This window comes from Propithecus coquereli, unplaced genomic scaffold, assembly GCF_000956105.1.
Source record: "Propithecus coquereli isolate 6110/MARCELLA unplaced genomic scaffold, Pcoq_1.0 Scaffold93, whole genome shotgun sequence".
Taxonomy (NCBI): Eukaryota; Metazoa; Chordata; class Mammalia; order Primates; family Indriidae; genus Propithecus; species Propithecus coquereli.
Window position 1 is genome coordinate 4,604,531 of NW_012155618.1, and position 63,971 is coordinate 4,668,501.

Sequence of the window (63,971 nt, forward strand, 5' to 3'; positions counted from 1 at the left end):
TTATATCAATGTCAGTAATGGTTCAGAAACTGTTCATTCTGTTTTCAAGCATGTGTCTGGCAATCTTAGCCTCACACACCTTGACTCTTGATCACTGTGACAGAGTTTGTTTGAAAGCACTTATGTGCCAGGCCCTGTGCTGGTCACCACAAATGCAGAAGGCAGAGGTGTGGGATCCTCGGCTGCCAGCAGCTCAAGGTCTTTATCCTGAAATGGTTGCTAGAAGCCTAGACCTGATTGTTTCACTGTGGCCACCTCACCAACGATACTTTGATAGACAGGCTGGATATGAAGCCAAATTTTTCAGGCCAAAGATGGATGATGGGAGAAATGGAAAGAGGAAGTGCAAGTTTCTGTGAAGATACTTGGCTGTGAAGGGAAGGACAATGAGTGACAAGAAACTACAGGGGAGCATTAGCAAAGAGAAGATTGTTTAAGGGTGGGGGTAATTCAGTAAGTTACAATAGACAAGGAGTAGGTAAGGCCAGTAGATCAAAACATAGAGAGATTGAGAGAGTGATTGGGAAAGGATGAGAAAATATTTGAGAGAGAAAGATAGATACACATGCACATATCATACACGCATACGTGCATACATATATACACATTTGCACTCGTGTATGGATGTGTGTTTCTGTACACATGCAAATATACATATGTATGGGGGTGAGAAGGTAAGGAGAAAGAAAGACTGGGAGAAAGTTTGAGAGACAGAATTATACATGTATATGTAATCTCTCTATATATGTATTACCTATCTATCTATCTATCTATCCATCTGTCTGACTACCTATTTACATAGAGAGATGGAGGTCAGTCAGAAAAGGGAAAGTGAAAGAAGAATCAATCATTACTGGAACCATGTCCTGTAGGAAGAAGGAGGAAATGATTTGATCAAGAGCGCAGGTGAAACAGGAGGAAGGAGGGTCAGAATGAGATGGAAGGGAGAGAAGATAGAGTTTATGTAGGGTGGCCTCTGTTTTCTCTGGGAGGCTGGGGAGATTAAGAGAGGTAAGGATGGAGAAGTGAGCTAGAGGAAAGAAATAGAGATTTGGTACATTTTCTCTGGGGAATGAGAAAGGGAGCTATCAGGGACATACATGTAGATTTTCCTAGCAGCATCTCAGGCCTTGATTGATTGGGTTTGTACACCAAATATTTGCAATGATGCAAGTACAAATAATTTTTTTTTTTTTAAGGAAGCACTTATTCTGTGGGTAGGAGAGTAGGCAGGTGTGGGGTTGGAGTGGTTTGGAGGTTAGGTCTGGGGGTGGGGGGAGGGCAGCAGAAGGGTCCTGGTGGGAGCAGGTGAGAGAGGGCACGTGGTGTAGTTGCAGTGGCCGGGCTATGCAGAGAAGATGAATCTAGGAGGAGAGTGATAAACTGGGTGAGCATGGAGAGGGTGGAAGCCAGAGCCTCAGAGAGACAGGGCAGCACGTTTACTTTGATTCAGGTGTGGAGACATAGGATAGAGGTTCTGACTGGAGAGTGGGGTTTCTGAGTGTGAGTCATTCATCCAGTCCCTTAGCATTAGCTCTTTGCACTTATTGTGGGAGGATCTAGGAACAAAGAGAAGAATTAAGATATGGTCCCTGCCCTTAAGAAGTTCGCAGCCCAGATCTCAGAGGTGAAGCCTTTCCATGTGACGACAAGGTCCGGGACAGGATGTGTCCCTGGAAATGATTTGCTGCTGTGTTTTAGAGAAGATAGTTGAAGCAATGGTAGCCAAGTGGCTGCAGGCTAGTATGTTGGATGTGTCATCCACAGGTGCTTATCAGCCCTATAGAAAAAATCGGATATCTGTCTGCTCAGTCACTTCTCTGGGGCCACTTATATCCTCTCCCCAACCTGTGATGTGAGGACTGGTTTTCCATTTGAGCCTTTGCCTCTCCAACTCCATGTGCCTGCTCTGGGCTCAGTCCCTGATGGTTTTTATGAGTGTAGAGGGCAGGGTCAACGGGCCTCTAAGACCTGCTTCTGCACTTTGGTACGTGAGTCTGTAGGGAGCTGCTGATACCGTGTGTCAAGTTTCCTTTTCCTTTTTGCCCCTAATTTCTTGACATGTAAAATGGAGATAGGAAGGTGCCACAAATCCTTTGTGGGGCCGAAGCAGCTGAGATAAGTCTCTACAAAGCCGTCAGTGAGCAGAAGTCAGATGCTGCAGGAGTTGGCAGGGTGCAGTGATGACAAATGAACGAGTGTGCACATGTGTGGAGGGACGGCTCAATGCTTGGGGCTTGGTGACTGATTGTATTCTTCCTACACACGCCTCAGTGAAGCTGGCAACAGAGTGGAGCTTCCTTAGCTGGGCTGAGCAGAGGCCTTGACACTTCTGCATGGAAGGCACAGGCTGCGGGAATCCACATATCAGCACTGACAGGTTTTTAGTGCCACACAGAGCTGTCTGAGACTTTGTTTCATGGCCCACCTGGGCATTGCTATCTGAGAACTGAATTCCCTCCCTTCCTGTTCCAGAGAGGCTGGACTGCAAACTGCACTGATGAGGGGCTAGACGGGCATGTCCTGGTCTAGCTGTTTTGTGGGTTTTGGCTGACGAGAGAGGAGAGGAAGCATGTATCTTTGATCTTTTACCCCTTGTTTCCTTTCTGCTATGACCTTGGGAGGCTGGTTTCTCTAGCTGTCTAGTCCAAATTCCAGATTAAACTCTGGCACTAGGCTTTCTCCTCTCAGGGGATACTATTCATCCCTCCAAGAATCCGGACACACTCAAGCCTTCTCTGTTGGGTTCATGATGACACCAGACCTAAAGCATGATGTGATCTCCCAGGTATATGACGGTTTTTGTGCCACTTCTTTTTTCTTTCAGAGTCAGAGAAGCCAACTGGAGCCAACCAAGTTTTAGAACCTCTACTGGCTGATACCAACATCATCAGGGATGAACCGTTCTTCCCAGAAACTTCTCTGCTTCTGATGGCACAGCTCTCCCCAGGTAGCTAAAGCAATAATGAGATCACCACCCTCTGAGCATTATGTAATGAGATAGTCACCTGTATGGGTGCTCACATACAAGGGGACACTCACTGCTGCTACTAAAATATAAGATGAAATGTACTATCACCAGGTACATTTCATATTACACTTGGCCATTCAGCAATTGCACTCAATTTAAATGGGTGGACTCAAGGTTCCAGAAAATATAAATTTGCAGCAAGGGTACCTCCAAAATGGAAGCCACTGGAAAAAAACTTAAAATGCCTGCAATTAGCCTTCAGTCTAAGAAATGGTGCTCACAAGGTAGGGTTTATTGCCATCTTCATCAAGAGACCAGCAGGTGGGCAGGAAGACAAGAATCCGGGATGTAGGTGTTAGAAATAAGCTGTCTCCTTTCAATCATGATGTGGTTTGTCAGTAATTAGGTGAAGGAGCTTTGGGCCACGGATGAAAGAAAGCTGTTGGAGAGTAAGATTTTCAAGAACTGGTAGGTGCTGTCCAAAGAAAGTGTACTGTGATGCTGGCTGACTGGCCCTAGAGTGTTCTCTAGAAATGATTTTTCTCTGGAATGCCATGAGGTTAGTACAATGGGTTATCACTGAGAGAAAAGCCTGGCTTTGAAAATACACAGCCCCTTAGTCATAATTCTGTCCTTACCAACATAATCCCTAGGATCGACATATTTAGAGGACACAATATAGTCTTGTGCCAGGTGGTTCTCTAGCTACAAATTAATAAGCCAGCATTGGTTGACGATGTGCTCTCTTAAGCGCCGGGTTGCTGTGAGTCATTATGCCAGAGCTTGGTCACTTCTGGCCACTGGCAATATTGAGTTGTTCGCCCAGGACTTGGACCTGTGCTGCCCTGATCAAGGCGCTGGGAAGCAGCCCCTCTTTCTGACACCTTTCTGACTGTGTTGGGGATACACATGAGGTTCTTGGACACTGAGAATTGCTTAGGCTGGTTAATGAAGTGGTGATGTTTGTTCTAGAACATGTTTCTTAACCTTGGCACTATTGACACTTTGCGTCAGATAGTTCTTTGTGGTGGGAGCCTGTCCTGTGCACTGTAGGATGTTTAACAGCATCCCTGGCCCCTGCCCACTAGATGCCAGTGTCATGCCCCACTATAGTTGTGACAACCAAAAATGTCTCTAGACGTTGTCAAACGTTCCCTGCGGGCAAAACCGCCTTGGATTGAGAACCACTCTTCTAGGATCTAACCAGTGGTGAAGGGCTTCCTTGAGGAACAGAGTACAAAGTTGTACTTAGGAGTGAATGAGTGCTTCATTCTCTTTACCTTTATGTTGGCAGGAGATGCAGAAATGTTTTAATTACAGGGTGAACTGCCAGTGGAAGGTGTCCAGAGTTACCTGGAGCTGGTTCATCCCTGTTAAGGGAGGGCCCAAGAAGGATTTGGGAGTAGAGTTTGGCTCTGGGGTTCATCACTTCTCTGACTTCTACAGACCTTGTCTCATTGACGAATACCCTGAACAGACTCTCCTCTGCCAATTCCTGTCCTCTGGCTTGGAGTCCACACTAAGGTTCTCTGTAACCGCTTGGAGAACTGAGCTGTGTGACAGGGTCAGTGAGGAATAGCCCTCTGGCCAAGATCAGATTTATAAAGAGGGCGCTAAGTGAAAGTCCCCTGGGCCTCTGTTGTGGTGTCATGGTGCTCAGGCTGAAGGGGATTATGTAGAGCAGAACCTCTCAAACTGTACTGGGCATCTTGTAAAATAAGATTTTGCTTCAGTAGGTCTGGGATGGTGATCAAAATTATGCAGATCTAAGAAGCTCCCAAGTAATGTCAGTGATGCTGGTCCTCATGCCATATTTTGAGCAGTTAGGATCTAGGCAAGGGGTCTGCAAACTATGGCCTGTGGGCCAAATTAGGACCAAAACCTATTTTTGTAAATAAAATGTTGTTGTAGCACAGCCACACTTATTCACTGATGTATTACCAATGGCTGCTCTTGTAACACAATGGCAAAGTTGAGTAGCTGTGACAGAGACTCTCAGGCTCTCAAAGACTAAGCTGTTTACTCTCAGCCCTTTACAGAAGAGCTGTGCTGACCCCGCCTTGTCCCATGTGGACCATGGAGTGTCTTCCAAGAAGGCTACTCTTTAGGATGGGCCATCCAGATGTCATTTTTCCTCTGCCTTGGCCTGACTTTTTTGTGCCTGGTTCTCCTGCTCCTGGCTCCTGCCACCCTCTCCACTGGCACCTGTGACAGGGAGACTTGCAGGAAGAGTTTCTGTGTCACCTAAGGCTCTGTCTTGCATGTGTCTCATGGTCTTGGGGAAGTGCTCTGCTTGGTGCCCCATGCAGAGCCACTGTCAACCCTGTTGTCCTTTAGTCTTCAAGGTGGCTCACCCTCAGATCTGTCATTGTACCTTTCATTCATCCCCCCACCACCCATCCAGTCAGCTGGCATTCACTGAGAACCTCCTTTCATCAGGCACCATGCCAGGGGCTTGTGTAACAAAGATTTATAAGATGCCTCTCCACTTTAGGAGACAAACGTGTGAACTGATAATTCCAATTGCAATATCATAAGTGCAATATTAGAAGAATATTTGGATACTTCGGTAGCCAAAGAAGGGCTTTTGGAGGATTCATGGGGAGCTTCAATGTGTAGACCTTTCTTTATTTTTTAAATTTGTATAATTTTAGAGGGTACAAGTGCAGTTTTGTTACATGGATATATTGCATAGTGGTGAAGTCTGAGCCCTTAGTGCAGCCATCACCCAAATAGTGTACATTGTACTCATTAAGTAATTTCTCGTCCCTCCCCTTCTCACCCTTCCAAGTCTCCAGTGTCTATTATTGTACACGGGTACACAGTATTTAGCTCTCACTTATAAGTGAGAGCATGCAGTATTTGTCTTTCTGTGTTTGAGTTGTTTCACTTAAAATAATGGCCTCCAGTTCCTTCCATATTGCTACAGAAGACATGATTTCATTCTTTTTATGGCTAAATAGTATTCCATGGGGTATGTGTATATGCACATGCGTGTATGTATATATATACCGCATTTTCTTTATCCAGTCATCCATTGATAGACACTTAGGTTAATCGCTGTCTTTGCTATTGCGAATAGTGCTGTGATAAACATACGAGTGCAGGTATCTTTTTTATGTAATGACTTCTTTTCCTTTGGGTAGATACCCAGTAGTGGTATTGCTGCATCGAATAGTTCTATTTTTAATTCTTTGAGAAATCTCCATATGCTTTCCATAGAGGTCGTACTAATTTATATTCCCACCAACAGTGTATGAGATCACTTTTCTCTGCATCCTCTCCAACATCTGTTATTTTTGACTTTTTTCTGACTGGTATAAGATGGTATCTCATGTGGTCTTAATTTGCATTTCTCTGATGATTAGTGATGCTGAACATTTTTTTTCATATGCTTCTTGGCCATTCGTATAGCTTCTTTTGAAAATATCTGTTCATGTCCTTTGCCCATTTTTTGGGTCTTTTTTTTTTAATTTCACAATATTATGGGTGTATAAACATTTTGGTTACATGAATTGCTTTTATACAGTTTGAGTCAAAGTTATGTGTGTCCATCACCCTGACAATATGCATTGTACCTGTTAGGTGTGCCCACTTTTTAAAGTTATTTGTGTTTTTGAGTTGAGTTTTTTGAGTTGTTGGGTTTCTTCTTGTTTTTTTTTTAAATCATGAATTTTTATTAAATTTTACACAAATATATTTTGCATTTATTGATGTGATATATGTTTTACCTGTTATTCTATAAATGTGATAGATTATACTAATTTACTATTCAATTTTTTAAATAAGTGAGATAACATCTTTTACTTAAAATTAAGCCATATTCATAATGTGATAGAATTAGAATTCTATTGACTTTAATTTTAATAGCACTAAAAGATAACTCTGCTAGCATTCCTGTTCATTTAAAACCAAAATTTGATGGCAGGATTCTCTAAATGAAGAAACCTTCACAATTCACTGTTGTACCCCATTGAAACTTTATTATTATTATTATTACTGATTTTTAAAATTGTGGTGAAATACACATAACAAAATTTATCATCTTAACTTATTTTTAAATGCACAGTTCAGTGGCATTAAGTACATTTACAGTATTGTGCAACCATCACCACCATCCATCTGTAGAACTCTTTTCATCTTGCAAAACTGAAACTTTGCACCCTGCACCCTGTATGATAATTCTCTTTTCCTCTCTTCCCCTAGTTTCTTAAAACCACTATTCTACTTTCTGCCTCTACGAATTTAACTACTCTAGGTATTTTGTATATGTGTAATTACACAATATTTGTCTTTTATGACTGGCTTATTTCACTTAGCCTAATGTCTTCAAGGTTCATTCATGTTATAACGTGTCAGAATTTCCTTCCTTTTTAAGGCTGTGAGTAGTATTCCATTGCATGTATATACCACATTTTGTTTATTCATTCATCCATGGATGGACATTTGGGTTACTTCCACCTTTTGGCTACTGTGAATAATGCAGCTCTGAACATTGGTGTACAAATTCTGTTCAAGTGTCTGCTTTCAATTCTTTTGAGTTGACCCAGAAGTGGAATTGCTGGGTCATGTAATAATTCTATTTTAACTTTTTTGAGGAACTGCCTTACTGTTTTCCATAGTGGCTGCACAATTTTACCTTCCAGTGCACAAGGGTTCTGGTTTCTCCATATCCTCTCCAATACTTGTTATTTTCTGATTTTTTGATGGTAGTCTTACTAATGGGTATGAGGTAGTATCTCATTGTGGTTTTGATTTGCATTTCCTTAATGCTTAATGATATTGAGCATCTTTTATTGTGCATATTGGTTATTCTTATATCACTCAAGCAATATCTTTTCAAGTCCTTCGTCCGTTTTTAAATTGGGTTGTTTGTTTTTGTTGTTGAGTTGTAGGAGTTCTGATATTAGGAATTAGGATATATAGGATTCCAGATAATAACCCCTTATTAGATAATGATTTGTACATATTTTCTTCCATTCTTTGGGTTTCCTTTTCACTCTCTTGTGATATTTGATGCATAGAAGTTTTTAATTTTAATGAAGTTCCATTTAGCTATTTTTTTTTACTTTTGTTGTCTGGGTTTTTGGTGTCATATCCAAGAAACTACTGTCAAATCCAATGTCAGGAAGCTTTATTTCTATGTTTTCTTCTAAGAGTTTTGTAAAAAATTTTAGCAGTTATATTTAGGTCTTTTTAAATATGGTATAAAGTAAGGGTCCAAGTTCATTCTTTTGTATGTGGATATCCAGTTTCCTAACACTATTTGCTGAAAAGATAGTCTTTTCCCCATTAAACGATTTGGCACACTTATCAAAAATCATTTGAACATTTATGTAAGGGTTTATTTTTGGGATATCTATTCTATTCTATTGGTCTATATATCTGTTTTTATGCCAGTCTTTAAGTTTTGAAATCAGGAAGAGTGAGACTTCCAACTTCGTTATTTTTCAAAATTGTTTTGGCTTTTCAGAGTCCCTTGAGATTCCTTATGAATTTTGGTATAGATTTTTCTATTTCTGCAAAAAAATGTTATTGGGATTTTGAAACTGCCATAGAACTTTTGAATTCTCTCTTAAAGGAAATATTTGCCAGACAGATGAAGGGAAAGGGGGCATTTAAGCAAATGGAAGAGCATGATCAAAAGCATGGAAAGATGAAAGAGCTGCATTTGGGGAACTGAAAATATTTTCGAAGCATTAAGCATGCTTGTGTCTCTGTATGTGTGTGTGAGTGTCAACTTGGATAGGAGATAAATTAGGAGCTGGATAGGGATAAGATATTGTGAAAATGGGCATGTGTTGTGTTCAGAAGTTCAAAGGGAATTCATTAAAGGGCCGGGCTATGGAATGATGTGATCATGGTTGTACTGGAGAAAGATGACTCTGTTGGTGAGAGTGGGTGCTATACTGAGCAGGAAGAAGATGTCAGCGGAAAGACCAGGTAGGAGACTGTTGCAGAATTCTCAGAAATGAAGTGATGAAACTTGTGCTATGGTAACATTAGAGGAGATACGTAGGAAGGAATGGATTTGAAATAGCCTTGTCTCACTGCATGCTCAGACACATTGCAGTAACTTCACTCTTTTCCTGGGTTCTGAAGTCCTTAGACCTGTAGAACAGCCTTTGAACTCAGGTTAATATATTAAGATAGGTTAATATGTAAGATAGGTCAATATATTTAACCTATCTTTATTATACCAGTTCAATTATCTGTTAGGAAAAATATCAAAGATGAAATTTCTGTGTCAAATAGTATACACTTTTTAAGTTAGAATCACAATATATTCAACATTTAGAAATATGCAAAGAACTCAACTCCAAAGTCATAGGTTTTAAAAGCTGTGCTTTTTCAGTTTGGAAATCTCCAGTATAAAATTAAAATATTTTATGAGCACTCGGAAATAGGGTCTTTGATTAATGGTGGTTCTAATCATTCACCTGTATCATCTACTTGTCACATTTTAGGAACTCAAATGGCTGCTAAAGGAGGCCCCGTGCTCTGGCTTAGAGACTCAGGGATCCCACAACAGTAGCCAACCCTTTTCAGAGTCCCTGACCTGCCACTCCCAAGGCCTCTGACTGCTCCAAGGACCTTATGGTTGTTGCTTCTCAGCTGCGAGTTGGTCAGCTGCTCCTTGAGTGAGAGTGTTCTTTTCTGTCGTAACCCGCTCCATCCACCTTGTGGAATCGCAGCTCTCCAGGCCTTCTGTGCTCTGTGTTACTGACATCCGTGACCCTCTGAGAGCCCAAGTTCGTTCCCAGAGGACTAGAGCCTTCTGCTTCTCTAGATTTCCCCAACCTGACATCCCTCTGCACACCGTGACTCAGTTCCCCATCCTCCATTCACCACAGCATTGAACATGAGCCATTGGGGTCTTTGCCATTTCTCTCCCACCTCATGCGCAGGAGCTCTGAGCCTTTGCTGGGAACTGGGCGATGACGGTGCCAGGTCTGAGCTGCTGCAGCGGCTGGGGAGAGGATGTGTTCCTCCAGGCAGGGGCCGAGCTGCTGAACACCGAGAAAGAAGGCCCCGGAGGGATGTTGCTGTGGGTGGGCAGTCTGTGGGCTGTGTGTGTGTGTGTGTTTGGCCCATCACAGGCACAGGTGTAGTCATGGAATTGGGGGCAGGGAGCAGGCTTTAGCCACCAAATTCTGGTGGGTATTTTATTAGAACTGGAACCATTTTGGCAGTTCTGGGATAGCCAGCACTGACCCACTGCCAAGGACGCACATTTGGTGACCTGAGGGATGAGGCAAACTGATCAAGGTACACAAGTGTCGTCAGTGCTGGCTCCCGGGAAAGCAGAGCAGGAGAGGAGAGGGCTGTGGCTTGGACACTTGTGATTTAGACCCGCTGGGCTGTGCCTCAAAGTTGAACCAGGGAGATTGCAATAAAGAACACCAGGAAAGGTAAGGGGAGAGTGTTAAAGTGGGGAGACGGGGAAGAGAAAGGAGAAAGGCCAGGGAAATTAGACATGTAAAGAGTTGCTGCTTCCTTGAAAACCAACAGGCTCGCTTGAGCAAAGAGGACAAGACCCCAGATCTTTGTGGTCCCTGACTGGCAAGCTCAGTGGCATCAGGAGACTGGCTCTTTGTTCACAAGCCCAGGCTACCTGGAACATGGCCTCAGGAAAGCAGAATGTGTCTCATCAACCCCTTTGTGTTCCCAAACAGAAGAGAAGAGAGGGAGAGTGTCCACGTTGATTCAGCCGAAGCATCTCTAGGTCTCCTCTGGATGCTACACAAGGCTGCCCCTCAGCCCCAGCACAGAGCACGTGGAGATGGCTTTGCTCAGCAACATCCTAGCGGCCTATTCCTTTGTTGCGGGTAGGTACCTGGTCTTGGCTGGGCCAGCTCTGGGGCCTGGGGCTTGGGGCCTGGGCTGGGTCCGGGGCTGTCTCCTGGGTGGCTATCTCTGGCCCTATACTCAGGAGAGAAACGCTCTGTGATCGAAGTGAGTGTTCTACTGTGCTCAGTCTTGAGATGAAAGGTCTTCTTGTTGGGAGTTAAGCTTGGCATTCTTTAATTTGGCAAATGAAGGGTTCTGAGAGCTTTATCTTGCTGAAAATGTTTGGTTTCCTTTCAGCTCAAGTGAGTGAGTGAAGTAGCCCAGGGCTACTGTGGGCATCTGTCATTGCGCATTAGCTCTGAGGATGGAGGGGGATGATGGCGTGCCTCCATCCTGGTTATTTCTATGCAGTTCCAACCCCAAACAGGCTGCCCATGTGTGAGTGTGTATGTGTGCGTGCTCCCTGTTTCAGGAGCTGTCTGAGGTGTTTGATAGCCTATAGGAGAGATGGAGACAGAAGGTCTGTGAGTTTGGGGGAGTCTGATATTTGCCCCTTCCTTGGTGTAATGTTGTACTCTTAGGAAGATGGCTGACTTTCTCCTCAAGATCATTTCTTGAAAACAGATTTTGTTCATATGAAAGAACCCATTTTAAAATAGATAAAAATGACATGCTCAGTGGTTTGAGTGAGGTTTAGGGTTTTTTTGGTACTTTGTTTTGTTTTGTTTTGCCTGATGTCTCTGGATGTTGTATAAAAAGGAAAGGACTGAGGTTCCAATTAGATTTCTTTGGGGCAAGGGCTGGTTTTACTTTCTAATTCTCTAGGCAGGGTTGATACGTGGTGACCTAAGAGTTCAAATGCAAAACCTGACATTTTTTATTTACAGTGGCAAATCCAGGCCAAGATTGATGGTTCCATGAGCCAAGGAAGCTCATAGCTTCTCTTTGTGAGAGGATCTTGGATGGCGTGCAGCCTGATTTCAGAAAGAGAGACTCTCCAGGCTTACCTGGCTGGCTCCTTTGTGGTTGGCAAGGTGCAGCATGTAATCTGCATGTGCCTCAGGTCTGGGGCTCTGCCTTCTTGGATCAGTGAGTGCCTAGGTCATCAGTCAGCTCCTCACCTCCCTTAAGGAGGTCCAGAGGCCTCCTTCCCGGGCACCCGCACATCAGAGGACTCTTACCTTTGCTCTGTCTTCAAGGCTGTATTGGGTAGAAAGGACACTAAAGCTAGAAAAGAGATGTTTGAAATTCTGGCATCATGTTTGCACAAGTGATTGAATGATGATTCCCTTAACTTGATAGTGAAGATATGCCCCAAATGAAGTGCAGGTGGCAGAGAGGGTCTGGAATTTCCAAGGTTTCAAAGGAAACGTGCAAATCAGTGGTTGCAAGAAAATATCTCAGGTGAGAGCAAACAGAGTATTGGACTTTGGAGCTCTGCTCGGCACAGGAGGTGCCTGGCAGTTTTCCATTTCAGCCAGCGTGACCCTGAATGTGGCCATTGAAAGTGGTAACTCATCGAGTGGTCTCTACTGACCATGTGTCTTGTGATCTTGTCAAGGCCAAAAGGGTACAAGGCCCTGTTTTTCTCTCCTCTCCAAACTTCCTCCTTCCTTCCCCATACTCTTGAATTAAATACTGCTTGGGATGAAGGAAGATCTTTTAAGTAAGTATGGGCTGAGATTTTTAAAAAGGTAAGGAAATGGAAAATAGAGTGGCTAAGATAAAATTTGTTAGATCCAGTAAATAGACTTGATTCAGTGGGGAATACTTCCTGATTATAAATGAAATACATAAAGAAAATTTAAAATATGAAGGTCAATATAACAGATACAAATAACCATTGTTTTCAAAGAAGAAAATTGAATAAATGGATTGGAAGCAGTGAAGAAAAGCATGATAAAAGAAAACTGTAGAAAATGTCCTAATCTTGTAGCTCTCTCCTGTTCTCTACTCTTCTTCTGCTGTATCTACTCTTCAACTCCTTGTGCTCTAACTCCGCCTGTTTTCTCCCAGTGCATTGGTTGCCTCTTGTCCCATCCATGTGGTCCATTATTTCAGCAGCATGCTTGCTAATGCACACAACTGCCTTATTATTTTGTCCAGTTTCTGAGAAAAATAGTAGGGGAAACCCTCACGCTGAGTGTATCCTGCTCACTTTCTCTCTCTCTCTTTCTGTGTGTGTGTGTGTGTGTATGTGTGTGTGTGTGTGTGTATGTGTGTGTGTGTTTTGTGTTTGGGGGGCTGTGTGAGGTGGGAGAGATGGAGGTAGAAGGTATGTGTGTCTGGGAGAGTCTGATATTTGCCCCTTGTCTTGGCTCAAAGTTGAACTCTATAGGAGGATGGCTGAATTTCTCCTCAAGATCATTTCTTGAAAACAGATGCTGTTCATATAAAAGGAGCCATTTAAAAATACATGAAAATGCTCAGTAGTTTGAATGATCAAACTCCTTCTCTGCTGCTTGAGAGAGTTTTTAATTTTTTGATATTTTGCTTTTGTTTTTGCCTGATGTCTCTGGATGTTATATAAAAAGGAAGGGACTAAGGTTCTGATTAGATTTCCTTTGGGCAGAGACTGGTTTTACTTTCACATATCAGCTTGCACAGGGTTGATATGTGATGACTTAAGACTCCCTCTGCTCCCAGGTTATCAAGTGCTGCTATAGTTTGCAGTTGCTTTTTTTTTTCTTCTGAGCACAATTGCGTTACTGGGAATACAGTTTGCAGTTTGAAGCTGCTAGAAATTCATGGTCTCCAGTCTCAGCTGAGCCTCTCATTTAGTGCTTTAATCTTTCTCTTTGCTTCTAGATACGTCTTGTGCCCATTCTTCATAACAGTCATTTCAAACCTTGACCATTTCAATAATTTTAAATATCTGCTTACCAAAATGAGCCCTAAAAGTAAATGACAAGTGACAAACTAAGAAAAAAAATGTAGCATTAATGAAGAAAGGTTAAAGTTTATAACATATAAAGAGCCCTCACAAATCAATAAGTGTCCCAAAAGAAAAGTTGCCAAAGTATAAGAATTAGCAGTTTGAAAAAGAAAAAATACAAATTATTAATAAAACATACAGATTTCAAATACTAGCAAACACAAAATGGAAACAGCAATGAGATTAATGTTTTTATTTTATAAATTTCTCAAAGATTTAAGTGACTAAGTACATAACTTTATCTTGGAGAAAGTGTGAGGACATGAGTATTTGCCCACAGCGCTTATGGGATTGTGAATCACTACAACCTCTCTAGAGAATGATTTGACCATATCTATCAAAAGCCTTAAAAACACATATAGCCAGAAATTCCACTTCTAGAAATTTCTCCTAAGGAAATAATTAGAGATATAGGCAGAAATTTTACTATGAAAATAATTCATCTCAAAACTGTTTATAATACAAGTAGTAAAAAAATTAGAAAAATTGGTGGATATTAATTGAAATAGAAAGATATTTATGCCATGCTGTTGGCTGAATAAAGTCTGTTACCATGCATTACATACAATATAATCCCATTTATGTGTGCATACTCATCTGTATAAGCAACCACATTTTACTACAAATTATATCTGGGCGCCAGCATTGTACAGGTATGTGCCTATATGTTTTATTTTTCTTTTTGCTTAGCTGTCTTTTTAATTATTCTATAATTCATTGATATTATTTCATAATAAGTATGTTATTTTATTATAATATTAAATTTTGAATTATATCATATATAAATTAGACAATTACTACTCCCATCTCTTTTCTGCCTTCCTTTTCAAAGTGTTCTGAAAATTACCACTTGGATATACTATAAGCATGTCAAATTCAACCTGGCCTAGAGTGGAATATTGTCCTTCACTTTAAATATACTCCTGCTTTTGCATACCTATCTAAGACATCATATAATCCAGAAATATGATCTTTAACCTTTGATGCATCTTCTTCACGGCTCATATCCAACTGGGTAGGGTGGGTCCATTTTAGCCTTTCAATGTCCCTCAAACGTGTCCCCTCCACTTTATTCCCGCCATTATTGAATTGGTTCAAGCCCCAGCCTGTTTTTGCCTGCCTTGCCATTACGGCATTTTCCATGGTCTTCCTGCCTCCAGTCTTGCTTCACAGTCTATATTTTGTAGCAAAATGATCTTTCCAAAATGCAGGTGTGATGATGCAACTCTTTTTATTTTTGAGACTCCTTCAGTGCATCCTCATTATCTCAGATAAAATCCAAACACTTTTGTATGGCTTAGCAGTTAGAATTGTTTTCAGCTGCAAATAATAGAAAACCTCAACTTGGTAGCCTAAACACATAGGAGTTATCTCACCCACACACCAAAAAGTCTGGAAGTGGGCGATTGCTAGCGTTAGCCCATTGGCTTAAATATGTAGGGGCCAGCATATTTCTTTCTTTGTCTGGCTTATTTCAGTCAGCATAGTGTCCTCCAGGTTCATCCATGTTGTCACAAGTGGCAGTATCTCCTGAATAATATTCCACTGTGTATATATACCACAGTTTTTTAATTCATTCATCCATCAGTGGACACTTTGGTTGTTTCCATATTTTGGCTGTTGTGAATAGGGCTACAATGAACCTGGGAGTGCTGGTATCTCTACAAGGTGCTAATTTCATTTCCTTTGGGTATATACCCAGCCAGAGACAGAAAAATACTGCATGATTTCACTTATATGTGAAATCTCAAAAAAATGTTGAATGCATAGAAACAAAGAGTGGAATGGTGGTTACCAGGGGTGAGGGGGGAAAGGAAATGGGGAGAAGTAGGTCAGAGGGTATAAACTTGCAGTTGCGTAGGATGAATAAGTTTTGAGATCTAATGTACAGCATGAGGACTATAGTTAATAACATTGTGTTATATACTGAAAAAAGAGAGTAGATTTTAGGTGCTTTACCACAAAAAAAATTAAAAAGATAATCATGGAAGGTGATGGATATGTTAATTTGCTTGATGTAGTAATCATTTCACTATGTATATGTATATAAAAACATCATGTTGTACACCTTAAATATATACAGTAAAAAATGTAGGGGCCAACATCTTTGTGATTCTCATGGCCTTTCTTTTAAACTTGTCATCTCATGGCTAAAACGTGGCTGCTGTTGTTCATGCTGTCATTCAAGGTCAAAAAAAGGCAGAAAATGAAGGAGATTCCGGTAGATCTCCTTTGATATTTCATTGACCAGAACTGTGTCACATGGCCCTCTCTAGCTGCAAGGGAGGCTGGAAAAATGAGAATTTTAGCTTTGTCAAGGTTTAGACCAGTGTTTCATACCAGGGGTGATTTTGCCCTACAGGAAGACTTCTGGAAATGTCTGGAGATATTTTTGGTTGTCATACCTTGGAAGGGCAGGCTGATACTGGCATCTAGCGGAGGAGAAACATCTTATAATGTACAGGACGATCTCCCACAGCAAAGAATTATCGAGTCCAAGATGTCAATAGTGCCAAGATTGAAAAAACCTGCTCTAAAATAGAAAAACAAGGAGAAAGGGACCTGGGGATGGTTTGGGGCACCCCACTCTACAGGTCCTTGTGTGGCTTACCAGGACTTTTAGTGTCTGACCTTTACTTCTCCATGTTCTTATTTAGTCGCTTCCCACCTTGCCCGAGACCTCTGCTCCAGTTATTCTAAGCACTTGTCAGATTTTTGCTTACCTCTTTGCTTTTGCACAGTTGCTTCCTTTTGCAAGAATTCTTCCCCTCGGTCCTCGACTGGCTAACTCCCTCCTAGTCTTCAGGGCTCTCTCGAGGTCATCTTCTCCCCTCGCCCCCCACCCCTACACACCCATCCACATTCTTCCCAAATGTTTTGTTTCCCTCTGTCTCAGCACTTGGATTGGAGGAGTTAACATTTCTTGTTTTAACTATTTGCAAGCAACCTACTGGGACCAGAATGATATTTTATAATGGGGATAATCTCATTAATAATAATAATCTTATTAAGAACTCCTAACAGGGTTGTTAGAAAGAGTAAATGGAATGAATACTCATTTTAATTTAATGATGTGAATTTTTAATACACTCACTCTTCCATTTCCTTTCAATTTTTTTCTTAAAAGTCACCTCAGTGAGTTTCACTCTGGTCACTCTACCTCAGTCCTCCCCACCGATACCCATTCAACACTTCATATTCTCCTTCCTATTTTCCCCTTTTCTCCTCCTTATCACTTATTATCATCTGCCCATACTATATATTTTACATATTTGTTTAGTATGTATCTGTAAGTTCCCAGGAACAGAGAGATTTTTGCTTCTTTTGCTGACTGCTATATCCTCAGCATGTAGAATAGTGCCTGGTAACCATTAGGTGCTCTATAAATCAGTGAATGAACATGGCTCAATGATTAAATGACATAAAAAGACATACAACAGGGAATCTTACCCCAGAGCTGCCTCCTCCATCCAGTTCCCAAGCTTGACCCATCACCAGGCTTCTATGAATACTTCCAGAGTTCTTCATGCAGATGTAAGAAAATATCAATGTACAGTTCTTCCCCCCCATTTTATGCACAGGTAGCATACCATAATGCTGTTTTGCACTTTGCTTTTTTCACTGAAAAATATATTGTGGAGATATTTCAGATCAGTATATGGAGACCTTCCTCATTCTTTTAGACAACTACACACCGATCCATCGTATCCATGGACCATCCATAATTTCACCAGTCTACGCTAGCCAGTGGGAATGGTTCAAATCTTTTCAAACTGAGCCACAAACAGAGCTATAATAATTAACCAGGACATACATGTTCAAGGGAATTTGTAGAATAAATTTCCCAAAATGGAATTGCTGGATCAAAGTATATATAAATTATTAATTGAGGAAGACATTAACAGATTGCCATTTAAAGAATTTTACCAATTTATTCTTAAAAGACGTATGAGAAGACTCACAGTCTCCAATGGGGGATACCCCAATTTATTCCAAATTTTTGTGGAATAAATATAAGCAACTATTTATTGACCTGTACAATTTAACATTTTTAACAGTTGGAATATCCCCTGTTAGAGAAGATTTGGTGAAAGTGGTACTTTGACACATGGCATTAATGTACCACTTTTGAAAAACTACTTAGCAATGTGTATGAAGAGCTATAATAATGTCTATCCTGTTTGACACAGAGATTCCTTTTCTGAGACTCCATTGTAAGGCAATAAATAACAAAGAAGCAAAAAAGGAAGTAGTGTTAAATACAATATTCCTTCCATCATTATTTTTTTTTTAAATATTTTTTGTGAAAATCTGAATAACCCAAGGCAGGAAACTGTTTCTGTAAACTGTGGCACTTTCACTGGATAGCATCCTATGTGGCCATTATCAGGCTTGACTGAGGGAGGATGACGGAGCAATACTGAACAATGTTATATGTTGCATGAAATATACATGTACAATACCCAGAGAAAAAGATATAAATGGTATATATACTCTGACTACAACCAAGTATATATAAATAAATATGCACATTTATAACAGAGAAAGAACAGATGAAAATTCACTCCACTATACTATATACTGTATAGTTATATTCACGTTGTGAGATTACAGTGATTTTGTAATTTTTTTCTATTGTTTACTCTTAGTGTTAGGCCATCATATATATGCTATATATACGTATATATACACATGTCTACATATAATAAATACATTAACTGCTCTTTTAGAAGTTGCAAATTTCATGATTTAATTCAATAAATATCTGTGTGATACCATGAGCAACACACTGTGCTTGGATGCTCTGGGAATGTGAAGTGAATCACATGGAATCTGTGCTCAAATTTCTCACTGTCATGTGATAATGATTTATAACTAATTGTAATGCAACTACATAAAGTGCTGCCTAGATTGGAAGGGCTAATTCATCACACTCTTCTTCCCTTTCAAATTGAAGGACCCCTTCAGAAAAGCATCAGAATTTTGAAGTTGCCCTCACCAGTATCAACTTCAGCAGTGGTAAACCCAGATGAGAGACTGTGTGTGTCAGGTCCTTCTCACCCAGCTCCCTTGAGTCCCAGGGCAGCTATGGGACTGCAGATCTTTCCCATTGCAGGGGAAGAAAAGTGAGCAGGTGGATTAGGATGAGGGGTAGGAAGATGGATGCTTTCTTGTGGGGCACTTATTGCCTGTGGGGGGGAATGAAAGATTTGACATTAAAGGAGCACACATCAGAGCCAGCCTGGTGGCAGCAGAGATTTTCCACTACTCCTTCTTCCTGAGGAGAAGCAAGTCAGGGATGGAAGGAAAAAGAAGGAAATCTTACTCCAGGGTTTCAGAGACGGTAGTAGTGTTGGTGGGAGTCTCCCCTTTCCTATGGGGTGGGGCAGAATCCCATAAAGAGACATCCTTACAATGCCTAAAGAGTCGGAGAAGAGATTATGCTGCGCCTGCCCTGATTCTACACAAGCCCCATTATTCTCTTTAAAGCTCATTTTAAAGCCTTTTCCTTTCCACTCAAGGAATTGGAAGCATTGGGACCAATAAGAGAGCCCAGGCGGGGCAAAGGTGACACTTGCATGGAGACCAGCTGACCTGGTCTGGGCTGCTTGTTGCTGTGCGCTCCTGCAAAGAGTCTCTTGGGCATAATCTGACCTCTGAGGGTGCAATGAAATTAGCCCGAGGACCTCTCCATAGGGCCTCTTCCTGCCCATGAAAACAATGACTCTGCAGGAAACAAGATACAGCAATACATTTATTTTTATTTATTAAGGGAAAAACAACTGACAATAGCCCTCCCTACTCTGCTTCCTGGGTAATTAACAGCTGTCTGGATCTGGTCAGGACCAGGGTGGATCTTTGGTCACGAGGAAGTGACCTGGAGCAGAAAGTATTAGAGGAGAGAAAAAACAACCACCACAGAGTGCCAGTTTTGATTTTTTCAGAAAAGTGATGAAGAGGCATGATATAAATTGCAACAGCTGAGTCACCAGCTTGAAACCCCGTGAGCCTAGTAAACGCTCTTGCCCTGTTCAATTGCTCTTACTGGGCTTCTCTGGGAACGCATGTCTGAGATGTTGTAGACAAAAGAGGATGTTTTCTGATCTGGGAGACAGGATGGGGTGGACTAGTTAAGCTGGAGGGAGAGCAGCAGTTTTCCAGATGGAGTTCTGGAACTGTGTTCAAAGTTAGGCCTATATAACAGGTGGGGAGAGAGCAGTGTGTGAAAGTCAGAATGATTTGTGTTTCTGCCTTTAGTATGAAGTATAGTCTTCCATCCTGGTGAAAGCATGGGTTTGGGTGTCAGGCAGACCTGCATATGACGCCTCATCTCAGCCTCATCTTTTAAACAGGAGTAACACCAATTACTTACCCTGCTGAACTGTGGTAATGGTTCAAGGTGTTACAGATGGCCAGCATAAAGGGATTATGCCAGATCCTGGCAAAGAGAATCATTCAGTAAATGATAGTTCACTCTGTCATCTATCTATCACTCTGTCATCTATCTATCTAGCCTATCTAATCTGTCTTCCTCCCTCTTTCACTCTTTCCCTCTCTCCCTCTCTCTCTCTCTCTCTTCTTTCCTTCCTTCTTTTTCTCATCCCTCCCTCCCTCCGTCCTTTCCCTGTGAGTTATGTCTTTCTTTGTGTATGTGTATATGTAATAGGCATATATTTTTAAACATCCTTAGATTCCAATGTTGGGAAAAGGGTGGGTGCATGAAGAGATTCCACTTGTGAAGGAGTTGAGAGGTAAAGGAAATGTAGCCCAAGCTCCTCTGCTGTGTCTGTTCCACATTTATTGGTTTTTCTTGACCTTTAATTCATTGGAGTGTGTGGCCCATGCGATTATGTTAAAAACTCTCATGGTCTGAAAACTCTCGTAAGGAATGCAGGCAAGTCTCCAGGAAATGGAGCTGGAATTAGGGAGCTCCAGACTCAGACTCCGGGAAGACACAGGTGTGTTTGCTGCCTTCATGGATTCCTGAGCCATCTAGAGGTTTTAAAAGACAGCCTATTCCAAATTTATTTTTAACCTACCAACACGGATGGGTTGAATTGAGTTCTTTTAATGCTAAGTGCTTAGAGTAACAGAAGAGAGGTTGATTTGGGGGAGTTGGGCAGTAAAGTTAAGTGTAATTTACCTCTCATGTCCTCTATCTCCCATGCTGGGACACAGGCAGATTCCCTCTTGGTTGGGGAATTGGCTTCCTTGGGTTGAAGGGACTGGTGGCAGATGCAGTATTGGTGTCTTCTGAGCCATGCCTTGCCCAGGCAGGTTCTCTGCAAGTCTTCGCAGTGGGGAGCTAGAGGAGAAGAACTGGTCTCAAGGCCCATCCCCAGAAAATGGATGCAGACTGCCAATCACAGTAGCTGCACCTGCTGATTCCCACTCACTCTGCCTACGGGGGCCCTTCCCCTGCCCATCAGAGCAGAGCCAGCTTCCCATTGGCGTGTCTCCTTCAAGGACATTAGATCAGAAGTGGGCCAGTCCTTCTCTTTGGCTCATTTCATTCTAACTTAGAAAAGCTGTAACTTAATTATAATTGGCTCTATTTCTTTAACTCGATTAAGGAGGCAAAGCCAAACTAAGGTCAGAAATCAAAGTCTTTTTGTTGCCGGGGCATACTGAACAATATGAGCTTAATCTGTAGTTTATATGCTCAAAGCCATATCTCTTAAACCAAAGCATGTACGGGATGATTTTAAAGTCTTCTTTTCCTCAGGAAGAATTTTCACAATAACCTTATGTAGAATTTTTATTTTATACTCATAATGAAGTGCTCTTTAATAGAATTCTAAGAAAACTCCTTTAGAATGTTTCATACTGCTAAAAGGAGAAATTAAGTATTTGTGAAGTTCAAGGCATATCACTTGAGTACTGCATCAATGAAAAAAAGAAAGGCTTAGTTTTGTTGAAGGTTAATTATCTATTGGAAAAAATTTACTGAGGTGCCCATATTCTGACATTCCAGCAGAGGAGTCAGGAATGAACCTGAAGGAGGTGTGGGCTAAGAGTGGACAATGAAGTCTTTGGCTTGTGTGGAGTAAAGGCTACTGTGGAAGAGTTTGGAGGGATAGGATTGAAAAGGGGGATTGGAACCAGATCTTTGAGGGCCTTGAGAGTCTTTTTTCTTTTGGAAAAAATGAAGCATATAATCAGAGTCACATTTAAAAATTGCATCGACATACATCTGTGTGCAAAATACATTGGAGGTGGAAGGAAGTAGAATCTGATTGCTGAACCAGAACACTGCAGGTGCAGGGAAATGGCAGTGAGAATGGAGGGGTTGGAAGAGACATGAGAATGGCTGAGATTAGTTAATTCATGTATAGAAGCAAAAGAATGAGTCAAAGATAACCCTGGACTTTGGACATAGGTGGCTGGTAGGCTGAGGGGAGCCTCAGGTAGAAAGGAAATGGTTGAAAGAGGTAGGGAGGAAGGAGGACAGTGAGAGTGAGAGTGAGAGCAAGAGAGAGAGAACTTGCTAGTTTGGGGTAAAAGAAAAAGAGTTCATTGTGAGATATGTTCTATATGAGGTTGGACGGTATAAGGGAGTTTTTAAACATAAAACTTATTATGGGAAGTGTATCTTTTAGGAAATGTATCTGTTAAAGAGACAGATGAGGTTTCTGCTACTCCCTCTCCCAGTTAATGCATTCATGGGTAAATATCACTTATTGCAAGAATGAGACATGATTCAGTGAAAATTCTATTTCCTATTTTCATTTTTATAGATATGGGTGTTGAGAAACTTTGTTCACATAAATATGTAGATGAAAACAAAAGGAGTTTTGTTATAGTAAAGTCACTCGAGTCTCAATTAAATTTGCATTCTAAGCCAAAAATCAGGTTGATCTGTCATCAAAAATTATTTTAATGATTTATCAGCTGGCGACCTGATTGGGCCTTCCTTCTGTTTTGTTGAAAACCAAGAAGTGGAAACTGACTTGGAAAAGGATGTGTTACTAGTTGTTAGGGCTTTTACCTCAGACTTTGACATTGATATTTGGAACCGTTATTTTGCTTGGTGGCCATTTTTGCAGTCTGCCACAGTGCACTGTAGCAAGATTTGGGATACGGGGTGGGGGGAGGGACTACCTTTTATGAAATGGGGAAGGGTCACAGTGGGGGGTATATAACAGGTAAGCTGTCCCTCCACCATGGGTACCTTCTTGGCAGATCCAGTATAGGAAAGAACAAAGAAAATGGCCATTGAAGGTCTGGAAATTGATTTCTTTAAAACCGTCTCTGCCTGTTCACCTCTTGGGCACGTGTTCCCCCTGTGAAGACTGCTTATCTAGAGTAAAGCACAGAGCGGTGAGATAAAACTTAGGCCCTTTTAGACCCATAGGGACCTAGGCAGGTTACTGGCCTGATGGGCGTGGATGTGTGGATAGAGGCAGCACCCTGGGTCCCTGACCAGCTGCCACCCCACATGGAATGACCTTATTCCTGCCCAACACAGCTGATGGCAGAAAATCAATTCTGTTAGCAATTGGGAGCAGAGTTCTGAGGCAGAGTCAAGCCTGTTTTAGAGGAAAAGGACTCCAAAGAACTCCAGCAAAGCAGAAAGGCCGAAGGCACAGCCCTGGAGAGAGGTTTTATCTTGATAAACAGCAGAACCCACTTTTCCAGCAAATGGATTTCATTTTGCTTTATCCTGGTGATTTTTACTTTTGAATTATCACTGGAACTAGGTCTTGTAAAGGCCACTCTGGACTGAACCTTTCTTGCCTTTTTGGTTTTCCGTTCCCTGTGTCCACAGACCTTTCACCAACTCTGCACTCTCCGCACCTGCCCCAGAGGGGCCTCATTCACACACCCGTGGTTCCGCTGAGTCTCTCTCAGTTCCAGTTAGTTTTGCTGTGTGCATGTTTCTCCTGTCACACTTGGGAGTTCAGTGAGGTTGTGATTGGCTCAAGGTCATTTGACTGATAAATGAGAGAGTCTTCCTCCCACTGTACAAAAGAAAAGCAAGTTATTGGATTTAACTCAATCATGGGAGGCCAAGTCCAGGGCTTTTACTTGTCCCAAGACATGACCGCTGTATCTGAAGGCTTAAGAATTTTCTAAGTTGCTCTAGAATCTAGGTAAGGCTCAGGCATATTCCAGCCTGTAATCAGATAGCATGTTTTTGTACACATTGTGCATGTTAATGATGGTCAGGAGACATGAGGTGATCATAGATAAATACAGATTCATGGGCTATCCTGATCATTATTTCCTGAGGGAAAATGTAAACCTAAGGATAGAGGTAGTGCCTTTTCTGTGACCCTATGGCACCTGGCATAGGAGTATGCCAGTGGGTAAGCAAATGAGTTCTGAGGAAGCTGCCTTTTATTTACCCAGAAATGAAATTTTCACATGCATTATCCACACTGATCTTCCCAACAGCCCTGGGCAGTAGATGGCACCTCACCATCGATGCTGGTACCACAGAGGCAGCAGGTGACGCGAAGGGAATAGGCTTTGGAACTAAACAGACTTGGACTTGTTTTCTTGGGCCTTTCTACTTATCCTGGGGCTTAAAGAAATCACAATACCTCTTTTTGCTTCTGCCTTTTAGTTCATAAAAGACAACCAAAAGAGGAAGAAAGGAGGAGATAGAGGAAGGCAGGAAGGATGAGAAGAAAAAGAAAAAGGGGACTATTTTAGAGATTGGGACTGATGATATAATGGATTTCATGAAATTGTAGGAATGTGGACAATTTTTGTAAGTTCTAGAAATTCAAAGAATTAAATAAGATTCAGTTCCTGTCTTCAGAAAGCATCTAGTCTAGTAGGGAGAGAGATGTAAGGAACTGACAGTAAGTCAGGCAATGGGCCATTTATGATGGAGGCACATTGTCAGGGTAAGCAGCCCTAGGAGACCAGGGAATCACTGGGGCATTTCGTGAGCATGAGGATAGGGTGGAGACACCTGGGCTGAATGCTGGGCCGATTAGGTAAATTCACACCTCCCGAAGACCACAAGACTCCCTCTTACGGGGCAGGTCAATATTAACCCAGTGGCCAGTTTAGTAGCTTGTTACAGGTCACTGTCCTGTTCAATATTTTCACATCATTTTCGATGGAGTTATACATGTTGGTTTTGGTGGTTCAATGGTAGGCTCTGAGAGATTATTTTAGATGACAATATTACGATGATAAAAAACCTTAAAAATTTAAAACCAGGCTGATTTGCAGTCCCACCAGCAGTGTAAGAGTGTTCCTGTCTCTCCACATCCTCACCAGCATTTGTTGTTTTGGGATTTTTTTGATAGAGGCCAATCTCACTGGGGTTAGGTGGTATCTCATTGTGGTTTTGATTTGCATTTCTCTAATGATTAGAGATGTTGAGCAATTTTTTATATGTTTGCTGGTGTCTGTGGAAAAGAATTTGGAGATACCTCAAAGAGCTAAAAATAGAAATACCATTCGATCCAGCAACAGCACTATTAGGCATCTACCCAAAAGAGCAAAAGACATTCTATAATAAAGACATCTGCACCTAAATGTTTATGGCAGCACAATTCACTATTGCAAGGATGTGGAAACAACCCAAATGCCCATCAATTCATGAGTGGATTATTAAAATTGGGTATATGTATACAATGGAATATTACTCAATTATAAGAAATGATTGTGATCTAGCACCTCTTCTGTTTTCCTGGATAGAGCTCAAGCCCATCCTCTGAAGTGAGGTATCACAAGAACGGAAGAATAGGCTCCACTTGTACTCGCCATCAAATTGGCACTAACTGATCGACACTGTGGTGCTCACACGATAGTAATAGTCTCCAGGGATTAGGAGGTTTGAGGGGGGTAAACTCACAACTAATGGACACGGTGAGTATTGTAGAGGGAAGGGCATGCCTCTAATCCTCGCTTGGGTGAGGCAAAGTCATAAAATGTAACCAAAAATGTTTGTGCCCTCATAATATCCTGAAATAAAAATAAATAAATTAATTAATTAATTAAAAAAAAAACAGGCTAAAACAAAGTGAAGTTTTTGTATTTGAATTGAAAAGAATCCTAATAAGCAGTATTTTTTTTAATAGGGAAACAAGACTTAATGCCATTACCTTTGTTAAAGACTTAACAGGGTTTATTTGACAAGTTCACTACATGAGAATATTGCGAGTTGGTGATAAAGACATGATTTAGGGTTGTTTGTCAGTGTCTACAATGGAGGAGGTTATGGTTCTATTACTTTCTATGCTAGAATATTACGATGTTTAAAGAGTGACTGTGATGTTTGAATATCAACCAGTGTTCTTTGAAACCTAGCTATATGATAGTCATTTCCAAATATTTAAAGGGCTGCCACAGAAAAGAGGAATTTAACATTTTTTCTGCAGATTTGTTCCAGGCCTCTTATACTTTCCCACACAGACATGCTTTTTCACACCTCTGTGCTTTGTCCGTGCTGTTCCCTTTGCCTGGAAGACTTTTCCTAATCGTCACGTGGCTAACCCTTCTCAAGCCTTCAACTCTCAGCTCAGGAATGATCTTTTCTAAAAAGGCTTCTCAGACCCCCACATCTGATCTTAGCTTCCTGCTTGCCTTTGTGTTTCCAGAGATCCCTCTTCATTCTTCTATCATAGCACTTCTCTTTTGCAGTGGAACAGGGTGGGCCTCCTTCCCCGCTGGACTGTTGGTTCTTCAAGGCAAGGGCTTCTTTGGTCCTCTCAGTGTTTGCTGAATACCAGCTGACTGAGTTCACTTTCAGTCTCCTTTTCTGCACTTTAAATCCATTTGTTGACTATTATCACCTATTCTTGTTTCTATTTTCTTCTCCACACTACTCTTTGTACTTGTAATTTATGTCTGTTTTATCCATATTACTGTCATTTTGATGGGGCTTCAGAGGGAAGGATGGATTGTTAACACATGCGTTCAATATGCTGTGTTTAGACACATAGTGCCTTTTATTGGATACAGAATTTAGAATGCATAAAACTTCAAAATGCCTATGCTTTTTGATGCAGCTGTTCACTTTCTAAATAACTAACCTGTAGAAATAATTCTGTTTTTCATGAAGAGATGTGTATAAGGACCCAAGGACAGTGACTCTAGTGTTGACTGTAATTGTGAAAAATTGGAAACAATTTATATGTTGTCAATAAGGAAATGGTTGAATAAACTTTGACAGGTCTATCTGTGCTACAGAACACTGTGCAGCAGTCAAAAAAAGTGCTGTTAAGCTAAATACACATATTTGGAAATCTCTCTAAGAAATATTCTTAAATTTAAAAAGCAAATACGTATCATCTGTGATTCCACTTATATTCTTAAAACCTATAAAACAATGTATATTTTGATTATACTTACAAGTGAATACAGAATATGGAAAATTAATTTGTCTATCTTGGGTCCTGACTCAAGGCCAGGAATGTCTCTGTGTCCTCACACGTACCTAGAAAGCAAAGCTGCTCACCCAAAGACTCTCACTGAGCACACCTTGCAGGAGTCACCACGGATCCGCTAAGCATTTTGATCATCAACAGAATGACTATTTTCTTCTTTCACAAAGGAAAAGAGCTCAATCAGATTCCTTTTGGTTAACCTGCTAAGGCCATTCCTAAATGCCTGCACTGGCTTTCAGTGTGTGATTGATTGCATAAGTTATTTATTGCTGTGTACAAAACTACAAAACTTAGTAGCTTAAAATAACATATATTTATTATCTCTCGGTTTCTTCAGGTTAGAAATCTGGGTGTGGCTCAACTGGGTTCTCTGGTTCAAGGTCTCTCACAGGCTGCCGCAAGGCCAGGGCTGCGCTCACCTCAGGGATAGGCCAAGTGATATTCACTCCAAGCTTACTCAGGTGGCTTTCGGCACCATTCAGTTCCTTGAAGACTGTTGGCCAGAGTTCCCTGTCACTTGGACCTCTCTGTAAGGCAGCTCACACATGGCAGCTGGCTTCTTCAGAGCCAGCAAGTAAGAAAAGCCACAGAGAGGGAGAGAGCAAGAGCAAGAGCAAGAAGTCACGGTCTTATGTAACTTAATGTTAGAATCACTCATTGCTTTTGCCATATTCCTCAGTCGTCCCTTGGTATATGTGGGAGATTAGTTCCAGGATCCCTGCGTATACCCAAATCCATGCATGTATACTCAAGTCCTGAAGTCCACCCTGTGGCACTGCGGCAGCCCCGTATTTGAAAAGTCAGCCGTCCTTATATGCGGGTTTCGTATCCTGTGAATACTGTATTTCATCCCTGTAGATGGCTGAAAAAATTCTGCTTAAAAATGGACCTGTGCAGTGCAAGCCCATGTTATTCAAGGGTCGATTGCATTTCTTAGGAGTCGCTAGGTCTAGCCCTTAAAGGGATGGGATTGCACAAGGCCTGAATACCAGAAGGGGGAGGTCAGCTCGGAAACTACTCAGTACTGTGATGAAAAGGAAATTCAAGGATTGCAGGAGCAGATTTACAAGAAGAGATTTTTTCGTATGGGTGAAAAGCGGCTTTAGACAGAAGCGCCTCTTAAAAGCCTCCTGAGCACAGTTGCTTGCATATAGTAGGTGCTAAGTAATTACAGTTTTTCTTTCTTTTCTATTTTCATTTGAAGATAATTTCAAAGTTAAAGTTACACAAGAATAAAAGAATCTCATGTACCCTTTACAGATTCACTGTTTGATCAATAATTATATTTGAATATATTATGAAATTTTTTACATGGGAGGGCAGTATTTGTAACCATCAAAGCTTTGGGGCCTGCTGGGAGTCCTGTTTGGTCTCTGCATATACAGATGTCATCTCTCAAATACTTGCTTCCTCCTCCTCTCCCTCCAGAAAACCCTGAGCGGGCAGCTCTGTACTTTGTGTCTGGCGTGTGCATCGGGCTGGTGCTGACCCTGGCAGCCTTGGTGATGAGGATCTCTTGCCACACAGACTGCCGGCGGCGTCGAGGGAAGAAGTTCCTGCAGGACCCAGAGAGCAGCAGCGACACCAGCGACAGCGAGGACGGCAGCTCAGACACGGCGTCGGATCTCTCAGTGCGGAGACACCGCCGCTTCGAGAGGACTTTGAACAAGAACGTGTTCACCTCGGCGGAGGAGCTGGAGCGCGCCCAGAGGCTGGAGGAGCGCGAGCGCATCATCAGGGAGATCTGGATGAACGGCCAGCCCGAGGTGCCTGGGACCAGGAGCCTGAACCGCTACTACTAGGGAAGCAGCCAGAACCCCGGAAACTGCTGGAAGCCGCCTGGAAGGGGGAGGCTTCGCAGGGACTGTGGGCACAAGGACCTGAACCCAGCTGTGCTAAGATGATGGCTGCAGAGAAAAGCAAGACATGCCCTTTTTCTAGCAAGGAGGACTGATTTCTCCTTTTTGACTGAATCTATGGAAACATAGAAAAACCAAGTCTGTTCATCAACCTTTCCAGGTCTTGGAATGGTGCTGAAAACCCCTCTCCAACAGTGTGGATGGAGATTGGAGAAACAGGACTATGGTTTCTCTCGATTTCTGAGGATCTCAGAAGTTTCTGCAGACTTCATTGCTATGTGTTATTCCTTTACGAAAGGAAAGATTGGCATAGCATGAAGGCTGAGAATAGCAGGGTAAACCTAACACAGTAAATGCAATTTTCTAAATGACTCCACGCTATGGAGGTGATGCTGATTTAGACTGCATGATCCATGCTTATTATTTAAGGCTGGTTTTTTACATCTTGTGTTGCAATGGCAACCTCGTCCATTTTAACTGGCACCTCAGGGATTAAAATCCTATTTGTTAGTATAGTTCCCACCTCATTCATGAAAATGAATAGAATTATTGTATTATAGGAGATGTGTCAGTGAACTAGAAAATGTCAATAACCTCAAAGGATGAAGGGTTTTTTATTTTAAATAGTTTATAAGATATATATTGACATGCATATTTGAAAATGCTGCAAAAGAATAAACGTTGTGTGTTTCCCCTCTCTTTGAAGAGAAGAATGTTTTATTATGATTCTAGACAATCATGATTTTAAACATTTTGTTTAAAAAAAAAGTTTGTATTTCCAAGAAAAGAATGGAAATGGGAGGTGAGAGTTAAAGCCAAAATTAGGATGAGATTAAAAAATAAATGTTACATAAAATCTTTTTTGTTTCATGTCTGTCTCTGTTGTTACACTTACTTTAAATGACAGCTCTTTTATATAGATGGGTATGGGTTTTTGCTAGGCCCCTCAAGGATTATTAGAATGGAGAAATAACCCCTGTGTGGTTATGGGCCTTTCATTTTCTGTAGGTTATATGTATGGTTGCAGTATAGTTGAGTTATTGTTAAGCAGACAGAGGAATAGAAGACTTACCTGAGTCTAGTAATAACATGGTGGTCTCCATATGGAGAGAGGAAGTTGGTAGGGAAGGAAGAGAGGCAAGACCGTGCTACATTTAGAAATGGGTTACGAAGGAGGAAGCGACATCCTCTAGGGTGATAAACAGGAACAGTGAGATCTCTGTTGGCTTCCTTCTCTTGTTTGTTCCTTAGTCAGCCTATCTGGATGCTCCAGAGCCTTTCTGCTGTGAGGATCTCCCCTGTCCTTTGCCACCATGCTTAAGGATGGTCAGAAGACTGCCTCTGGTGGGGTTTCTACTGCATTAACAACTCACTTTCTCTTCTGGGGACTTGGAGGGTCATCTTAAGAACTGAGCAATCATAATCTTTGTTTGCTAAGGAAGCAATAAAGTTTGCTTGAAATGCTCAGTAGTGGCCTGATTGTATAATTTGGGGTGGCTAGTAAAATTGGCTAGTAACAAATGCCAAAAATCTTAAATCAGCGTCTCTGAATCTGGATTCCCCACCTCGTTGGTTTCAGTCGCTTAGCAGCAATTGCAGAAATCATCTCATTCCCCTGGGCTTTAGATTAACCTCATCTGTCTTGGTCTCTGACTCTTAGAAAAGTGCAACAATTGCCAACTGCCTTCATTGCCAAGAACACATCCAAAGCTGATTATGGGGAGAGATTATGACCCTTGTTAGGCAGGAGCTGCAGTGATGGAGGTGTTTGGGAGGGCTTAGGGACATAGCGGCTTTCCTAGTTCTCACTCCCATATTCTGATGCCTTTCTATCAAGTCTATAATGTTCCTGTTGTTAGGGTGGTTGGGGCATTACCCGAGACATAAAATATACTAGGTGACAGCTGCTTCACTTCTGTATCACAGGAATTCCAGTTTTTCAATCTTCCCTATCTTCACTCAACTGATTTCACATTTTAGGTCTATCATTCCATTCCTGGTTCAAGTTTCTGTATTAGGACACTTGCATTTGCAACAGAAAGATATCCAATTTAAGAGCATTTATTGATTCACAGACCAAGAAAGGCATGGTTGGATCTGGCTTCCGGGATAACTGAGTCCATGGGCTCAAATGCTACCAAAACGTTAGTCTTTCTCAGCTGTCTTCTCTGCTTCCCTCTGCTGCTGGGTTCATTTTCTTTTACCATAGATGACACTGTGACACACCAGTATAGTGTATTGGGTTGCTTGCTGCTCATCAAGCTCCCGCACAACTCACAAGTTGCATGTGTGTGTATTTGGCATAATTTCATGACTTATCTAGCTCAGAAGTCTGCAGTAAGACAGAGACAGCATGGAAGGGATGCTTTTGGTGCAGCTTCTCTGGTCTTCTAGCGTTCCACAGAGAAGCACTAGCTGACAAAAGTTTGAGAAAACTTTAGGAAGTGTAAGGTGTCTTAGGCGGCCCCAAAATCCTTTTCAGGTGTGAGAATACTCCCACCGACTTCCCTGAAGAGCCTCTTCCTGAGCTGGGAGGCCCAGGTGGTCACTATTAACTCATGGTGCATCTAAACCCACTCAGCCAAACCTTTGCCATGTGGCAAGGAGCACCCCCCAGGCCCTTCTGGATTTATATTGTTTCAATACAAGCACACAAGAAGAAAGAAACACCTTGCTCCCTGGCTCACAATGTAAAATCACAGGGAAGGACTACATGGGCTGGCTTGTGTAATGTGCCCATCAATGGAGCAGTCATTGTGGCCAAGAGGCTGGGCCCAGCTGAAAAGAGTGGAGACAGGATGCCGGGAAGACACTTGCAATAGCCACTGCACCACTCTTCCCAGTCTTTCTTGGTTTTCCTACTATCTCTCTTGATTGTTCTTAATATTCTCTCTTCTTTTCCTCATATCTTTCAATATGGGCCCATCCTTCTAACCTTGAACCCCTGATATTCTCACTCCACACATCCTGAAACATCTCCTATATTGCAATGGCTCCACAGACCACCTACCTGCAGATGATTGGAAATGTCTCTTTCCAGTCCTGGCTAAGTTTCAGACTCATAGCCTACCCATCCTCAACCACAGGAGACAGTTGTCCCACAGGAGGTATTTGGCAATGTCAGGAAGACATTTTGGTTGTTGCCACTGGGTGGGTGGGATGCTATTGGTATCTAGTGGCTAGAGGCCAGGGATGCCGCTAAACCTTTCACAGTGCTGAACTCAGCCTTCCAGCCTCTCCACCAATGCCCCAGCAGTAAGTGAAGAAATCTCCAAGTGATGCCAGCCCCCAGCCATATGACTTTCTCCAACCAAAGCCCCAGACCTTAGAATAGAGATAAATCACCCCTGCTCAGCCCTGTCCAACTTCTCAGTTTACAGAATCCATGAGCATAGTAAGTTGGTGGTAGTTTTATGCCACTAGGTTATTTTTCCTTCTTTTATGTAGAAGAAATACACTACCACTCAACCTCTACTGTAAAGTTGGCAGCCCTGAGAACTCCTTTATTAATGTAGCATGTTATGAATATATTCCTGATCCCAAAAGAATGAGGAGCAGACGTTTCCACATGGATCATGCTACTGAGTTTTGAGGTAGTTTGTTACACAATAGATAACTGGACAACTCCCAAACTGCACTCACCTTTTCTCAAACCTATGACTCTACCTATATGTCCTGTCAGTTAATGAAAAGGCAAGTTACAGGGTTACTCAAGCCAGAAGCCTGGGACCAGTGCAGGTTCCTTTTTTTCCTTTAATCTTCACATTTAAACAATTAGCAAATCTTCTCAATTTTAAGTCATTCATATTTCTTGCAATTTATCCTTCATTTACAACCTAGATTAAGCCCTTATCATCTCTGCCTGGACATTTGCAAAAACATCCAAACTGTTCTCCAAGTCTTGCCTCCATCAAAGCCATCCTGAATACAGCTACCAAAGTGACCTCTATTAAATGCATAGCTGCTCATGTACCAGTCCTTCTTTCAAGTCCCCCAGTTTCTTCCTGTTGCTTATTGAAAATGTCTACATGCCTCCAGATAGCATGCCGGGCTCCCCAGGCAAGGCCCTTGCAGCGTCATCTCCTGCCCCTCCCTGCCCATCCCTTTATACTCTAATAATATTGATTTGCTTGTAGTTCCCTCCCACACTCTTTATTCTGATTGTTGCTTCTGCCTAAAATACTTTTCCCTCATTCTCTTTCTCCCACTCTTCTACCCATCCTCAATACTCAGCAAAAGCATTGCCTCTACCAGGAAGCCTTCCAATTCTTCTCCAGGCTGGGCTAAGTACGTCCTCTAAGTTTTCACACATCCTATGCTTGGTATGCTCCTGCTCTTACCGCACAGTTGTGAAATTATCCACCTGTGCGTCAAAGGCAGGAGTCTGTCTTGTGCTTGGGTCCTAGCAGGACGCACAGAGCTGGTCATGTCATATGCTTTCAGCAAAGACCATGCAGGCAAAGACTATGACGTACTCACCAAACTCTGTTTCCTCTGCCTCCTGGGCACGTAGATGGACAACATTTCCCAGTTTCCCTTGTGGTAAGATGTGGCCATGAACCAGGCCTACCTACTTGACATTTGCCATTTCAATGTTGCTTGGCTCATAAAAGCTTCCACATGATCCTCTATACTCTCTCCTTCTCTGCCGGCTGGATGCAGAAGGTCCAGCAAAGAATTCTGAGGCTCTAGGGGATGGTGGAACTACAAAATGGAAGAAGTCTGGGTTTCTGAATGACCACATGGAAGGCCACCCACTGGCCAGAAACATCCACATTATACTTTCTGTAGGAGAGAGAGGTTGATGAAACAAATGCCTGAATCTAGAGCTGGAAGAACTCTTAAAGTCTCTGCTTCCAACTCTCTGTCTCTAGACAGGCTTACTTCTAACTCACTCTTCATAAATAAAAATTGATCCTAAAACTTCACAGGAAACTCTATAAAGCAGAGTAACCCTCTTATTTAGTTAACCATTTCCCTTTACTACTTTTAAGTTCTTTTGCTTCAATTGGAGTTACCTTCCTCTGTTCATAAAAGACATTCGTCCATCTCCCTTTACAGTAATTCACATTAGATTCAAAGTTAACCTGTTCCTTGCCTTTCTTCTCTTTGTGCAAAATAGTTTCTAAACTGCTTATACGCTTCTCATGGAACTTCTCCCTTTTTATTCTAATATTTTATTTACATGTAGGCATATTTTGTATTCTACTTTGTTCCAGTAAAATGGGTCACGTATTCCTCCTGCCTATGTCATAGTTGTCATAAAAGCTGCAATATCACACTTATCAGAGGGGCAGTTCTGATAAAGGCAGCTAAACTTGCTCTTCTAATCAGTTTTAAGCAGAGCAAAATTAGCCTCATTTCTCATGCTGTTCCTTGTCTTCTCAACCTATGCTGAGATTGCACAAATTGAAAAATGGACTCCTTTTAAAAATTGTGGTTGGTGAGAAAAGGGGTGTCAATCTTCTAATCATTTGCCAGCCTAAATCAGCATAGATCAGGATACATTATTTCCTCACCCTAAATGTGGGATTTAACATAAAAAATTGCACCAACAGTATCAGCCTTTAAGGTGACAATTTTGCCAAGTCTTCTTGAAAATCTGCGCCATAACCCAACTTAACAACCAATGCCAAATCAAAAAATCAAAAACTTTTTTAAGTTTTAAACATATAAATTGCTTTTCACCCTGAGGTAAGAAAATTGAAATCTTTTCTTCTTTTTCCAAATAGAGTCAAATTCTGCCTTTGTGTCCCCACTGTTCCTTGCACATCAACGATGTGCGTGATTTTTGTGTACCTGCCTCTGTGCCCTTGTCTCTGAGCTCCTGCCAGCTGGATCACATCTTACCTCTCATTTCTCAGTGAGCACGCAGGACCCATTTCACAGCAGCATTTCCTAAATACGTCTTGAATTAATAAAGTAATACACAAAGCCTCAGAGAATGTGAAATAGAGCCTACTGCAGTGTGTTGTTCCACAGAGCCCCAAAGCCTTGCCGATGACAAAGATGATTTTCTTAAATTTGTGGAGGTCCGTTTTATTTGTCTTCACTTGTTCTTTCGTCTACTATTAACCATTTTCTTGTCTCTTTCAACTTTGGAGCCTCTTCCATCTTCCTCTACATTAACTTAGACGTGACTGTGTGGTAGAACTTTCAGTGCATTTCTCCAAGTTGAAGTCCACATTCAGAGTCTTAGAAAATTCTTACAGGTTTAGGAAGCATGGATGTTTCTTGAACTACAATGGCTATTCTTAATCTCATTGATTACAGATTTTCCAGTCCCTCAGAGGTGGAACAAGTAAAGGGAAATTCTAAAATTTAACCACTGGGGACTGTGCCTCTTGTGTCTCCAAAATAGCCATATCATATATGCCATTATTCCTGCTTCCAAGACCATCTGGGTCTCACTCCTCTGGTCTGAGACACTTGACCCTCAGACACATTTTATCTCCTGTCTATAGAGAAAACCATCATTTAGTCACTGAGGGAGGGAACTACTATACTAAAGCCTCTTTTCCTAGGCATCTATTCCCTTTTTGTTTTCTTTTTTGCAGTGGTAGGCAGACACTTGGGCTTACTGGTGGTGACAGTGAAATTAAAAATGATCTTCATTTCCAGCTCTCATTTGAAGAACACAAGGACTCTCTGAGGCTCTAAGAAGAAAAATTTCTCTGGGCCCGAGGCCAGGGCCCATATTAGGGAATTCATTCAGATTCAGAATCAGAATCATGCAACCAGCTACACATGGTCCAAAAAGACTAGATGATTAAAAATTATCTTTTATAGTACTGAAAATTTGTGGTTTTGGCCATCATCTCTAGCCTTTTCATGGAGAGTATCTGATGCCTTTATACCCTGTTACAACATCAAACCTGGCAGATGTTTTGGAATGGAAAAGCTATGGCCACTCAGGGCCATATCTAGATATTTCTGAGTGAATTTCTTGAATGAGAAAATGCATTTCTGAATCAGGAACTTTTGATAGAAAGGAGATGCATGAACAAAAATATATTTTCTCTTTATGATATTGTTGGTACTTTGTAGGGTTGGACTTTTGCATATCTAGGAATCAAGAGACTGTTCCCACCTTCTTGGATACTTCCAGTAGGAGATTCATTCTCAATGTGTATTGAAGAGTGACCAGAATATCCATAGGTGACAAGATAAAGCAGAAGAGATTTAGCTAAATGGCACGAGCTTCTAAAGAAGTATTTTATGAGATCACAGAGGAGAATTCAGCTAAATACAGTCCATGGGCAAATCCTGCCACCACCTGCTTATGTGCTGCTTACAAGCCAAGTATGATTTTTACATTTTTAAATAGTTACATTTTAAATGGTTATATAAACACCTACATTATAGCCTTGATTTTTCCTCTTGGCCCACAAACCCTAAAATATTTACTACACAGCTTCTTCATAGAAAAAGTTTGCTAATGCCTGTTGTAGAGTAATGGTCCAGAGATATCAACAAGGAACAAAACGAATACAGAACCCAATCTCCCTCTCCTCAAATGTGGTAGGCTGAATTAACACCCCCACCAAATATGTCCACGTCCTAACCTCCAGAACTTGCGTGTTACCTTATACAGCAAAAGGGACTTTACAGATGTAAATAAGTACCTTGAGATGAGAAGATGATCCTAGATTATCTGTGTGGGCCCAATGTAATCACAGGGGGCCTTATAAGAAGGAGGCAGAAGGGTCAGGGCAGAGAAGCAGGTGTGATAACAGAAGCAGAGGTTGGAGTGATGCAGCCATGAACCAAGGAATGTGAGCAGCACCCAGAAGCTGTAAAAAAGCAAGAGAAAGGATCCCCCCTAGTGTCTCCAAAAGGAATGCAGCCCCGTGGACATCTTTATTTTAGCCCCATAAGACTCATTTTGGACCCTGACTTCCAGAACTATAAGATAATAAATTGCCATTATTTTAAGCCATGAAATTTATGGTAGTTTGTTACAGCAGCAATAGGAAACAAATGTCTTTATCAGCCCTATGCTCCTAGGGTTGTGGAAGAATCTTAGAACTCACCATAGAGTCTCACAAAATATAATATGTTCCTATAGGCCAAGTGGGTAAAAAGGAAGCTGGTTAAAGGGTGGAACATATAGCTAATCATAGAATGATGGTTTTAGAGAGCACCTGGGAAAGGCACCCAAGGAAAAGCTCAGTTGTAAAGTCAGCCGCAGAAAGAAAAACTGCAGAGTAAAATGTGGCTAAAAGTCAGGGGGAGGGAGATGATTGTAGGACCTGGGAGATGGGACATGGTTACATGAACTAGCCTCAGGTTGTGATGGCCACTGCCCAGGTATCCAGCTAAACACTAATGATGTCCCCGCTGGCAGAAGAACAGGGAGGAGAGAGCCCTTAAAATTGTAAGGATGTGCTTTTATATCAGCCATATAAACCGTGTGACATGTTTTTCAATCAGAACATTTATCTCTGCCCGCCTCTTAATTTCAGACGAATTTCCTCCCTTTGACAAGGAATCCATGTACTGATTTTATTTTCTGTAATGCGCACACAGTGGTATTCTTGGCAGCAAGTTATTTGCCACCGATACAGTATTTAGAGCTCAAAACAGAACTTATTCCAGAAACTCTTCACTATACAGGCCAGGATCTCTTAAGACAACATTTCTCAAATTGTGTTCACCAATGACCACCCCTTGGAACTGAGGATCCATAGAGCAAAGTTTGGGAAGTGCCTCCTTAAACCATTTAAATTGAGTGCAGAACACAGATTATAACTGAAATCTGGAATTAGGTCCTGCTGTGTTCTAGGCCTCAGAAGAGATATAAGTACATAGAATTCCTAAGGCTTTCTTAGAAATTTGGATACATAATGGTACAGGCTGTGCAATTCAAAATTTTTTATGAGCAATACGCACACAAAGGCATGAAAATCAGAGCTACTTTTGGAAATCCTCTCCAAATCGCTGAGTAGCTTTTGGACTTTCCGAACCACCTTACATGTAGGTGTAATGACCCATAATGTCCCTTCTTCCAGGGTGTCTTCAGCCAACATCACCAGCTCTTTCTAGGCATTGAGGACCACAGGCAAGACGTCTTTAGGGACCAGGAAAGCAGCAGGTGTTGCTACAGGCCTCCTTGACATTCTACCCTTTGCCTAACTTTTAAAGTGCGAGACCAGAATGCTAATGTTGCCTGGGTGGATATAAAACAGAGCTCTGAGAAGCAACCAAAATCAACCTTGACAGTTCGCAAATGAAGAGGCAGGCAGTTTATTAACTAAGTCTCACTGCTCTTATGCACCCAGTGCATAGTAGTATTTTCTTGTTTGTCTGTTTCCTCCACTAGATTCTAAGTTCTATGGGGTCAATAAATTTGTATTCATATTAATATTCCTAGGACAATGCCATGCCTTAGTATGTGTTCAATAAGCATGTGCTGAAGCAACAACCGATGTTAAGTTTTAGCATCCAAAAGCCCTTTTGAAATGCAGAGGCCCTTTTGGTGCTGTTGCTATTGCTCCACCAACGAGGTGGTAACACATTGCATTATTCTGAGTTATTTTCTGCAAGGCATTTGAAGTTGCCAACAGAAAAAATAATTTTCTTTTGGTGAAAATGACCAAATAAAATAAGCTCTGCTTATATCTGAAAATTCTAGTGTTTAATATAAGAAAACTCTAAAAAGTAGAATGTTTATAAAGTATACTTTTTTTTTTTTACCCCCAAGACCCCTTGGCATAGATTCTGGAGTTTCTATTGTCATCATTTCACCAAGTGTTTACTGAGTACTTACTATGTTCGAGACATCAAAAGGATTACGTCCACAACCTCAGTCTGCCAGAGGAGACGAGAAAGTGCATAACGGCTGTTTTGCGAAATATAATGTGGTGAGAGTGAGAATGAAAGATACAAAGTGCCAGGACTTCCAAAGATGGAGAGGAAACTGGCAGCTCCCTGCTCTCGGTCAGTGTGATTCAAGTTTATCCACAGCTTCCAAAAACTCAGAATTAGATTTCCATAATTAGCGTATTTCCACATTTCAGTCATGTGATGGGTCACAGGGTGCCAGTGTCCCAAGTTATCCCGGTGAAATTTATTAAATAGTTGTAAGAAGATTTTTGATGGAACTATTGGAACTAAGTTCTCTCTTTCCTCCAGGTTTACTAAGCCAGTGAAGACAAACCTGGTGCTTATGGGGGCTATACCATGGCCATCCTGACCTAGACACACACACACACACACACACACACACACACACACACACAGACTCAAAAAAGGAGGAAGAAGGGGCGAGGGGAGGAGAAGGGAGGGGAGTTCCTGGATCTAGCTCCAGACTCTTTTGGTTGCACAGGAAAATGTATTCCTCTTTGTTCCCCCTCACATAAGCCAGTTTAAGTTGTATTTCTGTCATTTGCAATCACAAAGATCCTGGTAAATATAGCAATGATATGTTTGACTTTAAACATATAAAATTTTAGGTTCCAGAATGATATCTCAGTGGACTGTAACTCAGAAGGGAAGTTGTAAGCAGGGATCCATATCTGAGACTCAGCTGCATGAAAGTGATATCAAATCTCTGGGAGTGACAGAGATCCCCCAGAGAAAGGATGTGGAGGAAGATGGGAGAGAACCAAGGCAGGATAAAGCATGATGATAGGAACTGAGGAAAGCAACTGGAGAAAAGAAGGAAATGGTCCTCAGTAGAGGTCAAGTTGAATAAAGATTGCCCCTGGATTGGAAACTGGAAGTCATTGATGACCTCTGAGGTTATGATCTGTAGGGTTGTGTGTCTTAAAAATAATTATAAGAGCATAAGATGTGAATTTTATTTTATTTTACTTTATTCTCCATTGGCATTTGTATCAGACTTGAGTAAGACATTATGTATCTTATTCATTTTTAATATTTGTGTCTGGCACCCAGTAAGTGCGCAATAAGTGAGTGGATAAAGAAAATTGGAAGGTGTATGTGTAGAGTGTTTTTATTTATGAAAATGGATTTTGTCAAGAAAACATGCTACCTGCGATGTGTTTCAGGTTGAAATCCGAGGGTATGCTTATGACATGACAGCATCCACGATTTAAAGCTGGTGATTAGAAGTGATCAGCCGAGGTAGCCACAGAGCCCCATGATTTATGGGCCATAAATCACTCCAGAAGTGTGTTATAAACTCAGATGTCCAAAGTAAACCTCACAAAGGGATGGAAACATTTTGTCTTTACAACAAAAGAGGAGGAGACAATCAATCCTACATCATTAGGCTCTTAAATAATGACGGGTAAAAGTTGTTTCCTAGATTCACTCTCTATTGTACATTTTCCTCCTTGCTTCAGAAAAGGAAGACATTTTTGGAACAGGATGGAAAATAGGCCCAGTCGTGCATGTTAGTACCCACCAAATGGCAGTGATGGCCTGGAGTGCTGCGTGGAGGATTGTACGGCTTCATGGAAGAAAAGTGATGGCTCTGATTATTAATATTTTTTTTATAGACAGGGTCTGGCTCTGTTGCCCAGGCTGGAGTGCAGTGGCATGATCATAGCTCACTGCAGTCTCTAATTCCTGGGCTCAAGCTATCCTCCTTCCCCAGACTCCCAAGTAACTAGGACGACAGGTGTATGTCACCATGGCCTGCTAATTTTTTTATTTTGGTAGAGATGGGGTCTCACTGTGTTGCCCAGGCTGGTGTCAAACTTCTAGCCTCAAGTGATCTTCACGTCTTGCCTCCCAGAGTGCTGGGATTACAGGTGTGAGCCACGGCACCCACCTTCTGATTGATTATTGATGTTAGCCATGGGCAAGGGAAGGGAGAAGGATCTCTCATTTCATTCATGTCTCTAACCTCCTCAGAGGGGCCTTTCCTGGTCATTTTATGCAAAGTTATCTTATTTTTCTTCATAACGCAACACAATCTGACATTATATCATTTATACATGTTCTATTGTCTGTCTTCTCTTCACTGGAATATAAACTCCACAAAAATTTCATTGCTGTATTCCCAGCTCCTAAAACAGAGCCTCCTCAACAAACATTTGTTGAATGAATGGTATTTATGCTCTGTATTAAGCCAAACTGGACTAAGCCAAAGCACATCTTGAGAACTCAGAGATAACACAGCACACAGACAGTTGTACTCCTTTCCAAAATGTTAAACTGTCTTTTAGTTAAAAGTGAGGAGGGTGGAATCCCTATCACCTATGTGTACAAGTACTAACTAACATCAATTGAAAATTAAGTTTTAGGAGCAGACAGACAAGCATGACTTCTCTTTCCTCCCTTCTCAGAGGCTGTATTTGGAACAAAAACGCTGGGACCACCCACAGAGCAGGGATTTGGGAAGACATGTGTGTGTTCTCTGCTGGCTCTTCTACCTTAATGGAAGAGCTGTTTAAAAGAAACAACCACAATCTCGAGAAAGAGTAAGAGCAATGAATCATAACATTGTAGTGACACTAATTTAAGATTCAAAGGGTTTGGGAGGCACAACTGTCAAACAGCAGGATGAGCGATGCCGGGCTTAGAAGCCTTAGTTATGAATGAGTGAGCAAGCATTTACCAAGCAGCAGGACAGAAATACACAAAGGAAGACCTTGGTTGAGTTTGTTTCGTTGTTCAGAGTTTGGGGGCAGGGTGGAGGAGTCTCTGAACTAAGTTCCACCTGGGTCCCCCCAAACGGATTGCTCAATTTCCCTAGGGGAATCCGTTGTGGAGAGAAAGGTGACACTAATTCTACTCTGGAGGAACAAGTGTTAAAGGGTGTCCAAGATCTGGGCGAGAGGGGAGGCATCAGAGCTGGGGAAGAACAACGGACACTAAACTTCAGGGGTCAGGGCAGGGGTAGGAGCCACAAGCAAGGCCAGCAAGGGGGGCTAAAGGGGAAAATGAAAGGGATGCAGGTGTGTTGGTGCCTGCGGTGACGAGTAACAAAGGATTATCACGGGGATGGGGAAAGGCCGTAGGAAGAGGCGATTCCAGGCAATGTGACTGTGGTCAGGGGGAAGGTTAAAGGATTGGTGGGTGGGAGAAAATGGACACATGTGTTTTATTTCATCATAATTTATATCTGCATAAAACTTCCAAAAAAGCGAAGGAAGTATTCAAGACTAAAAAAAAAAAAACTCGCAGTGCAGCTGTTAAAATAGAAATAAAAAAATTTTAAAACAGGAAGGAACGGGAAACGCATTGACTCAATGCCTAGGAAAATCTGGTTATTTTTACTGGGCATTGACTTGAGCTCTGACTTTTTTAGTAGCTGAGAGAAAAAAGAGAACAATTTTAATAGCTGGCAGTCCAAGAACAGAGAACAGCAGGATTAAATGAAACTTTCCTTTTTTATTCGAAATAAAGAGAGCTGAACCCGCCTATAGGAAGAGACAGAGGACCAAGCTGAAAGGGAAGGTCCAACCTTGCGCAACACGAAGGGGACAATTGAGGGCGGAGGTGTCCAGGGCCACACCGGGTCTGCTGCCTGGGGCTTTTCCTCCTTCTGAAGCTGGCTCCTCATGCACCCTTATTTGTGGTCATAAAACTTTCATCTACTGTCTGTCTTCTATCTACCAGCCTAGCTGCTGGCTGCATTGTGGCTTGTAAACCTCTCTACACCCCCCTTTCTGTTAGGCTCTATACAAGCCCACCTGGTGTTTACTCTCTGGTTTACACTGCTTGTTGCTCTGGGTGAGGTCACAGATACTAGGCAAGTTTTGCCTCTCCTGTCAACATTGAAACACAAATCATTCCAGACTTCTGTCCTTAAGTCCCCATCCCATGGATGGTGGAGCTCTTCCATACACACTTTTACCTCTCTTTGTATCCCGTGGGTGGAACTCAATCTGCCTTCCACCCTCCCTGTCCTCTGGGAGGCAATGTGGGCTCCCACATGTGTGTCCTACGGCCCAGAGGGTGCCACCTGCAGCTGAACAGTAAAGACGGGGTGTCAGGCTTTTCCTTCTCTTTAGTGGCCTCTGGAGTCAAGTTGGCAAAACCTGATATGATATTACTCTCACTCCGCTTTCTCATTTTACTACAATGGTTTAGTCTGCCAACCTGTCTGCTGTCCCCCTTACTCCTCCCCAAGCACCAGAAGCCTGTGCCTATCTGCTTTCCTGCAGTGTCCCCAGCACTCAGCTCAGCCACAAACCCAGGCACAAAGTGAGCATTCGAGAAAGAGTTCATTTATTTACAAGTATTTACTAAGCAACTACCACGTGAGCAGCACTGCCCTAAGAACTTTGAATACATCAGTGAACAAGATAGACAGACCCCTTGTCCTCGTGCGGCTTACATTCTCATGGGTTTTGGTAAGTGAAAGAAAATAAGGAACAGTCAATTAAGAAGCAACCAGAGGGGCAGGACATTCCAGCACTGCTTCCCAAATCTGAGTGTGCCTGAGAGCCTGTCATGGAGCGAAGCTCGATAAACACACAGCATCTGTGCAGGGTCTCTGTCCTGTGGGTGGTCCTCAGACCACACGTGGAGAAATGCTGCCCTCAAACCTTGCCCAGGCCTCCTGGGGGGCGGGAGGGAAGCTTGAGAGGAGACTATTGATGAGCAAGCTTCACACTGAGGTAAAAAAAAAAGGCGACCTAGGGAACACTGAGCTATGAAACAGTTAAAAAAATAAAATAAAAGCACGTAAAGCTGTCATTTATCACAAGCAAAAAGACTCTGGCTGCTTTCTGTCCTAAATGGCCGTGGGAAGTTCTGCCCCGAGGCCAAAACCTGGACCACATCACCCACCCCACTGGTATAAACACTGGGCATCAGACCGGGTGTCAGGAAAAGGCCCATGTCATACCTTACTGAGCACCCACGGTGTACATGCCAGTTTCTGGCTCAAATCTTCTGCATTCTACTCTCACATATATGACGGTGGGGAGAGGGCAAATCTGTTTTCCTGCTGTTCACATTCTTTCCAACTTGAGGCATGTGGGTGGGTGGCCCGAAGGCACCATTTTCTGTGGGCTTTCTCTACCCCACACAACTTCCCTGTCTCACCCTCAATCCCCAAGTGATTTTTGGAAAGAACACACATTGGAAAGGAGGAGGGGGACCACTCGCCTGGGCCCTGGCCAGCCCCTGCCTCAGCATCTGACGACCACATGCCAGCACCCCTGAACTGCAGCCTGCACCAGCCAGGGAGCGTCTGAGCTCCAGAGTCCTGTGGGGTCTGTAGGGTGAGAACACTGTCCCCCTCCATGCCTCTAAAGACGGCAACGCAAGCCCTCCTGGTGGCCTGTCTTCTCCTGGCCTCGCTATCCCATGCACTCCTTGCTTTCTTTCCTTTTTCACGTCCAAGTTTCCGTGGAGAAACTGTCTTCTCCAAAATTCAGGTGTTGTCATTGTGATTCTATTCAGCAATGGGGCCTTCAAGGGGTGATTAGGCCGTGAGGGCTCCTCACTCACGAATGGGATTAAGACCCTTATGAAAGAGGCTTCACTCAGCGTGGGGCTAGCTTGTCCTTCGCCTTCCGCCAGGTGAGCGCACACAGCTACCCCCTCCAGAGGATGTGGCCCTCCCTTGACAACCAAACCCGCTGGTGCCTTGAACTTGGACTTCCCAGCCTTCAGAACTATGAGAAAATAAGTTTCTGTTCTTTATTGATTATCTATCCTCGAGTATTCTGTTATAATAGCATGAATAGACTGAAACACTTTCTACTATGCCCTGTGTAAGCCCCATTATAAGGTAAAAAACAAAAAACAAAAGCACAATTATCTGCTTCTTTCCTGAGGATTTTCTCCACATCTTGTAATGAAACCTGACTTCTTGCTAGGGTGTCATTTCTCCCTGCAGCCTTCTGGGTTGGAAGCTGCCCATCCCCCCACGTTATGCAAAGCAGAGGACCTGGTGAGGTCTGCATTCACCAAGCCCCTCAGGGCTGCCTTAAAACCATTCTCTGTCCTAGTGTAGAAGTCCCATTTTCATTGAGGCGTGCACTATCTGGCTATATACTGGTCTGGAAAAATCCGACTGTTTATCTTCTTTGTTCTTATATATAGGCCACTGATTAAATACAAAAGTCACCCAAATGTGCAGATTGGTGCTTCTACAAGCCCCTGCTCTCTAATGCTGCCAGCACTGTGTTTTCAGCCAGCACTGGCTAGGCACCCCCACCTCCAGGCATCTCACCTTCCTCCCCACCCCTGTCATCTCGCCTCTCCCTCAGCTGCCCCACCCACCAATTCTCATTATTTCAGACATTTACCAAATCTGCAACCTGCCTCACCGCACTCTGAGCAGATGAGTCCATGCTCGACCACTGCGGCTGAAGTAGGGCCTCTGGGTCTAGCAAGAGTTAGCAGAAGTCAGGAGCCGTGTAGTCTGAACTTGGCCCCTTCTGCTTCTTGGCTGTGCAAATCTGGGAAAAAATATTTTTTCTTCTCTGTGCTTCAGCTTCCTTCTGTAAAATGGAGGTGCTAACATTTATTTCGAACTGCTTTTATGAGGGTCAAGTGAGTTAATATAATGCACAGGAAAATAAAAATTCTGGCATATGACACAAACTGGCATATGATACAAGCTCAAATATTATTTATCTTCATCGGTATTTCCAGGACTCCTCCTCTCCCCAGGAGTGTGGGCTTCTAAACACAGAACCGTCAGAGCGGAGGGCAGAGATGGGTCATATTTGCAGAGTACAAGAAAGCTTTATTGATTTCTGCACTTATCATGGGATCAGGCGATGTGACATCTCAAGTCCGGCTCAAAGAAAATTTACAAAAAAGTTTATGTAGTTTATAACCTCCCTCCGCTGTTGCATAAACTCCTCCCAGTTCAATCCTTTTCTATCATTCTAATAATTGGAATCCCTGAATATGTTGAAAAGGCATTTTAGGAAAATGAGAATGTGTCTAATAATGCATCCTTTGCCCTGATTCAGAATTATTTGCCCTCGGGTTTAATTTTGGCATTTTATAGCATACAGGACCTGCTTGTGAGCACTGGGAAATCCAGCGGGTAGATCCAGGGGATTCTAGCTTCTCTGTTAATGCACAGGACTTAAATTCAGATTCCTTTCCCAATGCCCAGGAAATCCCAATATTAGGAAAATGTATTCAGGTCACAAGAGATGATGTGCATGTTTTTTTTTCCTTTTTAAAAAGAGATGTAGTCTCACTCTCTTGCCTAGGCTGGATTGCAGTGGCACTATCATAGCTCACTGTAACCTGAAACTCTGCATTTCAAGCGATTCTCCTGCCTCTGCCTCTCAAAGCGCTGGGATTACAGGCATGAGCCACCGCACCTGCACAGTCTCTATTCTAAAGGGCAGAGGGCTGTGCTCCAAGGCAGGTGTGATTTATCGGCTGCACCAGCTTCATATCTAAATTAGGCTACCTAGTCTAGCTCACCTTCACCTCAAGTACATTTGCATTGTATATAAACCTACCATTGGTACACTTCATTTTCATATCAAAAGTCAGGCTTCCACTTCTATACCCCCAAATGCCCTTCACACTGAAGCGCAATAAATCCCGAATGTTGCAGGTTGGCTTCGTGGAAGACAAAAGTGATTCACATGTAGGCACAAAAAACAGAGCCCAGGTGTAGCAACAGTGCTGGCCCTACCACATGCACAAGCTGGTGTCCCCACTGCGCAGGACGCTGCAGGACAGAACACCTGGGGGAAAATAAAAGCTGACTCTCCCAAGAGGAGGAACACCAAGTGGGCCCAAACATCCAATACTGCAAAAGGAGTCCCCGATCTCTTCATAAAAAGCAATAAGATAAAGTAAGAATAAGAAAAAATGACTAATGGGAGAGTGTTATTTTAAAAATCCCACCTTCCACTTTTCTTTCCATGTAATCTCAAAGGTTTTGCCATTGCTCTCTGGCTGTAGGCAGGGTAGATCCACTTCTTTTTTTTTTTATCTCCATAGGCCAGGTTTATTGCATCTTCCAATATCTTGCTTACATCCGTCTGTTAGGTTATAGTTAACAGCATCAGAGGTCCAGGTAACAGTTCTCTCTTCATCCTCAGGGGTTGGGAATCCCATCAGTGAGAAAGACTGGAAAGGGACAGAGAGTTTGCCCTTCAGGCTGCAGCAGGACAGAGCCAGGCTTCTCACCCCTTTCAGGGTGACTAGCTCATCCTAGTTTGTGCAGGACTTTTCTAGTTTTTGTACTGAAACCCGTTGGCTTCAGACACACTGGATGTTTACCCACTCCTACACTAGGGAATTTTATAAAAACAACAAACCGCTGATGTCCAAAGCCCCTCTCCCAACATTACATTTTAGTTGTTCTGAGTCGGGGGTAGACATTGATAACGTTTAAAAGTTCTCCCAGTTGGTTCCGATGGTCAATGAAGGTTGGAAACCACATGTGTAAGAGATAATCAAGCAGCTTGGATCAGGCCAGTGACAAAAGGATTCCCTCAGGACATGATCAGAGCTATTTCTGATAGATTTCTAGCCTGACCCTGATTCTCAGAGGCCTTTGGGAAATGAAGGTACTTATGGTTAAACACTCTCCCAATCCCCAGAACTCTTTCCAAGAAAGAGCCAAAGAAGTGAGAAAATCCAGTCAGGTCAATTGTCTAAAAATCATCAGAGATACACTTAACTTTGTACTTAGACAGTTCCCCAGACAATTAGATGTGAACGAATTCTAGTATCTGCTGTATCTTACACAATATTACCTAGTTCCTCAAGAATCTAATGCCGATGAATGAAAAATTCAAACTGACAATGCCGTCACCCAAGCTTAGCTGATGCCGTATGGTGTGCACCCTTGCTGGCTGCAGCACACCCAACCGTGGAGTCATATTTTCATTGTATTCAGATATCTCTCAATACATGCAAAATAAGTCCAATAACCCTACGCCAAATCCAAAGATGCTTTCCAAGGAGAAAAAAACTAAAAGAACTACTAAAACTAAACAAAACAAAAAAAAATTAAGTGCAGAAAATGCCAAAACAGTTATCCTCTAGTATTTGTCAATAAGTTTTGCAGCAGCTTGGGACAATTTTCCCTCTAATTTTTAGCCCACCCTCTTAGAAAGAAACCCAACAAGAACCAGCATGAGGCCTCAGGAAAGGAAGTCTGTTGTGGCGTGTCTCCTTCAGAAAGAGTGGCATCTGGTTTAGCCACTTACTGAGACTAGAGTTTCACGTGAAGGTTTGGGCTCAGGTCAATGATCGAGTATTCCTTGGCCTGGCATTGTCCTCTGTGTGCTCATGGACACCTCCTCGAAAGGCTCCTAGAAGGGACCTTGACAAGCATGTTCCAAATCCTGGGCCTCAGCCTTCTCTTGGTCTCAGCAGTAGATACCCAGCCAAGAAAAGGACTGGCTGCAAGCCGTGTATAATGAGGCTAGAAAATCATTAGATTAAGGCAAGAGATGAAGGTAGTTTATGGCAGATCTGAGGATTTAAGTTTAATATAAAAGACTTTAGCTCTCAATAAGTCACTCTTTAAAACAGTACAACTATTAGAGCTCTGGTATTTATGACAGAATTCCCTGTATCTGTGCACCAGACTAATTTGGAGAGGTTAAAAAAAATGGATTCTGTGGCCACAACTCTACAGATTTCAAATCAGTCATCTGGTGTTGGAACCCAAGAATCTCTGTTATTCAAAGTTCTCAAGGTGACTTTTATCCAAAGCCAGGTCTGTGAGCTTAACTGTATAGACCTTTTTACTCCATCAGCTGTGTCTCTGAGGAGATTAAAAGACCACAGACCTGTGTTCTAAACGGACATGGCTCTAAAGAAAAGGTGAGAAGCCTGATGTCTTCAGTTTTCAGATAAAAGACCAGTTGGAGACTGACTACCATTCCTATTCTTCTGAATTTCTCCCATGTCTAGCTCTTCATCTAATGAGCGCTCTGGCCTTAGAAGACAACCCCCTGCCTCGGGTATCCGCAGCCTGCCTCTTGTGTGCAGGGACTGAGGGTGCGTTATTATTAGGGAGACCATATCATCAATCTTCCAAACTAGGGCACTTTTGAAAGTAAAAGGGGAACTATTAATAATGATGCCAGGCAACATGCATAAACTGGGATTGTCTGGGGCAAACCAGAGTATGCTGATCCCACTGTCAGCATCGGTTACCTCATGGCAGCTCCCTATCCGTTGAATCTGTCAATTAGTGACAAAATCTGTCTGAAACTTTCTCCTCCCCCATCCGCTACAGAAGCTTTGGACATTCTGGTATTTGAGGGTTTGCAACCTTATATCTAACTCTATCCTTTTAAATTCTCTTTATTACAACACATTTTACTCATACTGAAAAGTACACAGAATTATATAACAAATTAACACCCGTCCCTATTAGGGACTAACAGATACAAGTAGGACTCCTTATATCTGTATCTCCTCCTCCTTTCCCATGCCTCCTTCTCTCACCAGAGAATCACCACCCAAATGATCAGTCCTGAATTTATCATTCTTTCACATGTTTTTATGCTTTACCACGTATGCGCAAGTCCATAAATAATGTCTGGCATCGTTCTCCCTGTTGTAAAACTGTATGTTATTCTGCAATTTGCCTTTCCTCACTAACATGTTTTTAGATATTTATCCCTACTGACACATGTCGCTCTAATTCATTCACTTTAAACAAAGTCCTTTCTAATAGACTACAGCTTAGTTATCCATTCTCCTATTCATTCATGTTTATGTTTATCCAATTTTTTGCTGTTACAAACAATGCTGCCATGAAAATTTTCCTATAGATCTTCTTTTGGGACATGTATGAAAATTTCTCTAGGATATATTTCTAGAAGTTGAATTTGGGGTTGTAGGTTCGTGCCTATTCAACTTTTCCAAATATTGCTAAATTTTCTCTATAAAATAACGGAATCAGCTCACGCTCTCAGTATCTGCATAGAAGAGCTCCCCCTTTCTCTCCATCCTCGCCAACACATGATATTTTCCACTGTTTCAATCTCGTCACAATCTGGTATGTGACATGGTACCTTGTCATTTTAAATTGCATTTCCCTCATTGCTAGTGATACTGAGCATCTTTTCATGCATTTATTGGCCTCCCAGGGCCAATAAATCTTCTGGGAATTTCCACTCATATCCTTTGCCCTTTTTTTCTCCCGCTGGGTTGTTTTGTTCTTACTGACTTGTGGTACTTTATTACAATTTCTAGATACAGCCCTATATCAGTTACATGCTTTGTAAATCTCCCGGTGAGTGGCTTGAATTTTAATTCCGTTTGTGGTGTTTCTTGTTGAACCTAAGCTTGTGCTTCGGAGGAGTCAGATTTGTCAGTCCTTCTTCTTATGGTTCATATTTTCTTGTGTCTTAAGAAATCCTGCCTTACCCCCAAACCAAAAGGAGATCTTCTTCTATTTCCTTCTAAAAGATTAAAAATTTTGTTCTTCATATTTTACTCAGCCCAGAATTGATTTTTATTGATGAAGTGAGTTGGGATCTAATTTTGTTTCTTCTTTAATCAGTTGCCCTGATATCATTTATTGAATAGTCCATCCTTCCTCCCACTACTCTGAAGGGCCATCTCTGTAACTTATTTGGTGTATCTTATACTTTTATTTCAGTCCATGGACCTATTTGTCTATTCCTGTATCATTAACATAATCTTTTTTTTTTTTTTTAAATGGGGTCTTGCTTTGTTGCCCAAGCTGAAGCGTGATCATTGCTCACGACAGCCTCGAATTCCTGGGCTCAAGAAATCCTCCTGCCTCTGCCTCCCCAGTAGCTGGAACTACAGCATGCACCACCATGCCTGGCTAATTTTAAATTTTTTGTAGAGATGGGGATCTTGCTATATTGCTCAGGCTGTTCTCGAACTCCTGGTCTCAAGAGATCCTCCTGCCTCAGCCTCTCCAGTATCTGGGATTACAGGTGTAAGCTACTATGCCTGGCCACAATCTTAATTAATATACCTTTATGAGTTTTGAGATCTGGTAGATAAATCTCCTATTTCCTTCAAAAGTGTTTCAGCCATTCTTGTTACTGGCCTTTTCTTTAGGCAGCACACTGAGAGTAAACATAGAAGTGAAGGTACCTCTGTCAGTTCCTTCACGTGATAGCATTTCCACTTTTTTCTCAGGAAATATCACATATTCTTTGTGATCCATGATCACCGACACAGACTCAGTGAGGGAGCCATTCAATTAACATGGTAAATATTTATAAAGCTTCATTTTCTTCCTGCTTTCTTGTTTGAATATAAATTATATAGAAAGCAGTTCTACTATTATTTTCTTCTCATACCCTAATGGATACATTTATACTTCCTTGGAGTGCAAACCACATTTTGAAGACCTCTTGTCTAAATCAATGGGTTGCTTTTAGAATAACAGACTCCTTGCCCAACCATATGACTGAATCGGAATTTCTGGAGGTGGAGCCTTAAAATTTGTGTTTCTAACAAGTACCCTGGATAATTCTGCTGTACTTTCAGGGTTGGGGACCACAGTATTAGTTTAGCTTACCAAAATGGTTATCCTAGGAGCAATATTAGATTTTATGGCCTTTGGGCGATGGCCTTCAGGCTTCTCCCTACCTAATCGGTCACCTCAACCTTCCTGATGTCCAAGGAGGACAGAGCTAGGCACACCACAGCCCCGGGGACAAATCCTGCCTGCCTGTCTTTCCATGGCTCATGAGCTGAAAATGGTTTCATAACTTTAAATGACTGAAACAAATCAAAAGAAGAAGAAATTTTCTAACACATGAAAATTATATGAAATTCAGATTTCAGTGTTTATAAATAAAGTTTTAGTGGAACACAGCCATGTCTATTCATTTATGTATTAGCTGTGGATGCTCTAGCAAGACAATGCAGAGTTGAATAGTTGCAATAGAGCCCAAATGGCTTGCAAAGCCTAAAATATTGACTGTATGGACCTTTGCAGAAGTAGTTTGCCAGCCCTTAGTCTATGGTGGTCAGCAAGGGTATTATTGGGCCGCGGAGCAAGAGATGGTGCTTTCACAAAGGCCCTGCATGTGAGCAGTGAGTTCTCTCCTGTGACTTTCTGGTACCTTCTTCTCAAGTTCTCCAACAAGGCTCCTGGGGCTCTGAGGATCTGGGGTCAGAGCTGCTTCAAAACCTTTGTAATCCTTAGCTCCTCCTACTTCACTATGTCAAATTTTATAAAATGCTCTACATCTCTAATAAATGCAATATGTGTATAACTGTAAGAGTTGGAGTGCAGTTTTCTAGTTGACAGAATGTTACATTTTGTAAATATTTAAGTTAAAGATACACTATTTAGAGAGGTATCCTGACTTAGAGATCCAGAATCAAGGACTCAGAAACCAGACGCTAGGGTTCAAATCCTGACCCTACCATTTACTAGCAAGATAACTACTATGTGCCTCAGTTTCCCCAACTGTAACATAGAGACGAAAACAACAGTACCAGAGGGATGCTGAAAAGCCAACAAGCCAGTATGAGAGAAGCTCTCAGAATACAGTGGGGTATAGAAAGTACTAGTACCACATAGGTGTTTGCCCATACTACTACTTTTGTTTTGTATTTTTCTTTTCATGTTTTAGACCCTATACGATTTTTGATTAGGTCTTCAAACACTTTTAAAATAAGACCTTGAAGAGACCATTAAGCCTCCAGTATTACTTGGCTTAGAGAAGCTCTGCCCCACTTTAGGAAGCAGTGATCCACCTGCTAATCTAGGGATGTGGTTTCCTTGAGCTTAACCATTGCTTAGCTCACCTTCATTCACCATCAGAGAAGCAAGACCTAGAAGGTTGAAATCAGGATTAAAACCTTTAGGGGAAAGGTCTAGGAAAGCCACCAGCCCATTTTTATTCTAAACCCCGGTTTGGAACCCCCCGAAGTCAGCTTAATTATCAGGAGTTAAAGACGTCATGACTGGAGTAGAAAGAGCCTCCCTTTGCTTGAGTCCCATCTTCATACTGGATGTGATGTTCTGCAGTTTGTGTTATGTTCAAAATTCCGAGTTCTAGTCAAGATGTTATCACTTCAAGTGTTTATTCATGGGACATATTCTATAGCAAAATTATATGACTAACTACCACCGTTGCTGAAGGTAGAAATCCTTTATATCTCACCTGCTTGAACTTTTTAGGATGGAGACCCTGGGTCCTTCGTTAGACACCCTCACACTGGACTGTGTGTTAATATCTTTCTGTAATCCAGGCTGTCTGGACCAAAGAGAACTTTGTAAGAATCTCCAAAAATTTAATTGTTGTGCTCTACTCTCCTTTTCTGTCTGTTATCTTGAATAGACTTCAAGCCACCAATAACCCTGGTTAGCATGATTTTATATCAAACCATTTTCAAGTTCTTATTCTCATCTTTTCCCCTGTAAATCTGAGCATTACTATGTATTGAATATCGTCTTTGTAAGTAGGTGAGAGACCTCCCTCTACTGGGCAGACACACAACTGCTGCCCATACTTGGAATGAAGAAAACTAGTTCTTACATCCTATATTGAAAAAGGAAAATAATTTATGTCTTGGGGAAAAAAACAGCTTTATAATACAGTTGGTCTTGCCCTTAGATGAGTTGTCGCCAACCAAATCTCTGCTCCTTCTCTGCTTTCCTTTTTCCTTTTGGCCAAAGCAGTTGGCTAACTGTTGCCATGACCCATCACGGTAATGACCAACACAACACCAGGCTGTTGTCAGCTTTTTCATTGCAGCGATGTGAAAAACTGATGCAGAGCCAGCAGGCAGGGCCACAGTTCCCTTAACTTGGTCCACTAATGAAGAAGTTTATTCTAAAGCCAACTCCGTGGTAGATTCAGGCTGTGCATGGGTTCAGCACAGACAGGAGCTAATTTATCTGGCTTCCTAACATAGATTTGTCTTTCTAATGTCTTGTCTGTGGAGAAATTCTGTTAGCCTTGCTTACCTTTCTATAGCTTATTTTTCTTCCTCCACAACTCACTCTTTTTTTCATCCTTAATAAATAGGTGTCGGTCAGGCAGTGGAACAGCATGATCATGGGTTGAGAGACAGGAACAAGCAGGATATATTGTGACCATTTTCCATTAACTCAGAGTAGGTAAAATACTGGAAGGTAGATGAAATAATGCTGGTGAGGTGAGCTGGGTACAGGTTGAATAGGTCTTTTATGCTGAGTCTAGACTTTATCCTGACACAAAGGGTCATAATCTTGAAAACCTACACGGCACAGGCAGATCTGTAAGTGACTGAAACAGCTGAGTGGCAACAGAAGAGAATTTGACCCATTCAAAGGAAGCAACCAAAATTTTACTCAGCCAGCAGGTTGCCATGTGTGAATGCTTTTTTTTATTTTTTCAAATAAATGTGTACTTTTAAAATTTGGCATGAATTTAAAAAAACCCTCAAGTTTAAACCACCTTGTGAGATAACTTAGTAAGCTATTGGAACAAGTGGTGAGGGCCTGGACTAGAGTCTGGTCAGAGAAAACTAGCCCACCTCTGCTGCTTTATCCCTGGTGTCAACATCAGCTGATTAGTTCTCTTTACAGCAAATCTTCAGAATGATAGGGTTGAGTTCCTGGCCTGGCAAAACGCTATTCAGACTCTCCTCAGTATGCCATGCCTAACCCTCAGGAGTAAGTCTAGTGTTTACCACGAACCTCTCTGACTGTGGCCCAGTGACTACACACAGTAGGTGCTTAGCACAGGCTAAATAAATCAATGCAAGAATGTTTTACTTCCTCTCACAGGAAATACAATCCCTTGGATAAGATAAAATCCTATACTCTGTATTATAGGACTGTAAAATGAAAACAAAGTTTGCTCATGGCTGACCTGATTACACGTCAAGAGAAGATACTGAGACCTATCATTTTATGTTGGAGGAAAGGGTAGTTCCTAAGAAGAAATTCTAGGGTATGCTACCTCTGCAAACCTTGGGCATAGAGTCTCAGTATTAGAGTACTAAATACTAGAGTACTTAGTACTAAGAGCCCAAAAGAAGGCAAAGCTTCCAGGGGAGGTAAGGGAGATTGTCCTTCGGAAAAGGAGGTCCCACTGTTAGACCGGAGCTACTTGCAAGGACCCTTGTTTCAATCACTCATTCAACATACCTTAATTAAGAAACTACTCCCTGTCAGGCATTGGGGATATGTCAGTGAACAAGACATAGCCAGGGCCCTTATAAGCAGATAATCAACAACACAGAATGACAAATGCCACAGAAGGGAAGGTGTAGGGTGTTTGGGGAACTCTTAGAAGGGCATTTAAACCAGCCTGATGGGATGGGGAGCCCTGAAGGTCTTTTGCGGAAGCACTGCCTGTGCTGAGAATTATAGGATGAGTGGGAGTAATCCAGGAGAAGTACATTTTTCGGGGGCGGGGGGAGGTGTGGAGTGGGAAGGGCAGGGGAGCATACCAAGAAGAAGGAAGAGTGTACCCAAAGTCCAGGAGGCAAGAGTGAGCTTCGTGTGTTCCCAGAAGGGAAAGAAGCTTATTCTAGCTGGAGTTTCGAGTGTAAAAGGAAGTGGTAATATCGGAGGCTGGAGCCATAATTAGAGAGGAGACCCTGCAAGAGCCTTGGAAACCATGTTAAGGAGTTTGCACTTTATTATAAAAACAAAGGGAAACCATAGAATTTCAATTAAGAAGCTCATCAAGGGATGCAGTCGATCACACTTACATTTTAGAAAGGTCACTTTGTGGTAAGGAGAATATTTGAACTGGAAGAAGCTTGAAGCAGAAGGATCAATTAGGAGGTTATTGCAGTCATCCACAAGAGGTAAGAGAGTGGCAGTGTGGCTAGAGAGGACTACATAGATGTGAAGGGTTCTTAAGAGATAAGAGTCCACACCCTCTCTCTCTCACAAGTGCATATCCCTCAGGAATTGGCTCGATGTTGTGGGGTGGTGGGTAGAGAAGAAATCAGGGATGAAGCCTACGTGTGGGCTGCACTGGGCCCATAGAGATGAGAAATGCAGAAGGGGATGCAGGCTTGAGGTTGGGGGTGGGGTTGCATATGATTTTGGATGCTGAGTTTAGATATTTTGCGGTACATCCAATTGGAAGTATCCAATTAGCAGCTGGTCTTAAACCAGGATAGCAATCTGTCCCAGAGATACAGATTTCAAAGACATTAGTGTTTTAATGATGGTTGAAGCTATATGAGTGGATTGGCAAAATATTTGAGCAGATGCTGTCTTCTCTGTTGTCACAGGGACCAGAAGGTAGACAGGTAATCAAAATGTTGGTTAAGATGAAGGACAAAAAGGGCATATTTTTGTGTAAAATGATAAAACGTTTTCTGTTAATTTAAAGCATAAAGATATTCACATGACAATCTTTGGCTTTTAAAACTTACATTCCGTGGCTAGAGTTCTACATGGTCTTTATTGCTTAAGTCACACTCAGAAGGCATCATCTGTGATTTCCAGTTTCTGTTTCTATAAAGTAGAATAAGAACCAAAAGTCATTTGGAAAAAACTCTGAATATATATTCCCTCTAGATGTTTACTTTTCCTTTTGGTCATTTATAATTGCCTCACTCTCCCTAGTTCATTTTAAAAAGAAATTTTTCTTTACTGAATCTTTCTAAAGTATTCAACTCTTTCTTTTTGTAATCACCTCTTATTAGATTGTGGACTATTTAATTGGAGTGCATATAAAATAACAAGCAGAGTTGGATAAGGAACCAGTATTCTTGGTAAGTATGTAACTCAGCTGGTGGGTGCAAATGTCAGGGCATTCTACAGAGTAACCGCATAGCCTAGCCTGAGCATGGGTCAGGATGTTCACAGAGAAGACAAACAATATTGGTTTATCTGCTGGTTAGTTGAAACCACTTAAGAGAACTTCTACTATGATGTAAATCTTATGAATATAAATATAGTGACATTTACTTTTAAATCCTAAATTCTGTTTTTGCAAAATCAACCTTTAAAGGAAAGAATTTATGAAGAAAACGCAACCCCAAAAGCAATCACAGCAAAAACAAAAAAAAAAATAAATGAGACCTGATAAAATTATAAAGCTTCTGCACAGCCAAGGAAACTATCATTAGAGCTAATAGACAACCTACAGAGTAGGAGAAAATATTTGTGTGCTATACATCCAACGAAGGGCTGATAACTTGAATCTATTTATAGTTCAACCTCTACAGAAAGCAGTATGGAGATACCTCAGAGAACTAAAAGTAGCACTACCATTTGATCCAGCAATCTCACTACTGGATATTTACCCAAAGGAAAAAAGACATTCTATAAAAAAGACATCTGCACTCGAATGTTTATAGCAGCACAATTCACAGTTGCAAAGCTGTGGAAACACCCAAGTGCCCATCTATACATGAGTGGATTAATAAAGTGTGATATACATATAGCATGGAGTACTACTCAGCCATAAAAATATGGTGAACTACCTCTTGTATGATCTTATCCTGGATGGAGCTGGAACACCTTCTAAGTGAAGTATCACAAAAATGGAAAAGCAAACACCACATGTATTCACCATTAAATTGGTACTAATCGATAACACTTATGTACACATATGGGAAATAACATTCATCGGGTGTCAGGCAGGTGGGAGAGGGGAGGAAGGGATGGGTGAATTCACACCTCATGGGCATGGTGCACACTGTCTGGTGGATGGGCACGCTTGTAGCTCTGATTTGGGTGGTGCAAAGGCAATATATGTAACCAAAACATTCGTATCCCCATAATATTCTGAAATAAAAAAATAAAATAAAATAAAAAACTTGCTTACCTTTCAGTCTATCAGAATTGTTTTTCTTGTCTTTTTGCTTATTCCAGGAGCAGTAAAGCATGCATGAGCCTATCCTTCTCATTTTTCAAATAAAAAATATAATTCCATATTAAAATGGTGATCTTAATGTTACAGCAAGTCTTGGTGACCAAGGGCAGATTTCATAGTCAAAAGGAACTTTGCCTTTCTCACTGTTTCTAAAATGTTTTGAACTTTTCCCAAACCTCATGTTATCCACAGATGGTGATTAGGTTGCTGAATTTTTAAATCATCCTTTGAGCATGGCATCATCTCCCTCTTTCAACAGTTTCCCCTCAACCTTGTGAGCTCTTCGTCAAAGTGGCTTCCTTTCTCTCTCAGACTGGCTGGCCACAAGTGCTTCAGACCAGAAGGCTTTATTTCTCAGTCTGCTAAAATTTCCCCAGCTTCCTCCTCCTGCCTCTCGGATCTTTCTTTGTTTCTTCTGCACACACTGGAAGAGATAAAACAAGATATACAGGGCATTGCTCTGTTGACAAAATAAAACTCCTATTCCAGTGACAGCTCTTCCCGCTGCTCTGTTTTGTCTTTTCAATAGAGGAGAAAAACCAGCTTCCCTCCTGAATTCAATATTTCTCATCCCCACCAGACTCCATTTTCCTCCTTCTATCTTCTCTCTTGTTTCTTGACGCCAGTATCCCACCATGCACCTGTGGTTCCAAATCACAAATGTGAGTGGCATCCTGGTCTCTTTCTTCTTTCAACCCCACACCCAATTAGTCACCATGTACTATCAATTTTCACTTCCAAATTTGTCTTCTCAACTTGACCCTTATTGCTACTTAATTCTCTCACTGCACTCAGTTGCTCATCCACTTCAGGACAAAGGCCAAGTTCTTAACCTTGCTCCTACATGCCTCTTCATCCCCTCTGCACAGTATGAGACCCTTTGAATCCCCCAAATCCACTGCAAAGTTCAATATCTCCTTGCATTGTGTGTGTCTCCTCAGTCTAGACAGCTCTTCCATGCTTAAAGCCTTGGTAAACTCCTTCCCACGCTTTGAAACCCACATGTCACTTTCTCCAAGCAGCCGCCGCATACCACCTCTGTCTTTTATTCCTTGCTCGGTGCCTCCGGTGTGTAAGTATTTATTGGAAAGTCTGTTTCTCTTATGTGGCTGTATCTCCTTGGCCACTGTTTCACCCATCTTGGTTTCCTAACACTTAAGGAAGTGAAAATTTATTAATTGTTGGTGTATAAATTAATAAAGATATGAATGAATGCCCTTAGCAAAGTCCCCTCTTTTAGCTCTTGTACTAGTGGGGAAAATGCAGTCCTGAATAAATGAGATGTTTGCAGCATTTGGTCCTAGTGGAATTGGGGATGAGATAGAATAAATCTCCATAAGAAGTCAAATAAGCTTATTGGATACCAGATATTTGTCACTTCTGGGGAAAAAATGCTTATCCTTACTGATTATTAAGACAATGAAAATTAAAATCACAATGAGATATCACCTCATACTTGTTAGAATGGCTTTTATAAAAAAAAAAGACAAGAGATAAGTGTTGGCAAGGAAGCAAAGAAAACGAAACTCTTGCATAACGTTGGTGGGAATGTAAATTAGTACAGCTATTATGGAAAACAATATGGAGGCTCCTCAAAAAACTAAAGGTAGAACTATCATATGATCCAGTAATCCCATTTCTGAGCATATATCCAAAGGAACTGAAATCAATGGCAAAGGGATATCAGCACTCTTATGTTCATTGCAACATTATTCACAATGATGTGAATTATTCACAACAGCCAAACAACCTGAGTGTCCAACGGGTGAATGGATGAAAAAAATGTGAATGAAATACTACTCAGCCTTAAAAAGGGGAGAGTCCTGTTATTGTATAATATGGATGACTCAGAATGCAAAGTGAAGTAGGCTGGGCACAGGAAGACAAATACCACATGACCTCACTTATCTGTGGAATCTAAAGAGGTTGAAGTCATAGAAGTAGGAAGTAGAATGATGACTACTAGAGACTGGAGGTGAGGGGTGTAGAGGGAGGGAATGGGGAGTTGTTGAGTAAAGGGTACAAAGTTTCCAATAGATGGATGATTAGGTTTTGAGATCTATTGTACAGCAGGGTGACTATAGTCAATAATAATGTATTGTATGAGTATATTTCAAAATAACTAAGGGTAAATTTCAAATGACTCACCATAAAAAAGATAGGTAAGTGAGGTGACAGATATGTTAATTAGCTTAATTTAATCATTCACATTGTATACATATATCAAAGCATCGCATTGCACCCCATAAATGTATACAATTGTGATTTGTCAATCAAAAATAATATTAAATTTTTAAAAAAGAAAAGAAAGACTGGTGTCTCTCTACATTAGACCTCCTTCATCCCCATCCCCACCATGAAAGGAAACCTCACTAGCAGGCTAGTAACATGGGACATTTCCTGGCATGCTTTGTGGCAACTATCCCATAAGGTTGGCGAAATTGTGTATAACAATAAATGTCACTTAAATTTCTTAGATTTAATGAGCATTCACAGGTTTATGTGGCAACCTCAGGGGAAGAGACTTCTTGGCAAGGGTTAGGACTTAGTGGGTCAGAAGTTTGGAATGTGGGTTTTAGCATCGATATGGTGAAACCTATAAATGCTGAGGTGGCCTTATCTGTAAAGCAACTATCCATTCGCTACTATGCTTGTAAAGAGGAAAGCTACCCTCCAGCTCTAGAACAACTAATGCAAAATTGAAGCAGCAGCTCCTTACTACATTAGTTAGGATTCTAAATTGCTAATGAAAAAGCCGGCTGATCCAGTGGGACACTGGTTCATCTCTCGTATCTTCTCACTTCTCAGCAGTTTTAATTTTCTTTATCTTGTAGATCAGCCATCCCTACTTTCTCTTTGCAAGTGAGAGAGTTTTATAAGACAATAGTCTGACATTTTTATTTAGGAAAGTATCATACAATAGAATTGATTTTTTTCTTTTCAAAAAATTAATAAATTTTATGAAAAATGTATGACATTTCTGAATTTTATGTGACTGTTAATACATGTATGGATTTGTGTAACCACCACTATGATCAGGATACAGAGCAGTTTCGTAGCCTCCAAAACTGCCTCATCCTGTCTCTTTATAGTAGCATTGTCCTCCCATAAGTCCTGGCAACCATGGATATTCCCTCCGTAACTGTAGTTTTTCTTTTCAAGAATGTCATATAAACAGAATTCACACAGTGCGTAACCATTTGATACTGTCTTCTCTTCATCAACATAGTGTCTTTGAAATTAATGCAATTTGATGTGTGTATCAATAGTGGCTTCCTTTTTATAGCTGTGCAGTATTTCATTGTGCAGATGCACCAGGGTTTGTTTATCCCTTCGCCTATTGAAGGAAGAGGTAGAGTTTTGATGCTTACCTCTTTAGTTACCAGAAAAAGATTAAATGATGTTCTTTATTTCAAATCCAGAAACTTTGGTGAGATACTCAGGGGCCCAATATGGATTAGATAATCGTCCTTAGAGAAATCATGCCCTGGATGTGGGTATGAGATGTCAGAATTGGTCCAACTTGGCTCCATGCTCAGCCCTGGTGCATCTGTGGCCAGAAGTGCAGGGTCATGTGAGAACAGGACAGCTCCATGGAAACCATAAGGATGAGAGGGAGAGGAGTGTGAGGTGGAAAAATAATGCCCTCCTCAGCTACCTTCCAAGGAACCTGCTCCTCATCAAACCTATTCCCAGACCAACCAGTCTAAAAGGCATGGTTCCCCCGCCTTAATTCCTAAACTTTTAGAGCTGGGCTGCAAACTGTATCCCTTCATTGTCCACGTGGTGACCAGCACGGAGTAGTGATTGCTGTGTGCATGGGGCCAGCCCATTTGCCTTTGCTGAACTGGCCCTGATCCCTCAGACTTGCTTAGGTGTCCTTAGCAATGACCTGGATTCAAACAGAGATCAGAGAGTCACAGTTTAGACCCAACCTAGAGCAGGTATTTTGCTTACAAGTCATGTTCTCATCTCTCATTTGTCTTTTCTTTTCTTGAAAGAGAAAAAGACTTCTTTTTCTTGCTTTTCCACCTTTTTGGTTGTTTTCCCATCTAAGGCATCTTTCTAATCAGTGCTGTATGGTGTTCACAATACATTTATTCTAGCCAGTGCACAATAAGGGCTGTGAGCAACCAAGGATGGAAACCAGGCTTCCACTCAGTTTTGTCTGTCACCAGCATTTCACATGCATCAAACAGAGCTGCCTCTGCTAAAATCCCTAAATACGAGAAAACAACAGAAAAAGAAAAACCACTGTTGATCTCACTCTCAAAGGTGTCTTACCCTTTGTTCCTGGGCAAGGGGATGATGCAAGTGGGGCAAAACCTGAGGTATAAGGGGAGCAGGTGGGGCTCAGGGCCTCCTAGCCTTTCACCCAGACAGTGCTCCTCTGATCTCTACTATATACGGGGCCACTGTGTGGATTTTATTTGAAGAAAGAATTCTAATGCTGAGAAATAAAGATCTGACAAGCACTGCCCTAGCCAAATGTAGAGATACAGAAATTCCTAGCCCCTTATGCATGCCAGTGCTGGTCTTACTCCTACTTCATCTGTTTTGTTTTTCTTTTGAGAACTTTTCTTATTTGGAAGCTAGAGTCTCTAGGATCTGCCTTGTATATAATCTAGTTATCCCTTTTAGTGTATTCAGGAAGAATTTTTTTTTAGTTTTTAAGTTTTAAAAAAATTATTGAAGTAATTAATGTTCACTGTAGAAAAATATAAAAGAAGAAAGTAGAAACAAAAATCATTTGTCTTTTCTTTCCTTGAAAAGAAAAGTGATTGTCATGCCCACTGCAATCACTAGCCCTTGCTGGTCACCACTCCAATTTCACCACCCAGAGACAACTGCTTTAAATGTCTAATCCAACACTAAATCCTATCATTGTAACTGTAATATATATGGAAATCCATCCTCTTTATTCCATTTCCGCTTCCACTACCCTAGTCTACTTCTCTTAACTGGTTTCTCTTTAGCATCTTCACCCAAGCTCTTCTCTCCACCTGGAGTACCCGTCTCTCCCAGATGAATTCCACTTACCCATCACTGCCCAGTCAAAATATCAGGTCCATCCTGTGAGTTCCCCAGAACCTCAGATCCATTGTCTCAATCTCTGAGATGGAGCCTAAGGATCTTTACTTTTATTTAATAAGGGCCTCAGTCACAATGTTTTGCATTACTTTGGGCTGGCTTTAGGAAATCATTACTTAGGCTACATTGGTTCTTAAATCAAGGAATGCATTTTACTCAGCATTACACCCTAAGTCTAGCACAGTGTTGGTCTACAGGAGGCACTCAATACATGTTTATTGACCCAAACTGGATTGATTGTAACTTCCTGCCTGCAGCTCTCAAATTCTTGAATTTAACAGAGACAAGGGCACCACATAAAGGAGAAAAATTGCTAGTAATGGGATTTCCAGCAGCCATTCAGGAGATATTTGAGGGCAGAGCAGGTTTCCTAATGATTATATATAAGACTTTTAAATCGGGCCCTTGTATAAAAGAGAAAGTCTCTCTCTCCCAAACTTACCGGAAGCTTTCCTCCTGACTCCGATTGCAAGTTGTATGAACTGGTTAGGAGAATCGTCTCAATTATGTACATGCACATAAACTTCCTCTCATCCATTTGTATTGGTTAACAGGATATAGAGTCTCACCAAGTGTTAAATTGATCACCAGAGGGAGCGATGGCTACTGCTGCTGATCAGTTTATAGAAAGCATCACAGCATCAGAAAGTGGGTTCTCTCTTGCCACACCTCAGAGAATTTAAACTAAGAGCTTTCAGTAGTTATTTACCATCTTTTCCTCTGTTCAAAAGCAGCTAAGTTTCATAGTCAATAACAAAGAATTTGCTGCTCTAATAAAATTAAACAATAAAAGAGAAAGCTTGAGAGTATTGGTAACTCCTGAGACCTCCTTATCAGAATAGCTCAAAAGCACTTTGAGAATATTAGCAATTAAGACCATAAATATCTGTCATTTTCATATCTAGTCATATTATTATTTAATTTCTTATCTGGGGCAAGATTGACTTGCTGTTTCATCACATATTGTCAGTGTTATAAAATTCCTTAAAGGCAGAATATATGTCTCATTCCCATTTATATCTGTTTTATTGCTTTGCCCAACATAGGTGACCAATATGTGCTGAACTTGTTAATATAATATCCTTTGCTTTATTTTTATTTTGTTGTCTTAATTATAAGTGTAATACAAACTTCTGGAAAAATCTCCTCAAATATGCATGAATATATCAAGTAAAACGTTAAGTTACATAAAGAAAGGGAAGGCTAGAAGGACCCCTATGGTGGTGGTTTGGAATAGGACATATTGAACTCAGGAAGTAGGAACTTATGATTTTTAATACATATCCACAGAGATGGACAAAGAAATAAATGTATGTGTATGTG

The 63,971-nt window shown here is 41.6% G+C and overlaps 1 protein-coding gene across 2 annotated transcripts; it reads left to right on the forward strand.

The window, feature by feature from the left end:
* Positions 1-2,811: 2,811 nt before the first annotated feature.
* On the forward strand, positions 2,812-29,768 carry EVA1A (eva-1 homolog A (C. elegans)). Of its 2 annotated transcripts, none has more exons than XM_012664868.1 (3): positions 2,812-2,950; positions 10,648-10,800; positions 28,478-29,768. In XM_012664868.1, the coding sequence occupies exons 2-3, from the start codon at positions 10,755-10,757 to the stop codon at positions 28,849-28,851; spliced, it is 420 nt and encodes a 139-aa protein (XP_012520322.1). In that variant the 5' UTR covers positions 2,812-2,950; positions 10,648-10,754; the 3' UTR covers positions 28,852-29,768. The 2 variants fall into 2 exon arrangements, with proteins under 2 accessions (XP_012520322.1, XP_012520323.1); XM_012664869.1 differs by lacking the exon at positions 2,812-2,950 and adding an exon at positions 10,291-10,383.
* Positions 29,769-63,971: the final 34,203 nt, after the last annotated feature.

Coding starts and splice junctions, on each gene's coding strand:
- EVA1A (XM_012664868.1), top strand. CDS start 10,755: ATGGCTTTGCTCAGCAACATCCTAGCGGCCTATTCCTTTGTTGCGG. Junction 10,801..28,477: donor GGCCTATTCCTTTGTTGCGG/GTAGGTACCTGG, acceptor CTCTCCCTCCAG/AAAACCCTGAGCGGGCAGCT.